The following is a 57,885-nucleotide window of genomic DNA, read 5'->3' on the forward strand; positions in this document are numbered from 1 at the left end:
TAATAAAATTATAAATGAAGCCATTTTGCTTGTGAGATTTAAACTCACTATTTTTGGCCACAGACCTTTAGGAAAAGCCGAGAAGTGAGGTGTACTTTTCTAAAGTGACTTTTCTCTTTTTCTAAAAGGACAATTGTTTTATAATCCATCAAACTAAATAACATGTTTTCTTGAATGTCCATTTAGCCTGTTGAAGTTATAATTTTTTGCTAATTTAAAAACACATCCTGTCCCTGTATTTTGTCTCCAAGCACCCTTTTCAGACTTCCTCATTCTCTTTTGTTTATGGACAGTTTTGATACAGACTGCTTACACTGGAAAATTTGACTTACATATTTTTCATGCATCCTTAAGAAATTGGGTTTTAAATGAGGGTTCTGCACTGAGGAGTTGAATCATCAAGATAAAATTGTGAGCTGTTGGACACATAAAGATGATGCCCACCTCAGAAGCTCAAATGCATGTCATCATCCTCTTCCTGCTAATCGGTGCGCCCCTCTACATATCCACGTTAAGCGTGTCGGATTCCTCCAGATCCAAGAAAGTGCAGATCAGACCCACAAGCACCCCCACCATCAGTCCCAGGCCCAGCACGCGGGGACCCTTATTACTTCAGTCCAGAGGCAGAGGAAATAATAGAGGAAATGGACGTGGAAAAGGGACAACCGCGTGGCCAGAGACACCGCCCAGACCCCAGGCTCAGGTCATGCTGTCTAAAAATGCCACAGCCCATGCTCTAAAACCTCCACTTGGTGCGGCACAGGTGGCCCCGCCCCCTCGCAGACTGGTGGAAGTGGACGTGTGCCGAGGATATTATGATGTCATGGGCCAGTACGACCTCACCTTTAACTGCTCCAAGGACAACTTCATCTACTGTTGCGGCACGTGCCACTACCGCTTCTGCTGCCCAGATCGCTCGCGCCGACTTGACCAAAACATTTGCCAAAACTACCACTCGCCAGTATGGGCTAATACAGCGCCACCTGGCACTAAGCCTACCCACCAGTTTACTGACCCTGACCTCAGTCGTATTGAACAGAGCAACAACACCGTATATGTCATTGGTGGAGTCATTTCATTCACCGTTGCTGTGGCTGTGGCCATCAAGGTGGCCTTTAACAAGGCCTCACGACAGGCACGTAACCGGGAGCTCAACATGCCCAGGTGATTAAGGATCATGTGATCATATAAACATACCTGAAAAAAGATCTTTCTTCTCCTCTCTTTCTTTACTAATGATGTGTCTGTGTTGACAGGGCTCTGGTGGACATGCTGCGCCACCAGTCCAACCCAGTTCAGCAAGGAGAAAGAAACAACAGTGTGGCACTAGGAACTGGAGGAGGAGAGGGCACTCTCGGGCGACCTTCGAAAAACCTGTACCCTACCCTGCAGAGCAAAGACAACCGTTGTAAGTTTAAAGACATCAGATCACTCACTTTTATAAGTGACACAGAGAATGTGTTTTTAAAATCAATGATGTGTTAATGGTGGATGATCTGAAAATATTTACATTGCGTTGAAAAAGCAAACAATTTTTAGACACTGAAAATAAAATAAGTTTGAAATATGTTGTTTTTAGCTTTAATTTTAGCTCGTTTTAAAGAAAAAGTGTGAATTGTTTCAAACCAACAGGAAAAAAAAAATATTTACAGTTTACTAAAATGCAAATCAAATAATAAGATTTTTACATTGTTCAAAGCCATTGTTGGAGGACAGTTAATAAATATAAAGATTATTAATTTATTAGTTAGTTTATATAAAGATTGGTTAATAAATATACTGTACACCGATCAACCATAGCATTAAAACAACCTCCTTGTTTCTACACTCACTGTCCATTTTATCAGCTCCACTTAACATATAGAAGCACTTTGTAGTTCTACAATTACTGACTGTACTCCATCTGTTTCTCTGCACGCTTTGTTAGCCCCCTTTCACGCTGTTCTTCAATGGTCAGGACCCCCACAGGACCACCACAGAGTAGGAATTATTTGGGTGGTGGATCATTCTCAGCACTGCAGTGACACTGACATGGTGGTGGTGTGTTAGTGTGTGTTGTGCTGGTATGAGTGGATAAGACACAGCAGGAGTTTTTAAACACCTCACTGTCACTGCTGGACTGAGAATAGTCCACCAACCAAAAATATCCAGCCAACAGTGCCACATGGTCAGCGTCCTGTGACCACTGATGAAGGTCTAGAAGATGACCAACTCAAACAGCAGCAATAGATGAGCGATCGTCTCTGACTTTACATCTACAAGGTGGACCAACTAGGTAGGAGTGTCTAATAGAGTGGACAGTGAGTGGACACAGTATTCAAAAACTCCAGCAGCACTGCTGTGTCTGATCCACTCACACCAACACACCACCACCATGTCAGTGTCACTGCAGTGCTGAGAATGATCCACCACCTAAATAATACCTGCTCTGTGGTGGTCCTGTGGGGGTCCTGACCATTGAAGAACAGGGTGAAAGCAGGCTAAAAAGGTATGTAGAGAAACAGACGGACTACAGTCAGTAATTGTAGAAAGTGCTTCTATATGGTAAGAGGAGCTGGTAAAATGGACAGTGAGTGTAGAAACAAGGAGGTGGTTTTAATGTTATGGCTGATCTGTGTATATAAAGCATTTATTAAAACGTCTGCTGTCACACCAGCTACCACACCGATTATGTTGAAAAAGTGAGGAGGTGAAGAGAAAAGATAATGTTCAAACGTCAACAAAGGAAAAAAGCTTTTACTGGGAAAAATACATTTCTATTTGCAAATCATTTGCAAAACATCAGTCATTAGGCTCCGAACAATTTGTAGGAGCAGAAATTGTTGTATTTTGCTTGTGGTTTGTTTAATATAACGTCAGCCAGGAGACATTATTCACACTGCTAAAGAGCATTGGTAGCATTTTCTTTTCAGCAGCCTGGACTGGCAGTCGAGTCAGAATTGATATAAAAATAAATGCTCATATCACAGAGAGAACCTAATAAACTATCAGAAAGTCTAAACAGTGAAACATGGAAGGTTTGTCTGTTATCAAGACAATGGACTTAACTACACTGGCAAGGCAAACATGTGTTCTCAGGGGTCCACTAAGATTCTTATTTCTTCATTTAATTTTACATTTCTCCCATTTCTCCCAATATTGTTATTTCCAAACACCCATTGAAGTTCTACTTCCACTTGCACCAATCCTGATTTTGCTAAGGATTGCCAGAGACGCATGCAGTGGCCGTCAGATTCCCAATTTTAACCCTAATCACTACTTGTGGTTTACACTTCAACTTCCCAGTTAACCAAACAGAACTCATTCATTTTAGTCCAGTGCCTATCACTGGTACACTAGGTGTCGGGTAGAAATACACTCACCAAAAGAGATTTCCTGTCCTGTATGAGTAATGAGTGTATGTACCAGGTTTACCTCATAAAATGCTTGGGGGAAAGTCACAGGAAGCCAGCTGGACAGTTGCTAATTTGCATGCATTGGTCACAATACAAACACATGTAATTCCCAGTTATGTCTCTTAATTATCCTATTATTCAGTTTGGGGCACTATAAGTTTTAATAGTTTAAGTTTTAATAGTCCATTAAGATTGCTATTTCTTCACTTAATTTTACATTTCTCCCATGTCTCCAAATATTGTTATTTCCAAACACCCATTAAAGTTCCACTTCCACTTGCACCAGTCCTGATTTTGCTAAGGATTGCCCCCCTGAGACACATGCAGTGGCCGTCAGATTCCCAATTTCAACCCTAATCACTGCTTGTGGTTTACACTTCAACTTCCCAGTTAACCAAACAGAACTCATTCATTTTAGTCCAGCGCCTATCACTGGTACACTAGGTGTCGGGTAGAAATACACTCACCAAAAGAAATTTCCTGTCCTGTATGAGTAATGAGTGTATGTACCAAATAGGTTTAAAATGCCTCATCATCACAGTGCATTTTAATATACCTTATGATAGCTATGATTATTATGTAGGCAATAAAAGCAAGCTCAGGAATATGTATGGGTCTGTATTTAGGCTGCAGTACCTGGTAGGCTTGGGGGAAAGTCACAGGAAGCCAGCTGGACAATTGCTAATTTACATGCATTGGTCACAATACAAACACATGTAATTCCCAGTTATGTCTCTTAATTATCCTATTATTCAATTTGTGGCACTATAAGTTTTAACAGTTTGCATACACTAATGCTAAACAGAAACATGGGTCTAATGTAAACCATGACATATAAATGCTATAGGACTGTTGTATTACACATTGTATTACACTAAAATGCATTTTCTGTAACAGTCACTAATGTTACTGGACTTGCTTGCACTCAGACTTACACATATAATGTTTTGTTGTGTATTACAGTAGGTAATTTGCAGCATAACTTCATAAATACCTCAGGTTCCAGCCCCAAACATACTGCTACCATTGGTAAGTCCTCTTTAATGCTGTGAGTAATTAATATATAAAGGAATGTATACAAACAAATCTGTATGTTCATATGTGTGTGCATACAGAAGCTGGTGTATTTGCCTTATGTATGTTATGTATGCATGTTATCATTCACAGAGCGAGCGTCACGTATGAACAACATGCAGATGACCTCTGGTGGGACACTAAAACCAAATAAACACACTAATGCCATGAAGCCTCAACCATCATTCCACCAGTCGCTTCATAACCTGGCACAGCTACCACCCTCATATGAGGCCGCCATGAAGCCTGAGCTTAACAGATATTCGTCCCTCAAACGGCTGGGTGAGTGTACAGAAGCATCTTTCACAGAGCACACACACACACACTCAGTTGGCCTGACTGCATGTCTTTGGACTTGTTGGAGGAAACCAGAGCACCCGGAGGAAACCCACGAGAACAGAAAGAACCCTGGCCATCCGACCTGGGGATCAAAGCCAGGTCCTTCTTGCTGTGAGGCAACAGTGCTACCCACAACACCACAGTGTGATGTGTTTTTTGTCACTTTGGATTAGAGTGTTGTTTAATACCACAACAAAAAACATATCCTGACTTGTTTGGATACTATTACATAAATCACTGAACATACTACTATTAGAACTGCCATAAAATTGCACTCATTCATTTGGCTGGGTGGTTGGCTGGGAGGAGGTGCTGGAGCCTATCCCAGCTTTTCAATGGGTCCAAGGCACACAGTAACACCCTGGACGGGGCGTCAGTCCATCACAGGGCAGACACAAACAAACAAACACAAACACACGCATGCACGCACGCACGCACGCGCACACACACACACACATAGGGCAATTCAGTGTCTCCAGTTAGCCTGACTGCATGTTTTTGGACTGTGGTAAGAAACCGGAGCTCCCGGAGGAAACCCATGCAGACACGGGGAGAACATGAAAACTCAGTACAGAAGGACCCGGACCACCCCGCCTGGGGCTCGAACCCAGGACCTTCTTGCTGTGAGGCGAGAGTGCTACCCACTAAGCCACCTGGCCAAATTGCACTCATGTCTGTCACAAATGCAAGCGAACATTTTGTATTAGCACATTAAAATAAATGTGTAGCAGGGGGCATGGGGGCGTTTTACATGGCATAATATTGTTTTTCTTATATAATCATCGTCTTTGCAAAAACAGTAAAGACAAATGTTTTTTTTAGATTTTAGAAATGTTTTAAATATCAGATACATTAAAACATCAAAAGCATACACAGAAATGTCAGAGAACTCTTAGTCAATTAATTAGTTCAACTTTAAAAGTCACTTTTAAATTGTATTGCTGCTTGAATTGTATCGAGTCACAGTTGTAAGTCGCTTTAGATAAAAAGCATCTGCTAAATGCTGCAAATGCAAGCAGCTAGAAACAACACTGTAAGACATGTACAACTGTAATCACACTGATCATGGCTAATTTATTCATAATAATTCATCTTTTTAATTCAAAGTATATACAGTGTATCACAAAAGTGAGTACACCCCTCACATTTCTGCAGATATTTAAGTATATCTTTTCATGGGACAACACTGACAAAATGACACTTTGACACAATGAAAAGTAGTCTGTGTGCAGCTTATATAACAGTGTAAATTTATTCTTCCCTCAAAATAACTCAATATACAGCCATTAATGTCTAAACCACCGGCAACAAAAGTGAGTACACCCCTAAGAGACTACACCCCTAAATGTCCAAATTGAGCACTGCTTGTCATTTTCCCTCCAAAATGTCATGTGACTTGTTAGTGTTACTAGGTCTCAGGTGTGCATAGGGAGCAGGTGTGTTCAATTTGGTAGTACAGCTCTCACACTCTCTCATACTGGTCACTGAAAGTTCCAACATGGCACCTCATGGCAAAGAACTCTCTGAGGATCTTAAAAGACGAATTGTTGCGCTACATGAAAATGGCCAAGGCTACAAGAAGACTGCCAACACCCTGAAACTGAGCTGCAGCACAGTGGCCAAGATCATCCAGCGTTTTAAAAGAGCAGGGTCCACTCAGAACAGACCTCGCGTTGGTCGTCCAAAGAAGCTGAGTGCACGTGCTCAGCGTCACATCCAACTGCTGTCTTTGAAAGATAGGCGCAGGAGTGCTGTCAGCATTGCTGCAGAGATTGAAAAGGTGGGGGGTCAGCCTGTCAGTGCTCAGACCATACGCCGCACACTACATCAAATTGGTCTGCATGGCTGTCACCCCAGAAGGAAGCCTCTTCTGAAGTCTCTACACAAGAAAGCCCGCAAACAGTTTGCTGAAGACATGTCAACAAAGGACATGGATTACTGGAACCATGTCCTATGGTCTGATGAGACCAAGATTAATTTGTTTGGTTCAGATGGTCTCAAGCATGTGTGGCGGCAATCAGGTGAGGAGTACAAAGATAAGTGTGTCATGCCTACAGTCAAGCATGGTGGTGGGAATGCCATGGTCTGGGGCTGCATGAGTGCAGCAGGTGTTGGGGAGTTACATTTCATTGAGGGACACATGAACTCCAATATGTACTGTGAAATACTGAAGCAGAGCATGATCCCCTACTCCGGAAACTGGGTCGCAGGGCAGTGTTCCAGCATGATAATGACCCCAAACACACCTCTAAGACGACCACTGCTTTATTGAAGAGGCTGAGGGTAAAGGTGATGGACTGGCCAAGCATGTCTCCAGACCTAAACCCAATAGAACATCTTTGGGGCATCCTCAAGCGGAAGGTGGAGGAGCGCAAAGTCTCGAATATCCGCCAGCTCCATGATGTCGTCATGGAGGAGTGGAAAAGCATTCCAGTGGCAACCTGTGAAGCTCTGGTAAACTCCATGCCCAGGAGAGTTAAGGCAGTTCTGGGAAATAATGCTGGCCACACAAAATATTGACACTTTAGGAACTTTCACTAAGGGGTGTACTCACTTTTGTTGCCAGTGGTTTAGACATTAATGGCTGTATATTGAGTTATTTTGAGGGAAGAATAAATTTACACTGTTATATAAGCTGCACACAGACTACTTTTCATTGTGTCAAAGTGTCATTTTGTCAGTGTTGTCCCATGAAAAGATATACTTAAATATCTGCAGAAATGTGAGGGGTGTACTCACTTTTGTGATACACTGTATGTGTACTTCATGTAAAACCAACAGATGGTCTTTTATTACTCATAGTGAAATCGCTAGTGTTTAAGTAACACTTACAGTGATAAAGCGCTCTTCACTGTGCATGCTGTAGTAATGTTTATATCTTAATAATTTTGCTGTGCACAGTATTTATGTGTTACAGCACTGTTCCTACACCGATCAGCCATAACATTAAAACCACCTCCTTGTTTCTACACACATTGTCCATTTTATCGGCTTCACTTACCACATAGAAGCACATTGTAGTTCTACAATTACTGACTGTAGTCCATCTGTTTCTCTGCATGCTTTGTTAGCCCCCTTTCATGCTGTTCTTTAATGGTCAGGACTCTCCCAGGACCACCACAGAGCAGGTATTATTTAGGTGGTGGATCATTCCCAGCACTGCAGTGACACTGACATGGTGGTGGTGTGTTAGTGTGTGTTGTGCTGGTATGAGTGGATCAGACACAGCAGTGCTGCTGGAGTTTTTAAACACCTCACTGTCACTGCTGGACTGAGAATAGTCCACCAACCAAAAATATATCCGGCCAACAGCGCCTAGTGGGCAGCATCCTGTGACCACTGATGAAGGTCTAGAAGATGACCGACTCAAACAGCAGCAATAGATGAGCGATCGTCTCTGACTTTACATCTACAAGGTGGACCAACTAGGTAGGAGTGTCTAATAGAGTGGACAGTGAGTGGACACAGTATTTAAAAACTCCAGCAGCGCTGCTGTGTCTGATCCACTCATGTCAGTGTCACTGCAGTGCTGAGAATGATCCACCACCCAAATAATACCTGCTCTGTGGTGGTCCTGTGGGGGTCCTGATAATTGAAGAACAGGGTGAAAGCAGGCTAACAAAGCATGTAGAGAAACAGATGGACTACAGTCAGTAATTGTACAACTACAAAGTGCTTTTAAATGGTAAGTGGAACTGGTAAAATGGACAGTGTGTAGAAACAAGGAGGTGGTTTTAATGTTATGGCTGATTAGTGTATTTACTAAGATTGTAAATATTTTAGTGGTTTATCATTCAAACAAAACAGTTAAAAAGAGAATCTATACCAGCATGTGTTTGATTCTTTCAAACTTACCCAAACATTCTTGGCATTCATCAGAAAACACACAAGTGCTTTGCTGATCTGTAGTAAAAATGTCACAAAACTCCAACATTTATAAAAAGGAAACAAAATTATCTCAAAATTCCTGCAAGATGTATAAACTTCAACAAAAGAATGACACAAATGGTGTAGATGGTACGGTGGCTTGGAGGGTAGCACTGTTGCCTCATCATGTCTGTGCGGGTTTCCTCCGGGAGCTCTGGTTTCCTCCCACATTTCAAAGACATGTAAGTTTGGTGGAGATATAAAATGGCCTGTGACAGTGTTTGATATAGAACTTGAACTGATGAATCATGTGTAACCTTTTACTACCTGTCCTGTTATGACTGAAAACAAAGTGGAAAACATGATGTTAAAATCAGAATAAACAAACACGGTCTGCTAAGGTTTGGAATTAAACGGGCTATAATTACTCTGTAATTGTACAATGTATTTTACAAAAACATAATTAGTAATATATTTTAGCTTTTTTTTCTTTTTTTTATGCATTTTTTTCTCCCATTTTTCTCCCTTTTAGCACGTCCAATTGCCCGATTGCATTATGCTTCCTCTCCACCAATGCCGATCCCTGCTCTGATTGAGAAGGACAAAGCTAACCCACGCCCCCTCCGACACGTGGGCAGCATGCCGTATGCATCTTATCACCTACACTTTGACAAGTGCAGTGCAGCTTAGCTGCGTGTACGGAGGGACACACCCTGAGATCACTCTTTTCTCATCTCTGTGCAGGCGCCATCAGTCAGCCAGCAGAGGTCGTAATTGCACCAGTCATTAGAGAGAGAGACCCCATCCGGCTTAGTCCTGCCCATATCTGAACAACAGGTCAATCGTTGTTCATGTGGCCGCTCAGCCATAGCAGGCAGACAGAGCTAAGATTCGATACAATGTATTCGAGATCCCAGCTCTGGTTCCAGCGTGTGTTTTTACCGCTGCGCCACCTGAGCGGCCACCTGAGCGGCCACCTGAGCGGCCACCTGAGCGGCCACCTGAGCGGCCACCTGAGCGGCCACCTGAGCGGCCACCTGAGCGGCCACCTGAGCGGCCACCTGAGCGGCTTTTTAGGTGAATTAGTAATTATGTTTGTGCCCCTGATGTGAAGAGTTGGTAAGAATTCATAAATACTCCATAAGTAAAATTATTTAAGGAGGAAATTAAGACATCTGTGTAGAAAAACAAATTTAAGGTGGTATGCTTATGGGGTGTATGAATGTTGGTCATGTGTTTAGTTTGGTTTAATAGTTTAACCTTATTTAATAAAACTGTGAAATGCTCTGGCGCTTATTTTGCCATCCAGGGTAGTAGTGTAAATGCGCTCATAACCTACAATATAAAGGCATTATATTATATTAATTATATTATATTATATTATATTATATTATATTATATTATATTATATTATATTAATTATATTATATTATATTATATTATATTTATTATATTATATTATATTATATTATATTATATTATATTATATTATATTATATTAATTATATTATATTATATTTATTATATTATATTATATTATATTATATTATATTATATTATTTTAATTATATTATATTATATTATATTATATTATATTATATTAATTTCTTGCATTCGGGTTAAATGAGTGATTGCTGCTTTCTTACTTGCCCAAATAAATCACACCAATGGATTAAATGCCTAAGTTTGATTCTGACAGACGTCTGAACTTATATAACTGTGAAAGAACCCTAAAGCGGCATGGTGGCGCAGTGGGTAGCGCTGACGCTTCATAGCAAGAAGGGCCTGGCTTTGATTCTGGGTCCTTTCTGTGTGCAGTTTACATGTTCTCCCTGTGTCCACGTAGGTTTCTCTTGGGTGTTTCGGGCTTCCACCCACAAGTGCTGTCAGGCAAATTGGAGCTACTATAATTGCCCTCAGTCTGTGTGTGTATGTGTGAATGAAAGCACTCTTTGTCTAAAATTGATGGGTGTGCATGAAAAATAGATTTTCAGCCTTGGATAAGACAGTTCTGGACAAAGGTTGACAGCTGTATTTTTTACTCCCTATTTTTAAATCCCTCTTTCTAATTGGTTGAGGCACGTTTACTTAGTTGTTGAAGTGCTGAATGTTCTTTCAAAACTTTACACCTTGCAAACCAGTGATAGAGTATCATTTTAAAGCTTCACTTTGTATTCGCATGTGTGATCAGTCAAGTCATTATTCTTATTACAGTCAAAGCATCAGTGCATTTTTGATTAATTATGATAACCATAGTTTAAAAAGATGCTTGTATAGAGCTGTAAACACTGCTGAGTGAACACCAGTAGTGGTACTTTTATTACAAGCTTTATATTTAGTTAGTTTGTTTGTTTATTAGGATTTTAACGTCATGTTTTACACTTTGGTTACATTCATGACAGGAACGGTAGTTACTCATTACACAAGATTCATCAGTTCACAAGGTTATATCTAACACAGTCATGGACAATTTAGTGTCTCCAATTCACCTCACTTGCATGTCTTTGGACTGTGGGAGGAAACCGCAGCACCCGGAGGAAACCCACGCAGATACCGGGAGAACATGCAAACTCCACACAGAAAGGACCTGGACCGCCCCACCTGGGGATCGAACCCAGGACCTTCTTGCTGTGAGGTGACAGTGCTACCCACTTAGCCGCCATGCCGTCCTTTATATTTAATAACAAACATCTTTTTTTTTCTGACCACAGAAAAGGGAGGTCTGGAAGAATATTCCGGGTACTGCACCACTAAACGGAGACCCAACAATCCCCCGCCATCCTTCCACTCCTCTCAACACCACTTGCCCTGGGGTGGTGACTACACGCTGGGCGGAAGAGGCACACTCCCTACCCATGCCACCCGACCACGCATACCCCACCCTCAGTCTGCCCCCAGCCACACCCCCAACCCCTACCCTCTGGAGCCTCCAGAATCCAAGCAAAACCAGAACTATGACACCCTCTCCAAACCTCCTCGCCGAGTCAAATCTACAGACCAGCTTCTGGCCCTGGCAGATGGCAACACTTTGTCAAGGCTTTCCAAGAACCAACAGCACCAGTACTACAAAGCCATGAATGCTGCAGCAGCGAAAAACTCTAATACCCAGAATACCCTACGCAAGTCTAAGGAAAGGCTGCTAATGTCACCTGATCATCTGGAGGAGGAAGTGGGCATGTGTGGGGTCGAGTATGGAGGTGGAAGCGGTGGTGGTATGGGCATGGGTGACTACACAGTGGGTGGAGGCATGGTGCCCACCCTACCCCGCGTGAGCCACCAGAAGGCTCAGTCCCAGCAGAATGTCTGTGCCACTCCTTCACTCGATCGCCATCATATGATTAAGATGAACTCGCACCCGACCTCAGGCCGTGAGCAGGAGCGCAATGCAGCTGCCATGTCAGGTCACCTGGGAGGAGGCGGAGCTGGAGGGGTGGGATGGAGCGAAATGCAGGGAACCGGGGTAGTCATGGGCACTGGAACGCTAGGAGGGCATAGCGCCAGAAGAATGGCATTTGCCACAAAGAGGCAAAACACCATCGAGCAACTACACTTCATCCCCGGAGGAGGTGGTGGCAGCGGAGGCGGTGTTGCCACAAACCAGGGAGTTCGGACGGGGAGCAAGAATGAAGTGACCGTGTAAAAAGAGGTTGGAGGTGGTGGAGAGTGAGTTCAGGCAAATGAAGGGTATGGAGAGTGAGCTTAAAAGTGGTAGGTAAAGATGGGATAATGGGAGAAAGAGTGAGAGAGTGGGCAGATGAAGGAGTGAAGTAAAAGGTGTGGGAGGATTATATGGGTAAGTGTGAATGGAAGGAGCCTGCAGACAGAATGCAGATGAATAAAAAGGTACAGAGAGAAGAAAGAGAAATGAGTGGATAGAGAAGTGAAGAAAGGCACAGAGAAAATACTGTAAATACAGAGAGAATACAACAGTCTTGTAGACAAATGTGAAATTTAAAAGCTGTTTTTTCTCTCTTTGTAAACTTTTAGCCATAATTACAGTATAGTAATTCTCATACGTTTGATAAGAGTCATCTTATAAAACCATTGTTAGAAATGATTAACGTGTAGAGACTGGGTAACAGGCGAGGAAGCAGGATATCATGTCACTGTGCAATGTTTTTATGGGATATTTCATGACATTGAATGCCACTATAGAGCCATATGTCCATTGAAACATCCATTTTATAAAAAGGAACAAGAAAGAAAAACAGCTGGATATAATTACGTATCAGAAGATACCTTCGGACCACACAGGTGGAGATTCTGGTTGTTGGATTATGCTGCTACTTTGTTGGATATCAAAACCATACTACTGCCACAAAAGAGGAGAACAACTGATGTCAGAAAAACCATTCACCAAATATAAGGGTTTGCTCATGTTGGAGAAATATTGCCACGATTTTTGCTAAATTCTTGAAATTTGAGACTCAACAGCGTTACTATTTGGAAACACACGATTATTGCCCTTGTCATACACAAACCCCATGTTCTGCCAGAACTGCTAGAGGAAAACAGCTTTGTTTAAACATGTGTTGAAAAGTTTACAGAGAACATTCACCCTCGATGTGTTATGGTACCCTCACCCGCCCCCCTTCAACTCAAAAATCCCAATAAAGGGACAGGAAACTTATCTTCAGAAGCCATTTTGAGTGGGCGGCACAGCTCGGCCCAAATGGAAAAAGAAATGTCTGACAATCATTGACTTTTATCAACTGATAAAAACTCATTGATGACCAATGGCACTTTGGATTCTGAGCCAACACTTTCCTTAATGTACAAGTGCAGGGATTTGACAAGGACATTTTGCTGATTTCGGAGGATGGTGGCCATGAATTACAACAAAACGACGGAAAACTGAGTTCTGTAAGGCTGTGCACACATTTCCTGGAAAAACTCTACAAATGCTCTATGTATTATGGGAAGGTTTTTAACTGTGTGGATGCCTTACACTGTTAAACGTTTGAGTGAAGAAAAACGAAGAGAATCAAGATCTGTTTTAATGGAAGGATCATTTTTGTTTATTAAGTGACAAACTACAACATGTTGGCAAAGATGGTCACCGTCAGAATTTAGCTCAGGTGTGCACAGGCACTTGAATGAGCGAACACCACAACTAACTTGCTGGCTTGCTGGTGAAATGTCCCTAATGTGTCAGCACTGTTACAGGCGACACCTGAGCGTGGGTCAGCTTATACAGTTGTAATTTTTTTACAAAATGGACAGAATATCACACCTGATACATAATCAATAATGCTTGTCAATATTAAGGGCTATACTACATGTTTGTCAGTGGTTCATTGCCTACGCACAGTTTATTGTTATTAAAACGGTAATGATAACACTGATCATAAAATATTGTAAATAAACAGAGTAAAACCTGTGGTAAAATTCAAAGTGAGGTAAGGATGACCTCTGCCTAGCCTACAAGACAGTTTGCTGTAAACCAAATTAGTTCTGATTAGCTCATCCTATTTTACAGAATGGAAAAAAATTGAAAGTGAAAGTATGGTAAACATTTCAGTATTAGTTATTTTATATGTAATGATGTTGCCATGTACAAGTGGTTTGAAGTAATTTACCAACTATTTTTAATAGGACAGAATCAGTTAAATGAACTCTTCATTTGATGGCACAGACGACATTCACCTTTGACAAACAAAACAGGGTCTTGAATGACAAACAGAATTTAAGGACAATCTTCCTACAGACTCTCTTATACATATATGTTTGTTATTGTCATTTCTATGGCAGTTAATATTATGGTTATTGGTGATATTTATTCTTGCTGTTATGATTACTGATTATCTTCTCATTATGATGGTGATATTTTTCTTCTGTGGTTTTAGTGTTAACTTGTTTTTAGATATTTATCTTACTCATGAAATTATTTTACATTATGATTACAAAATACAAGCACAAATGCAGGCACTCGTCCTTTACTATCTATCAGTGCATCCACCGAGTGCATTCAAACATTCCTTAGTGTGATGTCATAGTGTGACCGTCATAAAGAAGCTTGCCAGTGTCATTGTGGCAATGACATCACAGTAGGGTTGATATGATGTCATAGTGTTTGTAAATGAATAATAGGTTAATTTAATTAAATTCCAGCTGTTTGAATGTTTATTTCAGGGAATTAGAATAGCTAAATTAATTTAGCATTTGTCTTAAAAGGTCTGTAGCAATGTCTCTTTAGTTTTGTACCCACAAGCCATAACTGTACATTTTTATGAAATATTTCAATGAAACTGCAAGGAATAAGATACCATCAGTTGTGTTGGCCTGGCCTAGAATATTTAAGGCCGCTGTGAATCAGTCAAATATGTTTGTTTTTTTTCAGTCCCCAAAAAAAGAATCCCTTTTTCGGACCTTAATAAAAGTATTCTACATGTTGTATTTAGCTATATTCCAGGCATGTAATCTTTCTTTTATTGTGATAAATCAGAGTTTCTTTTTTCAGAGTGCAGAAACAAGTGACATTAAAGCCTGTGCTTTAGAAAAAACTAAAACCTGTTTAATTATTTACAGGGGGGTGGCCATGCTTGGTTGCATTTTAATTTATGTGCAAAATGGGCCTGACAGAGTAGCTTTAAATGTTCCTTTTTACATTTGTAAAGGAATGTACTAGAAAACCATGACATCAGAATTAAGGTTTGGTAAAAGTCTAATAAAACTTTTGTTTGTCTTATTAAGCTCTTTATTTCTTAAGCCCTTGTTCAATAACATATATGAGGTGAAAATACTTGTAAGAGGTTCACTTTGTAAAATAAAGTCAACTGATGAAAATGATGTTTGCATTTACTGCCTAAAACACACTTCTTTAATCTGCATCGTAATCGATTCTTTAAAAAATCTTAATATTAAAGGTTTTACCCACTTAACAATCCACTTGAACTGTAAATATTGCTCCTCTAATTGTTAATGAGAAAAGAAAACAACTTTAATAAATATCTCAATATACAGAGGTAAACATGTTATAAAGCACGTTTCTTTCTGTTACTTACAAAACTGTCTAATTTAGAAACTGAATGAAAATAAATGAAAGTAGTACTTTGCTGTTAAATCTTTGCTGTTACAGCGTCGAGATGTCTGTGGTGAGAAATAATTTGTTTACTTATAACAAACTGTCTACAAATACCTATGATTGAGGGTCCATCTGATTATCAAAAGAAATCTACATAGATGATTGGCTAGGACATGTAAGCACCTATTGATGTACACCGATCAGCCATAACATTAAAACCACCTCCTTGTTTCTACACTCACTGTCCATTTTATCAGCTCCACTTACCATATAGAAGCACTTTGTAGTTCTACAATTATTGACTGTAGTCCATCTGTTTCTCTACATGCTTTGTTAGCCCCCTTTCATGCTGTTCTTCAATAGTCAGGACCCCCACAGGACCACCACAGAGCAGGTATTATTTGGGTGGTGAGCCATTCTCAGCACAGCAGTGACACTGACTTGGTGGTGGTGTGTTAGTGTGTGTTGTGCTGGTATGAGTGGATCAGACACAGCACAGGAGTTTTTAAACACCTCACTGTCACTGCTGGACTGAGAATAGTCCACCAACCAAAAATATCCAGTCAACAGCGCCCTGTGGGCAGCGTCCTGTGACCACTGATGAAGGTCTAGAAGACGACCAACTCAAACAGCAGCAATAGATGAGCGATCGTCTCTGACTTTACATCTACAAGGTGGACCAACTAGGTAGGAGTGTCTAATAGAGTGGACAGTGAGTGGACACAGTATTTAAAAACTCCGTCAGCGCTGCTGTGTCTGATTCACTCATACCAGCACAACACACACTAACACACCATCACCATGTCATTGTCACTGCAGTGCTGAGAATGATCCACCACCCAAATAATACCTACTCTGTAGTGGTCCTGACCATTGAAGAACAGGGTGAAAGCAGGCTAAAAAAGTATGTAGAGAAACAGATGGACTACAGTCAGTAATTGTAGAACTACAAAGTGCTTCTATATGGTAAGTGGAGCTGATAAAATGGACAGTGAGTGTAGAAACAAGGAGGTGGTTTTAATGTTATGGCTGATCAGTGTATATTGGCTTTATGTTTGGGAATGTTGTCATGCTGAAATGCCCACATTCAGTTTCTTTTCCAATAGGATTCAAGTCTTCATTAATCTGTCAGGTCCATCACACTATTCATGTTTCCTTTGGTGATGTAAAATACATAGAAGCAGATCTATAGTGAGATGTCCCCACCTTCAGATCTAGCTGTGGGCATGGTGTTTTTGGGATCATACTTGAAACACCTACTATTTAAACAAAGCATTGCTTTGTGTAAATGCGTATGTGCTAAATCTTTACTGTTACCATAATACCATGCTACTTGTTGCATAGGTCAACAACTAAAAGCAAATAAAACCATGTGCAGTTTGCATGAGAAGCTTTAACATGTTCTCTGTGTTTCTGCGTGGGTTTCCTCTGGGTGCTCTGGTTTCCACCCACAAGTCTAACCAGGTTTGTAATTTATTTTAATTTGTATTTGTTTTTCATTGTGAATGAATTTAAAATGCATTATTTGTGCATTGGAAGTGGATATTTGTGGTTCATGTCTACTGAAGTCCTCATTACGACCGCCTGTGAGCACCATTTGTTGCTGATCAGATCCTCTGCAATCAACAGGTGAACTGAAATTGGCATTACCATGTACATTTTTGGGAGGTGGTCCTACTGTTTTGGCATATTACTGTGTATGTTTATTGTAAATCCGTGGGTGTAACGCCTTCCACTTTTTCTTTAACAATGTTATGTAATTACACCGATCAGCCATAACATTAAAACCACCTCCTTGTTTCTAGACTCACTGTCAATTTTATCAGCTCGGCTTACCATATAGAAGCACTTTGTAGTTCTACAATTACTGACTGTAGTCCATCTGTTTATCTACATGCTGTTCTTCAATGGTCAGGACCCCCACAGAGCAGGTATTATTTAGGTGGTGGATCATTCTCAGCACTGCAGTGTGTTAGTGTGTGTTGTGCTGGTATGAGTGGATCAGACACAGCAGCGCTGCTGGAGCTTTTAAATACTGTGTCCACTCACTGTCCACTCTATCAGACACTCCTACCCAGTTGGTCCACCTTGTAGATGTAAAGTCAGAGACGATCACTCATCTGTTGCAATGGACAGCGAGTGTAGAAACAAGGAGGTGGTTTTAATGTTGTGGTTGATCAGTGTATTTGCCAAACTAAGTGCACCTACTGTAGTTGTAAGAGTGGACGTTTTCCCCATTCCAGCTTTGTTGTCTTAATAGAAGTATTTGTTATTTGCAGGTTACCCATACCAGATACACACAGTATCACAGATGCTGGCTTTTTAAAATGCTGCAACAGGGACAGTTGTTACAGTAGCAATTGCAGCAGTAATAAGGAAACCCTCTGACTGTCCCCTCCAACTAACAGCCAATTATGTCTGTGTATGCACCCTGCCGGTCAATAGCATAGCTGAGGGTCAAACCCAGTGTGCAATGTGAGACCAATGTGCAACACATTACCTTGCCCACTAACCCAGGGTTGGTTGGTTTGTTCGTTTATTAGGATTTTACCGTCATGTTTTACACCAAGGTAATCAAAGTCATCATCTCTGTATGAAATCTTGAATTTGTTGTTTTTACTTCATTCAGATACACATAGCCCTTTGTAAGGTCTATTATAATGGTCACAATTAGGACAAACAAGCATTAAAACACTAAATCCATAAAATAGATACTTGATTCAGGTGATTTGCCAGTGGGGTAAGCCAATTTTACTATAAAATATTTTTAAATGGTATATCCAGCAGGTCTTCTCCACCTTCCAAATGCTCATTTGACTAAATGGGCACATTTAGCCTTTAGTGGGCAAGCTGTGGCCTAGTGGTTAAGGTACTGGACTAGTAATAAGAAGATCGCTGGTTCAAGCCCCATCGCTGCCAGGTTGCTGCTGTCCCCTTAGCAAGGCCCTTAACCCTCAATTGCTCAGACTGTATACTGTAACTGTACGGTAAGTTGCTTTGGATAAAGGCGTCTGCTAAATGCCGAAAATGTAAAGGTAGATGTATGAAGGCTGGCACAGAGGGGGAGCCATCTACATATTAATGCCTATAGTGATAGATTTAGGCTTTTCTGGAATATTCTCCACCAGTTGATAGATTCCTCTTGGTTTCTTTACTGAGCTCGGTTGAGCCCAGGAGAAGACAAAGGCACAGAGACACAGACGCGGCCGAGTACCAAAGATCTTCTAACTTTATTTGGGGAATTAACAAGAATAAATACCTAAGGAAAAGGGGGTGTTGGTAGACAATGAAAGCAGGCAGCTGTTGTACAAGGCGTGAATACTTTCAGGATGTAGAAGCAACAGATTGATCAAAGGGACAGTAGGAAGTTCCAGGGTGCGAACACATACATATGGTTGTAATCAAACTCATGGCTATAAAGTTAACTAAAGAAATAAATATATTCTAACATATAGTTTTGAAACAGAATGTCCAACATGCTTATAATCAGGTGTCCACACACTTTTGGTCATATAGTGTGAATTTTTTAATAACCGTGTTGACTTTGACAGGGTTAAGGTGAGGCCAGCAGTACCAGTCCAGCTGTGCCACTGGGACACTTCAATTTGGAAACTGATGGAGTTATTTCTTTTATTACTTCACTTTTAGTGCCATGATTAATTGCTCATACATTTGGATGGTCACTATACATTATTTTCTGATTTGTACTGCACAAAACGGATGATAAAAGGATATAAAAGGATAATTTTACTGCCCTGAAAATGTGTTAACACAAGAAAGGTGCTGTGCAACGTTATGTTTTACTAGTTTTGTAGATAAATGTTAGAAACAAATCGTTATTAAGCCATTTTCTGTGTGTTTGGGTTATTTGTTCCACCACCACACAGTCTGGCAGCCAAAAACAAGGCAGCCATTTTGATGCGGACATGGATTTTCAGTTTGGTCTGTCAAGCCGTAATAAAATGGCCACTGAGTGTTTACATCTTACACTGACTGAGTTCATCAAACATGTACCAAAAATACAAACACTGAGCCGAGAAAGTAATAAAACAGCGCTTAATAACAGCCATATAAACTCCATAAGCTACACGAAGAGCAGCAGCTCTCACACAGAACGGTCCCCTACATTCCGAGAGGACACTCGGTTCAGATAAAAGCTGAGTAAATAAAACGCTTTTATAATCAAATAAAGTCGAATTATTGTTGTTTTATTACAATATTTGAAACCAGCGACTAACGACGCATTTACTCTAACGGAAGTATTCTAGCGATGAGTATTTGGAATCATTTCAGTGAGTCATATTAATCGATTCAGCTCACAATATAACAATCGGTTCATTTGGCTCCCAAACAGCTTTTGCTTTAGTGTTACTGGTTCCATTCATTCATTCATTTATACATTCAGTTACTATCTGTTTTACCACCGTTTATCCCGATCAGGGTCGTGGTGGGTCCGATTCAATAGGTAAGAGGCAGGAAACACCTCAGACTGGTCACCAGTCCATTACCCAGAGGAAACCCACACGGACACAAGGAGAACATGGAGAATAGACCCATGCATTTATTCATTTTTTTTTTTCATGTTTTACGACCGTTTTAGTCCTGATCACCAGATTTACTCTGCACAATGCAGTAACACATCCCGGACAGGATACCAAATCCATCCCGGGCTTTAGCCATCCCCTCTCAGACAGCCAATCATGTTTGAGTGTGGAGCCTGACTGGCCGATGGATGGATGGATGGATGGATGGATGGATGGATGGATGGATGGATGGATGGATGGATGGATGGATGGATGGATGGATGGATGGATAGATAGATAGATAGATAGATAGATAGATAGATAGATAGATAGATAGATAGATAGATAGATACTTTATTCATCCCGAAGGAAATTAAGGAAAAGCACCAGTGGGAATTCAAACCCCGGATCTCAGTTTTTACATTTTGAGTGATTCTAGTAAACGGGTCTGGTCCGGGTCCTTTCTGTGTGGAGTTTGCAGTTCTCCCTGTGCTCTGGTTTCCTCCCACAGTCCAAAGTCAATCAAAAACTGCCTGTGTGTGTTTGTGTTTGCTCTCTGATGGGCTGGTGACCAGTCTGGAAAATTTCCTGCCTTTTTTTCCAGTGATTTGTACCCAATGGTAAAATTTATTTATTTATTAGGATTTTTAATGTCATGTTTTACACACTTTGGTTACATTCATGACAGAAACGGTAGTTACTGGTTACACACGATTCATCAGTTCACAAGTTCAATGCCAAACACAGTCACGGACAATTTTGTATCTCCAATTCACCTCACTTGCGCGTCTTTGGACTCGAGGAAACCGGAGATCCCCACAGGAAACCCACCCAACCCATGCAAACTCCACACAGAAAGGACCCGGACCGCCCCACTTGGGAATTGAACCCAGAACCTTCTTGCTGTGAGACAACAGTGCTACCCACTGAGCCACCGTGCCGCCCCAATGGTAAAACAGACAGTGAATGAATGAAATATGAAAACTCTTCATAATGGAGCGCTTCAGACGTTCTTTTGTGCCAACTGCCATCAGACTGTATAACAATAGCAGAATACACAGGTTGTCCTCACACTGACAAGCCACTCAAGGATCCACCAACCAAAAATATATCCAGCCAACAGCGCCCCGTGGGCAGCATCCTGTGACCACTGATGAGGATCTAGAAGATGACCAACTCAAACAGAAGCAATAGATGAGCGATCGTCTCTGACTTTACATCTACAAGGTGGACCAACTAGGTAGGAGTGTCTAATAGAGTGGACAGTGAGTGGACACGGCATTTTAACTACAGCAGCGCTGCTGTGTCTGATCCACTCATACCAGCACAACACACACTAACACACCACCACCATGTCAGTGTCACTGCAGTGCTGAGAATGACCCACCACCCAAATAATACCTGCTCTGTGGTGGTCCTGTGGTGGTCCTGAGCATTGAAGAACAGGGTGAAAAAGTATGTAGAGAAATAGATGGAGCGCACCGGTGGCGCACATTCTTCTAAATAAACCCAGTTTATTGCAAAGCTGTTTCATCGTCCTTATACTAATAACAAACTGGTGCTGATGTTACAGGAGATCGAGGATTTCTTTATTTGTGAAACCGATATGAAAGTATAACAAGTCTTGAACATCCCTCATTTTAACACAAGGAGGTTGCTATGGCCATGATATTTCGACTTTAATCTCGTAATATTTTAACTTTAATCTCGAAATCGAAACTTATACGACTTTATTCTCAAAATCGAAACTTTAAAAAAAAATTTTCTTTAAAGTGGCCCTAATACATCGTCGTATAAAAGAGGTTCTCCAGTTTATTTCATTATTCATGCAAAAGCTTTGAGATGTACAGTACATTGACACACGGGCTAAGTGGGTAGCACTGTCGCCTCACAGCAAGAAGGTCCTGGGTTCGATCCCCAGGTGGGGCGGTCCGGGTCCTTTCTGTGTGGAGTTTGCATGTTCTCCCCGTGTCTGCGTGGGTTTACTCCGGGTGCTCCGGTTTCCTCCCACAGTCCAAAGACGTGCAAGTGAGGTGAATTGGAGACACTAAATTGTCCAAGACTGTGTTTGATATTAACTTGTGAAATGATAAACCTTGTGTAATGAGTAACTACCGTTCCTGACATGAATGTAACCAAAGTGTAAAACATGATGCAAAAATCGTAATAAAACGAACAAACAAACATTGACACACAGCACACATCCATCTGACTCTTCATTGCGAATCGACTCCCAGGAGTCATTTGCGATCGACTCCCACTGAAGCGTTTCCGAGCACCGGAAACGCCGATGTTAGGCGCTCACACGTCACACTTTCCTTTCAACAAAAAAAAAGAAAAAAAAAAAAAGACCGTCCAAATATTTTAGTCGACAGTAATTAAAACGCGCCGATTTAATCTCGCTTTAGCAGGTCCGGTATGATCTACCATGTTTAGTAGTGAGAGTAAGAAACAAAAGGGCTCGTGCAGGCTCGCGACGGGGAAGCCGCGCGCAGAACAGAGCGAGGGGGGGCAGTTATGATCCGGAGGGGCAGGGAGGGAGTGAACAGGCCCCGCTCAGCTCGTCCCAAATACTAAACATGGATGCATAGGTAAAACGGCCTGTTTTTATTGTATTCAGTGCATTTGCTGTGTGTTGTACCGACGCGCTGTTAGTGTGATATAATATAAAGCCTGCAGATGTTCGCTCGCGCATCTTGTGCGGATGACCGTTAGCTATCCAGCTGTTTTGCACGCTAACGACATGTTTACTGAAGCCGAGGCTTCTCTCAGGTGCGTAGCGGTTCTTTCTCGGCACATAACGGTTTGCGCTTGTTAACGTTAACCTCACGCTCGTCTGCGCTGGTTGTAAAGCTCCTCGGTCATTAGATTTGCTCCTTGTAGAGTCTACATGGGGACAGTGGGAGCCTAATGGGTCGGGCTTCGAGCTTTCAAATGCTCTGCTATGCAGCCACTGTTGGGCCCTTGTGCAAGGCCCTTAACCCTGTCTGCTCCAGGGGCGCCGTACGATGTCTGACCCTGCGCTCCGACCCCAGCTTCCAAACAAGCTGAGATATGCAAAGAAAAGAATTTCATTGTACTGCACATCTGTATATGTATATATGACAGATAAAGGCGTTCTGTATTCAAATGTCTGAATGCACTTTTGCATGCATTTGTAGAGCAGCAGAGCCTCGAACCTCTCCACACTGAGCCGTGCTGCCACTCACCTCCTGCACTGCATGTCAGATCAGACGCACAAAAACAATGCAAGTTTTGCAAAGCTCATTTTAATCTTTTTTTTTTTTTCCGAATCAAAATTCCGCTGATATACAGAACCATTCTCTTAAATATACATGCATGAACCAAAGTGGTTAAGGTACTGGACTAGTAAGCAGAAGGTCGCTGGTTCAAACCCCACCACTGTCAGGTTGCAACTGTTGGGCCCTTGAGCAAGGCCCTTAACCCTCAATTGCTTAGACTGTAAGTCACTTTGGATAAAAGCGTCTGCTAAATGCCTAAGATGTTAAAGTATACACGGATACTCAGCATATGCCCATAATGTTTAACATTTCCGCCTTTTAGCGGACACTTTTATCCAAAGTGACTTGAGCAATTGAGCTTAAGGGCCTTGCTCAGGGGCCCAGCAGTGGCAGTTTGGCCCCACCAAACTTGAACCGGCAACATTCTGATTACTAGTACAGTACTTTAACCACTGAACTACCACTATTCAGCATGATTAGATAAATGAATTTAAGTTTTTTCATTTTCCAAAGTTACATTGTTTTGCTTTACATTTAAATGCAGAATAAAAACCCAAACTCTTAAATTATATAATTGTTGCTCAAACTTTTTGAAAATATAATTAAAAAGGTATATACAATGTTTTCTTTGTTATTTATTTACCCATGAACAGGCAACTAATCTAATATAAATAAACAATGCCCAAAAATAATGGTTAAAAAGATTTAAAACATTTTTCCATCTTCATTTAGTAGTTAATTTATTTTCATTAACCACTTTATTCTGCTCCAGCCTTTACCAGGTAATTTACTTACATCCAGGGAACATACAATTTATCACTATCTTCATTTAAGTCCTGACCTGTGACAGGAGGCAAATTTAGTGCCTAGGTTCTCACAGTAAGTTCCCAGGAGCTGTGTGGCACTCACTACTCACTACACCATTGTGCCACCCTCTACAACTGGACCTTTTTGAAATGATTAGAATTTATTTACAAGCATAAAAGTTACATTTGAAAATGCCTCCATGAATCCTGTGATAGATTTTGCTAGGACCTTCTGATAGTTAGCTTTTAGCTTATATTGCATCAGATTTTAGTTTTTATTGTGATATTTACAGTAAGTTAGATAACTATAGTAAAGCATTAATTTATTTACATTATTTATTAATATTTTCCCAGTAGCAGTTCATCAATGGAAGCATACAGGGATACCCTTTTTCTTTTACTCAGTCATACTTAGGGGCAATTTAGGGGGAACCCAGGGGAATGGACAGATTGTTTGTACATACAGTATTTGGTATTATGGAGATCCAGATATCCATTAATACAGCTATTCTGAATAGTATGCTAAATTAGTGCACTTGTAATGCTGTTGTAAGTATGGAATTTGGAGTTTGTATCATAAATCAACATAGCAGACAGGCTGAAAAGAAAGCTGACAGTTTGTAGTCATTTAAACATCTTAGTTTTCATTCAGTTGTCTTTCATCCTTTGAGATAAATATATACCAGCCCATGAACCAATTAAATACAACTTTAAACTGTGTGTTTTCCTTTTCTCATCATTTTAAAATACGGTTTACACACATTTACCAGAGTAACATTAGTGAGAGAAAAGATTATGCCACACTGTATACATTCCTGACTGTTTGAAATGTAATAAGTCAGGGCATGAAATGCGGGTAAGACCCTTTTTATGGGGTTGACATACAGAGATGTGCCCCAAAGCTACTTCAGTGTTGTTTTGGCTGTAAGCTTTGGGTCATTGCCATGTTGAAAGTGAACTGTCATCCCACTCTGAGTTTGTGTTCACTCTGGAGCAGTTTTTTTCCTTGTATTTCACAGCATTCGTTTATCCATTAGTTCTTACAGTGTAACACAGTGTAAATTGTGTACCCTTATAGACCCTGGTGTTATCCTTTGCAAACTTTGTTCGATGCAAATTGCAACAGCTGGACTCCAACTGGGTTCTAGACACATCTCAAGGATATTTAAAACAAACAGGATGCACCTGACCACAATTTGGAGTGCCACAGCAAATGGGCTGAATAAGAAATTTCAGTTTCAGTTCATTTTTAACTAAATTTAAGTTTGTACTTCATCATTATGGTGAATTTAGAGTAGATAACAGCAAAGTGGGCTTAATATTTAAAATCAAATTCATGGCACAATAAAGTGCAAAAGTCAAGGAGTCGGAATACTTTTTAAATCCATTGTACATGAGGCCAGTTTTGCATGACTATAGTAACTATATAATAATCAAATGTGTAAAATACTGTGAAATTATCTCAGTAACTTGTTAATAACTCAGTTCTTCAATGACTAGACTAGGATGCATTTGTTAAGGGTAGATAGGTTCCAAGTTTCAAACTAATCAGGTAGATAGATTACAGGTTAAAGGTTGGTTAGTGAGTTTTTTTTATTGTTGGGGACAACTGGTATTTTGTTTGCAGGATCTTCATGCGTCTGGTAAAAGAATTACCAAACCTTAAAAAGCTGGAATACATCTTTACACAAAACATATTACTGTAGAATAGTATCCATTTTTAACAACATATGTTGTGATATTTTGCTTATTATAAATAGGTTTATATGTTATTTATTAATTTGTCACAGGTCAATGGCTGATCTAGTTTGAAAAAATCTGTCCTGTGTTTGGAAGCATATAAACACTATATGAAGTAGCTGTCTTTACTCATTTCTCTTTTTCTGTCTCACAGATAGAGAAGGAGTGATGAGGAGGAGCTTCTCATGCCCCAGATTTTTTTTTTTTATCAACAATGGAAATCATACAAAGCATATTTGCTGAAACATGGAAAAGGAGTTGTATATCACTTGGCCTTAAATGGATTAAATATTAAGTCTTTGACTGTAAGGAACTAACGCATGGCACTTGGACAAATCAATCCTTATCTAGGATGGTCATGAACTCATGTATGGTCATGTAACCATGTAACCAAGAATGGCATAACACTTACATTTTGTTTTACAAAGAAAGCAACAAAAAGCACTAAATTTCATCACTCAAAATGTGACAATGAAATGTTTGACTTGCACATCTCAAAGACATTAAATACCAGTTTACACCTATTAATAATAAAAAGGATCTGACCAATGTGCAATTCAAGGAGACATTACTACAAGGACACTCATGCTGAAAGACATACAACTTCTTAACCAGAGACAATGACTCAAGTAACCATCAAGCACTGAAACGACAGTACTGTTAAAGACTCGTGAATCCAATCCAGCCTTTGAATTGTGTGTTGCAGAACTTTGGAATATCACTATCCATACGAAAAGCCATTCTACGCTGCAATCTCCACTTGGCACAACTGACTTTAAAGTGGGAACAGTTGGTGATTGTCAACAGCAGATCAGTTCAAAGCAGACCAAATCCAAGGGTGAGTTGAAACACGTATGAGAAACAACAGTGATTGTCATTGTAACAGCTCATCTGGCAGTTTTAATATGGTTGTTGTAACTGCTCTATGAGCAGAAGGTGTTGCCACTGCACACCAATGTTTCAGTAACTGGGAAATGTTCCAGTTTGGAAAATACAATGTGGACATCATAGAGATGCTGAGTGGACACCAAGCCCATCAGCTCAAAGGTATTGGATTAGAGCGACAACTACAACACCAGCAACAAGTGCAGCTTCACCAGCACCAGTTTCAACAACAGCAGCAGCAGCAAGTAGAACCTCCAGGCACTATTTTGTCTGGTCTTGGATTGGGCCCATTACAAGGATCAAGAAACAGTGCCTTTTCTGAATCTGCATCAATTTTTGCAAAAATGAGTGCACCCCCACCCTTACAGCAACAATCACTGTCTTCAACCTCACAGAGCTCAAGAAAGTCAAGCAAAATGTCTGGAAGCAATAGCAGTGGAGGTCATGTAAGTGGGTACCCTCAGTTTTTGCGTCCATTTCATCCATCTGAGGCAGCTCTGGCACAAGAACAGCTGCATCCTGGAGTTGGGCGATTTGATCATTTTTCAAGCAGTAGTGGAAGCGGAGGAAGTGCAGGAGGAATTGGACTAGTATCATCTGTTCCACCTCCACCTCCCCCGTTACATCCCGGCCTCTCCATCCCCCAAGCATCACCAGGACCATCCTCTTCTTCTCCATCACCTTCTAGTTCTACTGCCAACAATCCTTCCAGTAGTAGTGCGGTAACTTCTCTCGGTCACCAGTTGACTGGAGCTCAGTCTGATGCAAGAAGCTTGCATCAACAGTTTAGCTGCATGCTTGCAGCTAATCAGTATTTCCTCTCTGGAGTACCAGCTAATTCCAGCTTGGAGCAGTTTTTGGTACAGCAAGGAGGCCACAATCATCTCGGTCTTGGTCTGGGCCAAACAGGAAGTGAATCAGGTTCTGGCCTTGCTCCTCCTCCTGCTCTCCACTCCTCACACTCACATAGCCATTCAACCACCCTGACACAACCACAGCAAGCACCCCCACAACAGCAGCAGCTACACCCTCACACTTTGTCCCATCCTCATCCCCATGCACATCCACATCACCATCTTCATTCATCTCAACCTTCCTCATTAGGCAGTTTTGATTTTCAAGGGATCCCTGTCCTCTCCTCAAACCAGCTAGCATCTTTGATGCAGCAGGAAGCTGGCTTACCACTTCCTCTGCCTCTACATCTCTCTCTTTCCAAGGACGAAGAAAAAGGAGACAGTTCAACAGGAGGAAGTGGCGGAGGCAGGAGAAAGAAAGCAATGGCTGGCTACTTGCCTCAGCGAAAGGCTGACAGCAACAACAACAATAGTAGCAGTCACAGCTCTGCAAATACCAATCCCAGCAACAGTAGCACCACAGTGGGTCTCAGCCACGATACTCCATCTGGTCTTAGTCGAATTGGCATGTCAGGTATTAGAGATCCCCCTTCCCACCTAACCTCCTCATCTTCCTCTTCAGTCGTGTCATCATCTTCCTGTTCAGCCCCCACTTCCACATCAGCATCAGTCCTTGTGACAAACAGTTCCAAAACTGACAATCATAGCTCCATGCCTTCTCGTTCATCAGAACCTGAACCACTTTACCATTGTGGAGAGTGTGGGAAAACATTTACTCACCTATCCAGTCTGCGCAGGCACTTACGCAGTCACGAGCTGACCACTGCAGGTTCAGCCGGCACAAGAAGTAACGTTGTAAACCCTGTTCTACACCCTGCTGACCCAAGTATTCCCCACTCAACCCAAGATGCTTCATCATCATCATCATCATTATGTCTAAGTCCAGACAAGACTTTTCACTGCTCTGATTGTGGCAAAGGTTTTAAGAAAAAGGGACACCTGCTCCAGCATAGTGTGATCCACTCTGGTGCACGGCCGTTTGCCTGTAGTACTTGTAGCCGTGCGTTTAATCGGCGTGAGTCCCTTACTCGTCATGAAAAAATACACGAGGAAAAACCCTTCCGTTGTCCGGCTTGTGGCCGCTGTTTTCGTGAGAGCACCTCCTTGCTGAACCATGCAGCCTCAGGCACTTGTGGCAAATCAGGCCGAGGACCAAGGCAGAAGAGCGATAGTAGCAACTCTGTAGTTGGTGGCAAGAACAGTAAGGCAGGGACTTCCAGTGATGGAATGGTAACTAGTGCAGTGGGTGAGTCACGTATTTATCTTACAGGATAGTATGTGTGTGAGCCAAATACAGTTGTGATGTTTAAAATGTGTTAGGGAGATATCCGGATATGCAGCATTAATACTGTTTAATTTGTCATGCAGGGTCTTACCGGAATGATGTGTACAATAACTTCAAAGACCAACGCTCTCAAGGCAACCTATATGCTGGACCATCCTCATGTGGTGGAGGCATGTCAGGGCCAGCACTAAGAAAAGCACCTTTAGCCCCTAATCTGCACCCACACCCACACCCACAAAGCCAAAATCAACAGCATCACCAACAGCAAACACATTTACCCCTTTCGTCTCTGCTGGACGACTCCGAAGACGATGTTACCAGCTCAGTTAATAATGCGATCTCTGCTATAACAGCTGCGGCAGCAAATTGCATGACTGGTGATCTTAATACCGGCAGTCGAGCAGACGATAGAAGGGATATCATTGGCGGGCTACTTGGAGGTCTTGGTTTAGGCCCTCTTAGCTCCCCTGGTGGTCCATCATCAACATCCGGAATGGACAGGTTTAGGGGTGGTGAAAACCAGGATGCCCTGGCTCTCCATCAGCAGCAGAATCCACAGACGTCAGACGGAAAGCCCAAACGTCCTCGGAAGCCCCGTAAAAAGAAAGAAATGGGCATGCCGGGTGCAGAGCCTCCCAAAAGAAGACAGCCAAGAACTGCGGGGACAATTGGTGACATAAGACCTTATTTATGTAGCATTTGTGGTCGAGGCTTTGCGAGAAGAGAGACCCTACGAAGACACGAGCGCATACACACTGGAGAGAAGCCTCATCACTGTACAGTATGCGGCAAATACTTCAGAGAGGCATTTCACCTCAGTAAGCATCACACAGTACATTCTGGAGAGAAGAACTATAAATGTCTTCTGTGTGGAAAGGACTTTGGATATGCACAAAGCCTTAAAAGACACGCAAAGTTACACCAGAAAGGGGAAATTGAAGAAGTACCAACAACACCTGGAGGGGAAAACCTTTCCAACTATTCAACTCCTGGTGGGAGCATGGGGCAAGGAGGTCAAAGTAGCACTTCATTCTACTCCTACCCACAAGATGTTAAACCCCAAGGACCGAATCCCCAGCCTCCTCCCAGACTATACACATGCGCTATTTGCTGGAAGTCTTTCCGTCATCACTTCCACCTGACTGCTCATCATCAAACAGTGCATGAGGGAGGTGGCGACAAGCTGTTTTCTTGTGAAGTATGTGGAAAAGCCTTTGCATATTCCAACAGCCTCACAAGACACAGACTGTCTCAGCATGGCCTAACACGTACTGGCCAAGGAACACAGCAAGGAAGCACTGGCGTCACTGGAGAAGACAGCACTGTCGGCACCTCAGTATCTGAGAGTGAAGCAGCCACAAATGCTTTACTTCAGCTTGCACCCAGTGCTGAAAACCAAGGAGAAGAGGAATCCCACAGTGCAATTCTTCACAGCCACCAGCATGCGCCACCTCAGCCACAAGCTGGGTACTCACCTCTGTTCTACGTTCCTGATACCAACACACCGCTCCCTTCCTCATCGAATACCACTCCTTACACCCAGCCTCTACCCTCCAGTTCCTCTATACCATCTCATCAGCACACTGGAGTGAAAGGTGAGCCCATGTATCAAGTCGGCCAAAGACATACACTAAACCCAAACCTACCCCTTCACTCGCATGTACTGCCTCTGCCGGAGCAACATCACCACCACTCCCACCTCCAGCAGCACCTAGCAAACGTCCAGCCCCACCATCACCACAGCTTTCACAGCGAGGACGACCTGAGGCGTCGCAAGAAAAAAAAAAAAAGACAGGACGGGAGAGAGAAGATAGGCTACGGATGGAACCAGAGCGCAAGAATTGAAAAGGGGCTAATAGATCTCTCAGCTGGGGACTGGGAGAAAAATGAGAAGAGAAGAGTTCAGAGGAGATTAAGAAAAGCATTCCGTAAAAGACAACGGAAATTTAGGAAAAAGATGGCTATGCTTCTGAGAATTAGACGAGGTAATGGAGGAAGCAGAGTCGTGTGTGAACTAAGTCCTTCAGGAGGACTGGAACTGTATAGTCTGTTCTCTTTCCAAGTCCCTCTCAAGCGATTTCCTTGCCCCTTCTGTTTCCTTACCACATTTTCACGACGAGCAGCACTTATGGTACATATAGCAGCCAGGCACTGTCCCAGAGTCAGTTACCCATCGGGTCGATTAAGATGCGCAGTTTGTGGCAAACAATCACGTAAATTACTCTCAGCCCTTATTCACAGGAGCTCTCATTTATCCAACAGAGCGTTTTCATGTAAGCGCTGTCCGTCTCGTTTCTGGAACGCAGCACTTCTCACGAGACACAAAAGAACTTGTAGGGGCAAATTGGCAGAATTAAGACAAAAGGGTGCACTTTGTTTAAAACTCACGACAGGAACGATCTTTAAAAGGGGAGAGAGAGAAGGAAATATATCAACCCTGCAAATACAATACAGTCACTGAGTGTGCTTTATGAATCCTAAAAACGTTAAACGTTGATGCGTAATTCAGAAAGACGGACTGAATTACTGCATGACAGAACTACTAAGGCTCGGTGTCTGACCCATTGAAAGACTTGAGTGCTGTTAGAGCTTTTATCCTTTCATCATTAAAGGTTCCTCAACTTCCAAATTGAACAAAATTACAAATGCTTAACAGACCTCTTTTATAAAAATATCAACGTCTGTGTTTTACTCACTTTACTCTGACTTAGAAAATGTTATACCTGTATGTGTGTTAAAGATCTTGACTGACATTAGGTGAATTTATAGTGATTTTACTAATACAGCGTTTTCCTTATCAGTAATAATTACTATAAGTCAGCAGTTGCTCTGTAGAACTTTTCTGTCTCTGGTATGTATTCTGTGAAGTTTACTTAGATGAAGTGTGAGGATTTCAGCTCTTTAATGTAAATGCATTAGTACCGTGAGGAGAGAAGAAAGAAGGTATTAGAACGATCAGTGTTTTGTTTAACTGTGCATGTTAGACGCTGGCCTTAGGTATTGTTTGAGTGTTGACTTATTTAAAGGTTACACAGTGAATACAGTAAAACAGTATAAAATCAACTGAAAAAGAAAAATCCAGAATAAGCTCTTCATTTTGTCTTCATGTTCATGTTAGTAAGTGATTAGCAGGATTATCAGATCATAAAGTAAAAACAAGCATTAACATGAAAAAAGGACAAGCATTAACACTGTCAATTTATTTTATAACAACACCTAGAATATTACTGCAGTATTTTCCTAAGTTTCCTACCTGTCTTCATTGTATTTTTATCATTTTATATATTATTTTATTCTGCTATGTGTGTACAAGTGTTTGTGTGTCTGTGCAAGTGTTCGTGAATGACTGTATATACACCAAAATCCATAACATTAAAACCACCACAGAGCAGGTATTATTTGGGTGGTGTGTGTTGTGCTGGTATGAGTGGATCAGACACAGCAGCGCTGCTGGAGTTTTTAAACACCTCACTGTCACTGCTGGACTGAGAATAGTCCACCAACCAAAAATATCCAGCCAACAGCGCCCTGTGGGCAGCGTCCTGTGACCACTGATGAAGGTCTAGAAGATGACCAACTCAAACAGCAGCAATAGATGAGCGATCGTCTCTGACTTTACATCTACAAGGTGGACCAACTAGGTAGGAGTGTCAAATAGAGTGGACAGTGAGTGGACGGTATTTAAAAACTCCAGCAGCGCTGCTGTGTCTGCTCCACTCATACCAGCACAACACACACTAACACACCACCACCATGTCAGTGTCACTGCAGTGCTGAGAATGATCCACCACCCAAATAATACCTGCTCTTTGGTGGTCCTGTGGGGGTCCTGACCATTAAAGAACAGCATGAAAGGGGGCTAACAAAGCATGCAGAGAAACAGATGGACTACAGTCAGTAATTGTAGAACTACAAAGTGTTTCTATATGGTAAGTGGAGCTGATAAAATGGACAGTGAGTGTAGAAACAAGGAGGTGGTTTTAATGTTATGGCTGATTGGTGTATCTTTGTATGTGAATGTACATCCGCAAATCAGAAAAAGTATGGAAAATGCAAATAAATGCTTTCTTTGGTCAACTTCATTCATTTGTTAATATACATCCATGCCTGCATGTCTGCAATACACAAGTTGATCAGATAAAATATAAAATATCTTGGGTTCAGACTGTCTGCAGTAAAGTAAAAGTCAAAATAAATGTAACAAACACTGTTTTTTTAACATTTGCATTTTCATACTGTCCCACCATTTTCTGGTTTGAGGCTGTATGTGCACACTGGGCATTGCCATCTAAAACATTAGGTAAGAGAAAAGTGTGATTGCTATTAAGAACAAAAGCTGCATTTTCTTTTTTCCAACAAAAAAAAAGTTGGTGTCTGAGCGCCTGATGCAGTGGTCTTATTATGCTTGCCCACCCCAGCTAAGATTCAAACCCAACAGCCAGTTGGGCGTCTACACAGATTGGCAAACTGGATTGAAGGATTTACACCCTATTCAGGATATTCCTGCCTTGTCTGTATTAACATCTGAAGCCAGTCAGTAAAATATTTATAAAATAACAGCACCAAATAATTAGTAAAATATTAATTAGTAAAATACTGTATGTGTCATGACAGATCTGATGTATTTAAATTGTAAAAGGCGTCTTTAAATACAGACTTATGTTCGGCTGGGTTTACTGAGGGCTGCATGCGTAGTTCAGTTCCTCAGCCAAGTCAGCTTTTAACATATTGTGGTAAAAAGCTCTCGGCTGGTGCAGTTACTGTTAATGCATTGTGTTAGATGAATACGGAGAAGCAGAACCCACTGTGACCCTGACCAAGATAAAGCAAAATTAAACATTCAGATTCCGAATCAAAGTGTCTGAAGTGGTAAAGTATGGATGGAGCTAAATCATGGATGTTTTTTATGCTTTTAAAATACTCAATACAGCAAGACAACTACAAATTAAAAGTTTTCATACTAATATAAACTTTTATCTATAAAGGTGGAAATAGAAATAATGTGTACTGTGAATTGTATTGTCAATAATGAATGATAAAAAACTACAGAAAAAATCAAGTATGTTTCTATATATTAGCCTCACTGCTTATAGTTCATGAGGAAATAGAAAGTGTGAACTTAGATCAGGTCATGATTGATGTATAGTGTGTTAGAAAGTCTGTTCACTGTTCAGCCTTACATATGAAGTTTGTCATCATTTTCTGTAGAGATTCCACACTTCTCATAGCTTATCAGTTTTCTTATATAGTCATGTACCATACACTGATCAGCCATAACATTAAAACCACTTCCTTGTTTCTACACTCACTGTCCATTTTATCAGCTCCACTTACCATATAGAAGCACTTTGTAGTTCTACAATAACTGACTGTAGTCCATCTGTTTCTGTACATGCTTTGTTAGCCCCCTTTCATGCTGTTCCTCAATGGTAAGGACCCCCGCAGGACCACCACAGAGTAGGTATTATTTGGGTGGTGGATCATTCTCAGCACAGCAGTGACACTGACATGGTGGTGGTGTGTTAGTGTGTGTTGTGCTGGTATGGGTGGATCAGACACAGCAGCGCTGCTGGAGTTTTTAAATACCGTGTCCACTCACTGTCCACACTATTAGACACTCCTACCTAGTTGTTCCACCTTGTAGATGTAAAGTCAGAGACGATCGCTCATCTATTGCTGCTGTTTGAGTCGGTCATCTTCAAGAATTTCATCAGTGGTCACAGGACGCTGGCCACGGGGCGCTGTTGGCTGGATATTTTTGGTTGGTGGACTATTTTCAGTCCAGCAGTGACAGTGAGGTGTTTGAAAACTCCAACAGCGCTGTTGTGTCTAATCCACTCATACCAGCACAACACACACTAACACACCACCACCATGTCAGTGTCACTGCAGTGCTGAGAATGATCCACCACCCAAATAATACCTGCTCTGTGGTGGTCCTGGGAGAGTCCTGATCATTGAAGAACAGCATGAAAGGGGATAACAAAGCATGCAGAGAAACAGATGGACTACAGTTAGTAATTGTAGAACTACAAAGTGCTTTTATATGGTAAGTGGAGCTGATAAAATGGACAATGTGCGTAGGACCAAGGCGGTGGTTTTAATGTTATGGTTGATCGGTGTATATGTAGTCACTTTACTTACTTAAGTTTAATAACTTTGTACATCTATGTTTATTCCCCTAATGATAATACCTAATTCAACCAACTATATACATTTGTGCATTTTATATGAATCTGTACATGTAAAGCACCCATATAAGTTTTTGTTACATTTCTGCCATGCATTTGATATTAAAGTATAAATTCCTTTTAAACAGGCAATGGAAAAGAAAGTGCAGCTACACTATATGGCAAAACGTATGTGGATATCCGGACTAATGATCTAGTTCAGGTGTTTTAGCTACACATTGCTAACGTGAAGAAAATTAATTTTACAAACCTAATTTTAAAAATGTTGGGACAAAAGGTAAAATGCAAATAAAACAACAGTACTTTTAACTGTATTTTACAGGTATTCAGTTAAAACAACAAGATATTTAATGTTTTACTGTTGTAACTTAAATGTTTTTGTAAACATATGCTGGTTTCTAAATTGATGCTTGCAGTACATTCCAAAAACATTAAAACAAAATCAGTGCATGTCTGTGGAATGAGCAGAAACACCTGTTTTGAGATTTTGAATGTGACCATGTGTTAGCTGAGGGTTTGAGAATCATGCACATTTTCAGATACTCTAAATCTTTCCTCAATATTTTTATGGTAGGTGGTGAAATTTGCAATCTTGCATTGAGAAACCTAAACAAGATACGAAGAAGTTGGTCAGTTGAGATGCTAAAAACGTTTTTGTATTTTTGTCAGATTCCTTTTTATATTGTGTGTGTGTGTGTGTGTGTGTGTGTGTGTGTGTGTGTGTGTGTGTGTGTGTGTGTGTGTGTGTGTGTGTGTGTGTGTGTGTGTGTGTGTGTGTGTGTGTGTGTGTGTGTGTGTGTGTGTGTGTGTGTGTGATAAGAACAGGATGAACACAACAGTAAAACAAACTGCAGAACAAAGGTCATTATTGATTGTATTTAATCAATAGTTAGTGTAATTAAGTTTTTTATTCCATAGTTGCCTTCTATTTGAGGATTAAATGGACATTTTTATTACATATGAAACAAGTCGTAACGTAAAATAAAAGAAAACGGTAGTTACCAACTTGAATTTATTCGGGTTTTATTATTTAAAGCTGCACTTTTGCATTTTAACCGCAGGGTGGCAGCAGGACAGTTTATTTTTATATTTCCATTTACGCAAAATCGGAATGTCTAATCTTTATGAATTTTATCAATTTGCAACATAATTATATGGACAGCTGTCGGTCATGCCAGTTAGGAAAAGTAAAAAGCATATTGAATAAATTATGTACAAGTTTTTGTAAGGATTAAATAATTAAAAATCAGCCACTTCTGCACCAGTATATGATGAGTAAAGGAGCTGTTATCATTTACATAAAGAAGGGTCTCTGTAGATAGCAGCTTCAACCACATATAATGTAAGTGATATTTACTTATGTGATTTGTGTTTTTATTTGTTTATTATTATTATTTTATATATTTTTATTTCATGTTTTACCACTGCGTCCTGGTCAGGGTTGTGATGGGTCCAGCTTCCCCAAAATCACTGGGTAGAATGAAGTAACACAGCCTGGACAGAGACACCAACCCATCACAGGTCCACTGTGCCACCCTCTGTCTGTGTTCATTTAATTTAATTTATTTATTATTATTATTGATATTAATCATTTTTGGCAGTTAAGATTTTGCTGAAGTGTATGGCTCTTTGGTGGATGACTGTCTTGCAGTGCCCGACCACCTACAAAAGCACTTATGAGCACTAATGAGCTGAAGAATTACAGTGTTATATGCCTACATAAGTATTATGGCTGTTTTTAGAGAGTAATATAGGTTAGTAAAGCATGTATAATTATTGGAAGTACTCATGGGGATACTTTTATAAGGGGACCAATGAAGATATTAGTGAACAAATCACCTTGAGTGCCCCCTGCATTGCCAGTAGTTATGCCACTGCGAACCTCACCTGCAGTTGCTGTTTGTGAAAGGTTTGCAATAAACTTTTAAAGTCTGCCTCTGTTTTCTTTGGATATTCCAGTGTTTGTCCACCTCCCAGAAACATACAGAAGTTGAACTGGCTGCTCTAAATTGCTTCCAGGAGTGAAAAAGGCCCTTAAATGAATTGGTACCTTATTTAGGGTGTGTTCCAAACTCACCGGATTCTCTTTTAATAACATCCGTCTGTTCCTCTTGATGCGTTTGACACGTACCGATGTCAGTCAAGTCATATAATTTTATTTTAAGTCCTTCTGCCCCCGCCGGTCCGTGAAATTATATCTTATATGAAACCGGTCCATTGTGCAAAAAAAGGTTGGTGGCTGCTGGGCTAGTCTACTACAGGCAACACTAGCCGGACACAGACTTTTTTCCCAGATCGCGTATTAACTCCATTATCTGATATACAATCTAGCGCACTGTGCAGGGAACATGAATTAATTGTCTAATATACTGTCTAGTGCACTATGTAGGGAACATAAATCCGTTATCTGATATACAATTTAGTGCCCTATGTAGTGACCATAATTAATTATGTAATACACTATCTAGTGCACTATGTAAGAAACACAAATCATCATCTAGTTATACTTTCTAGTGCACTATGTAGTGACCATAATTAATTATGTAATACACTATCTAGTGCACTATGTAAGAAACACAAATCATCATCTAGTTATACTTTATAGTGCACTATGTAGTGAACATGAATGCGTTATCTAATACACTATCTACTGCACTATGCAGGGAACATAAATCCGTGATCTGATATACAATCTAGTGCACTGTGTAGGGAACATAACCAATTGTCTAATTCACTATCTAGTGCACTACGTAGGGAACATAAATTCATATATAAAATACTATCTAGTGCACTAAGTAAGGAACATAAATTCTTTTTTAATATACAATCTAGTGCACTATGTAGGGAACATAAATCTATTATCTTTCACACTATCTAGTGCACTATGTAGTACACATTAACGTGTTTGTGACGCGAACAGTTTGCTTAGTAGCTCAGTTAGCAGCTCCTAAAAGTTCTTTTATCACCCATATCCTTTGGTGTGTGAGAGGTTTTTTAGCTTTTTTTCTGTGTAAAACGTTTATTTAGTTATAAGACTAGTGTTTATACTAAACTAGTCACTGCTGTGTAAAACGTTTATTTAGTTATAAGACTAGTGTTTATACTAAACTAGTCACTGCTGTGTAAAACGTTTATTTAGTTATAAGACTAGTGTTTATACTAAACTAGTCACTGCTGTGTAAAACGTTTATTTAGTTATGACTAGTGTTTATACTAAACTAGTCACTGCTGTGTAAAACGTTTTAGTTATAAGACTAGTGTTTATACTAGTCACTTCTGTGTAAAACGTTTATTTAGTTATAAGACTAGTGTTTATACTAAACTAGTCACTGCTGTGTAAAATGTTTTAGTTATAAGACTAGTGTTTATACTAAACTAGTCACTGCTGTGTAAAACGTTTATTTAGTTATAAGACTAGTGTTTATACTAGTCACTGCTGTGTAAAAGGTTTATTTAGTTATAAGACTAGTGTTTATACTAAACTAGTCACTGCTGTGTAAAACGTTTATTTAGTTATAAGACTAGTGTTTATACTAAACTAGTCACTGCTGTGTAAAATGTTTTAGTTATAAGACTAGTGTTTATACTAAACTAGTCACTGCTGTGTAAAATGTTTTAGTTATAAGACTAGTGTTTATACTAAACTAGTCACTGCTGTGTAAAATGTTTTAGTTATAAGACTAGTGTTTATACTAAACTAGTCACTGCTGTGTAAAAGGTTTATTTAGTTATAAGACTAGTGTTTATACTAAACTAGTCACTGCTGTGTAAAAGGTTTATTTAGTTATAAGACTAGTGTTTATACTAAACTAGTCACTGCTGTGTAAAATGTTTATTTAGTTATAAGACTAGTGTTTATACTAAACTAGTCACTGCTGTGTAAAAGGTTTATTTAGTTATAAGACTAGTGTTTATACTAAACTAGTCACTGCTGTGTAAAAGGTTTATTTAGTTATAAGACTAGTGTTTATACTAAACTAGTCACTGCTGTGTAAAACGTTTATTTAGTTATAAGACTAGTGTTTATACTAAACTAGTCACTGCTGTGTAAAATGTTTTAGTTATAAGACTAGTGTTTATACTAAACTAGTCACTGCTGTGTAAAATGTTTGTTATAAGACTAGTGTTTATACTAAACTAGTCACTGCTGTGTAAAATGTTTTAGTTATAAGACTAGTGTTTATACTAAACTAGTCACTGCTGTGTAAAAGGTTTATTTAGTTATAAGACTAGTGTTTATACTAAACTAGTCACTGCTGTGTAAAAGGTTTATTTAGTTATAAGACTAGTGTTTATACTAGTCACTGCTGTGTAAAATGTTTATTTAGTTATGACTAGTGTTTATACTAAACTAGTCACTGCTGTGTAAAAGGTTTATTTAGTTATAAGACTAGTGTTTATACTAAACTAGTCACTGCTGTGTATCTACAACCTCTGAACTGTGCTGCTGTACGACCTCACGTGTCTGGACCTGGCCGCCACCACGGCAGCCAATAATCGTGTTTAATGGGCGGAGACTTTGTTTGGCTCAGCCAATAGCCGAGAGGACGACGTCACGACGGGGGCTGCTTCTCGTGCTGGTTCACGTGTACTGGAGCGCTCCTGTGTTCTGTTTAGCTGCTGAGCTGCGTTCACTGTACCCGCGGATTAGCAAACAGATGTTCGCCTGGAGAACGTTTTCAACCCTTCATTTAACTTCAAAACTTGCACTTTTAAACAAAAAAATACATTATTTCTTATTATTTTAGCAACAAATATAGGAATATAATACATTCAAAGCTTAAATGTCTTTTGCACTAGTTAAAGCAATAATCAGTATCAGGCAAAAAATTATGTTTTATCACTACTTCATCCTGGTCAGGGTCAGGGTGGTTCCTGCTACCTCGGAATTACAGGAGGCACTGCACTAGCACACTATAAACAAGATACCAATCCATTGCAGGCCTAATAATTGTGTGACAAAAGGCAGGTTGACACATGTCAACCAACCCCACCCGAAAAACATCTTCATTCACTTACTTTTTGTTACCCAGCACATTACACATCCCTGGCTTTTATTTTATAGCTGAAAATAATATTGTAATTGCAAATAATAAGTTAAATTGAAACCTTCAAATCCTAAGAAAACTAATGAATGAAGATAAAGAGATCAAACATTGAATTTTGTGAAAGGTTCCCTTAATGATTTATCACTGTGCTGACCAACTCCCTGTGCCAACCTGCTTCACTCTTCCTCTAAAGCAGTAAAACATAATAAATCACCTCTAACAATACAAAGTAAAACACAATATTTTTTTTATTTGGCACATATTACCCACAACTGCCACATCAATAACATTTTAAATATTTCACAGACATATAAATATGCAGAGGTAAAATCTAAAAAAGCTAAAAGGTAAAGCTATAAACATACAGAACATATGTTTCGCATTATCCATACCTTTGCTTTGTAATTATTATAAACTTTTGGCCAGTAGTGATTGTGACTGAACAAAACTGTGTCCATCAGGACTTGCCTTTACAAGTGCCTGAGCTTACAAATGCTCTATTGATCAAGTAGGCACAAACCCCTACAGACACACTCAAGAATCTTGTGAAAAGCCTTCTCTTAAAATGCTAATTGTTCAAAATGGGATGTCTAATATTTACATTTTCAGCATTTAGCAGACGCTTTTATCCAAAGCGACTTACACAATGAGCAACTGAGGGTTAAGGGCCTTGCTCAGGGACCCAACAGTGGCAACTTGGTGGTGGCGGGGCTTGAACCGGCAACCTTCTGTTTACTAGTCCAGTACCTTAACCACTGAGCTATCACTGACCACTAATAAGATCATGGTACAAGTCTGTGCTGTACTTTCTAACCCCTCTGACGTTCCAACAAAGACTTGTGGGGCAGCCAGCGTTCTTTCTTGTATATATATGGCTATATTGGCCTCATTGTGCAATATTGTCACATGTCACTTTACTATTTAATAATTTAATTACTATTCAATCTTTACACTAAAACTATACCTCATGCATCATTACAGTTACCAGTTATTCATTTAATGTAAATTACAAGAAATTTCTGTTTGCTTTTGTTTTGTACTGTTAATTATTTGTTGTATTATGCTACTGGGGCTTCTTCTAGATAGATATCTATCTGTCTGTCTGTCTATCCATCCGTCTGTCTATCTATCTATCTATCTATCTATCTATCTATCTATCTATCTATCTATCTATCTATCTATCTATCTATCTATCTAAACGTGACGTTAAAATCCTAATAAATAAATAAACCTGGCCCAGCACTGCCAGGTTGCCACTGTTGGGCCCTTGAGCAAGGCCCTTAACTGCTTAGACAATATACTGTCACAGTACTGTAAGTCGATTTGGATAAACGCGCCTGATAAATGCGGAAAATGTAAATGTGCGAAGAATCGACTCCAAAACTTAGGAGTCGACTCTTCGTCACAGTGCATTAAACTTGAGCGCTTCAGCTATTCGATTCAGTAAACATGCGAGTGTTTTGGAAGCGTGCACTTGTCAGGCCGCGCTCCTCGTGCATGTCACTGACACGAGCCTGCGCTGGTGATAGGTGACGCCACGTGACTCGGCGGGTGCGCTATTTCTGTTGAGGCGGCCGAGCTCACGTGCACGCGCACACAGGAGGAGGAGGAGGAAAGAAGCGATAACATCCAGACAGCCGGTACTGCGCAGCTGCGTGCGCGTCCTACAGCTTTATTCTTTTGGTTTTTGTTGTCGTTCGTGCGTTTTTGGACGGAGTTGTGCTACGAGCTTAGTCCTTGCTTATTAATATCCTTATAATTTTTCATATGGTTGGAATTTTCACTCCTTATCTTTCTAATACTAACTTTTATTTGTGCAAGAGCGATTTTTCACGTCATCTGACAGGAGTGTTGGGTCCATATGGACAAACCGAACTGCCTAGACTTACTGATTTTGGACTGAGGAATATCTGCACCCTCAGAGGAACCTCAGATGAAGGTGTTTATCTAGTGGACTACCACCAAATGCAAAGAAAATTTCTCTCTCATGCATTCCTTCCACAAGAAGACTAAAGGTAAATTTGCTATTGCAGCCAAACCACTATTTCCAATATTGTTAATGCTTATTAACAATGTCATTCGTTTGTTTAAACATCAACCAGACTTGTAATTTAAATCTAATAGTTCTAATAGATCGTGGGAATAGACTATTATTTATTTATTTGGATTTTAGCATCATGTTCTACACACTTTAGTTACATTAATGACAAATGGTAGTTACTAGTTACACAGGATTAATCAGTTCACAATGTGAAACACAGTCATGGACAATTTTGTATCCCTAATTCACCTCACTTGCACGTCTTTGGACTGTGGGAGGAAACCCACGCACACACGGGGAGAACATGCAAACCCAGGACCTTTTTGCTGTGAGGCGACAGTGCTCCCCACTGAGCCACCATGTGGCCCGGAATAGACTAATAAAGGTGCATGAGGTAGAAATGATTTTCTCATGTTAAAAGGATCTCTTTATTGTATTTACTACTGTTTTAGTCTTTATGGCATGTTCACCCATTTTTGCAGCAGATTGTGTTTCCACACAATCAACCCTGCAAAAACTGTAGGTAGAAATGCTGAGTATTTAACAGATTACTCCCCAGTAATTACAGATTTTTATCCATGAACAGTACAATGAAATTCTTTTGTCCGCGTATCCAAGCTTGTTTGGAAGCTGGGGTCAGAGCATGGGGTCAGCCTGTGTACATCGCCCCTGGAACCGAGAGGGCTAAGGCCCTTGCTCAAGGGCCTAACAGTGGCAGCATGGCAGAGGTGGAATTCAAACTCACAACCTTTCAGTTGAAAACCTAAAGCTCTATCCAATAGGCTGCTACTGTCCCTCTCTTTATATTGACCTGTATTAACCCCAACTGTGTCTGCCTTCTATAAAATGTATACCTGTCATCATAATCAGCTTTTGGATGATATTGTACGTGTAGTTACAGTTTTCCAGAATAACACACTCTGATTTGTTCTTGTTTGAAATTAGAGGCTCAAACCAAACAGAAGAACCAGTGAAGACTTGACAGCAACACCAGTCTTGACCTCACACCCCTCTCTCATATTCAGCTCAAGTGGGAAAAACGCTTCAAAGACTGCCGTAATATGAAGGGTGAGGAGACTCACACGTTCTCTTTATTCACGTTTGAGGACACTTTCCCATATTCCTGTTCATCATTGGCTTGCTGTGTGGTTTACTACTGTTCAAAAACTAACTTAGCTTTAAACTTTGCATTGCTTGTCTAATGGCTTAACTCTTCATGCACTGTCACTTTAACAATATTTAATAATTTGATAAATTGATCATTAATAATTGATTTATATATTGATTGTTGTGCGGATTGAATCTAATACAGACATCTTTGCATTAACTGAACTTACTCTGTGTAAGCAAATAATGTAAAACTCCACAGGTTCCATGGTGTCTGTCACTGGGCGGGTTGTGCCTCGTTACGGGGGCACCAGATAAAAGCCCTGTACCTCTGAGTTCGAAAGATATGCAATTGCAGGACACTAAACCAAGATAGAATAAAACTGGTTAAATAGCCACAAACAAAAAGGAGGCGTAATAACTTAAAATAACAAGTGGCCATAATAATGGAAAACGAAACTAAAAAGAAAACCGAAACAAAATCTGCAGCCCTAAGCTGAGAGGTGAAAGAGCAGATAGGTGAGCACTCAAACTCCACGCACTCGTGCAGGGAAAAGTACGTCGGCCAAATTGTTACCTGTACCAGCTACTCAATCCACTGGCAACAGCAACTCAGGCTCTTAAAAAATATAAAGAGCAATGAAACTCCATTAAACTGGTAGCAACTAAACAAAGATCAAAAATAGACAGCTACTCCCTTCCTGATGCTAGGGGTATCACGTGGCAGCCAGCTTTGCAAAGACGAAAAGTCACTTGCCAAGTTCCCAGGAAAAAGAACCATTTTTAAAGGAAAAGAGAGCTGACCATAGATCAGCCCAGCATACCAGCCTTTCAGATTGTGCAGGTGACTACACCCATACTACAAAACACGCAGTGAGCCAGCAGTGAGATGTCTGACGAGGCCGGTATTTAAAGCTGCTCACAGCTGAGGCAAATGAATGCTTAATGAGGCGCAGAGTCTGCTGATTTAATGAACCTACACTAATAGTCATCTGCGCCTTTTCATCTGTGGTTCTGCAATCCGTGACCCGGCCACTGTATTCGGCAGCTGGGCCGTTACAGTGCCATGCTGTAAAATAATTTGTGTTTTGTTTTTACATAGATGATCTTTGCCAACTAAATTTACATGTTCACTAAATAAATGATTAATTATTGTCTGTAAAAGCTATCAAATCAAAGCCTATATTCATCCAGTGTACAAGCCAGTTTTAGCCTCTGCGTTGATGCTGCACAGCTTAAGCAACCAGGCTTTTGGTTATAGTCTGGGTCAAATTTGGCTTATGTTTGGGTGGGTTAAGTTGTCAGGTTTTTGTTACCTTTTCAATCCATTCCACTTTGGGGATTGGCTGCACAGAATTGTGGTTGAATGAGATTGAGTGTGTGATGCACTGTGATTGACTGGTACCCTGTCTAAGGTGTATTCCTGTTAAGTGTCCAGTGTTTTGGGAAGAGTCTTACTAGAACCCTCTTCAGGTCATGCTAGTTTTTGCAGATGAACAAAACTGCTTAGTAAAACAAGGCCAGTGAGTGTCATCAGTGACTGAACAGTTACTCTCTTTCACAGTTCTATAATTAAATGAAATTAATTAATGAGTATAGGGTACAAATCAAAACACATGAGTTGTGCTTGTTCAGCAAAGGAACATATTTTAATTTCTGTTTTTACACAGTAGAACTATACCAGTTTTTGTAGGAGAGGACGTTGACAGCAAAGGGTCACAAGCGCTACCAAATAATTCTATATAATACAGTTGTGTGATAAATAAGGGATTCTTTTTTGTACAGTGACTTTGCACAAATGGTGTATGATTAACCAGGTCAAGGATCAAGCATTTTGAACCTAGTCTGATTGTAAACTAAGTGAAAAGCCACCTGCACTATTAATTCCAAAGGTTTATTTGCAGCAGCTCAAACGTATGCTTGCGGATTCCTTGTTTGAACAGGTCAAACATATAGGATTTATATATATTCATATATATTAAATGTTCTGCACATACGTTTTTATAATAACAGTTTATTAAATATGTAAAATGACTTAAATGAAATCATTTCTAAAAAGATTCTTTCCATGATTTCAATTCTAAGTCACATTATGAATAAACCAGCCATCACTGGAAAAATATCAGCTGTTATCTATTAGGTGAAATTTTTCTCAGTTACCCTAGCACATCACCTCTGGGATCCAGCGTTCAAATCACCACACATGATTGGCTATGTCTTGTTGGGTTGGCAGAGGCCACACATGTATTGCTGATATGTCCACTGAGCTGCATTGAGCCCAGATGTTCCGGGAAAGCCAGTCCAACCACGACCCTCATCAGGGTAGTGGTTACAAAATATGGAAATGAAATAAAATGAAACTATAAAGCTGTTACTAAAGATAATGCATTATTGATTTTTACAGATTTCTTTTTGTCAAATAGCCAAGAAAATCTATGCACATATTAGCAAAGAAAAAGACATTTCAGTGTGTAAATCCATTTTTAATACATTTGTTTTATAGAAAAATGTAAGTGGACTACATCAAAACAGAAAATGCCATTTGGGTGCCATAGAATATTTGTGTATATGAAATAATGGACTTAAATCACATTTACCAGTAAGTTTGAGACCTTTCGAAGCTAATGTTTGTGACAGCACGTTCTGGTAGTGTTTTTTTGCTGGACTTTATCCATATACGATAGCTTAGTATACTGTAAATGACCAAGGCCTTGTAAATATAGCTAAGATACTATAGTCTATCTGCATAGACCATTAACTCAGGGTTATGACTGTACAGATGAGCTCCTTTACATTATAATTACAGGAGGTTGTACAGACCATGAGATTATGATTATAACTGGAAAAAAAGCTCATTTACACTGTTTTTTTCTTTTCAGAGTTCTACAGACAGCATGGACCTTGTTATATAGCGGAGCAAAATGCATACTATACTAATTACTAAATTCTAATACTCTTTATATATCTCCTAAACTTTTATCTTGCATGAAGGTGAAAGGCTTGGTTAAAAGCTTCCTAACAATATGTTGTAGCGTGTAGTTTGTCATCTTTGTTTGTACTAAATACACTTTGTACACTTTGAGACTAAAAGAAGTATACATGTCATTTTAGGTCAGATTTTCAGATGAACTGTTTCCTAATGGGGGCGGCACGGTGGGTAGCACTGTCACCTCACAGCAAGAAGGTCCTGGGTTTGATCCCTAGGCGGGGCGGTCCGGGTCCTTTCTGTGCGGAGTTTTCTCCCACAGTCCAGAAACATGCAGTCAGGTTAATTGGAGACACTGAATTGCCCTGTAGGTGAATAGGTGTGTGTATATGTGTGTGTCACCCTGTCCAGGGTGTTATTGTGTGCCTTGCGCCCATTGAAAAGCTGGGATAGGCTCCAGCACCAACGTGACCCTAATTGGATAAGCGGTTAAGAAAGTGAGTGAGTGAGTGAGTGAGTGTTTCCTAATGGGTTAAATCATATGCTCTGTTTTTGTATTACAGATAAGGTGAAGTTTGACATGGATGAGGGCTCTCTGGGAAGCTGCTGTTTGGGCAGCAGTAACAGCATCGGGCATGTTACAGATGACTGTAACACGGGCACCTTACCAAGCCTAACACCGTGGGAACGGACAGTAGCGTCCGATGGCGGTTTGTTCCACATGCAGTATATGGACCTGGGCGAGTTCCTGACAGAGAATGGCATGGCAATGCACGGAGCTCAGATGCCCTCTCAGAGCTCGCAGTGCCCCTCCACATCTCCTTCAGCCTACTCTTCCTGCTCCTCATCCTCAGCTTCTGTTTCCTCTCCGACTGCGCTGCTCGGCCTGGACATGCTGGGAGCCACCAAATGCGTACAGAGTGAGTTTTGTTAGTTGGTTCAGCTTTGATGGTATTCCTAGATTTGGTGCATTTAATTTATGTATTTTTATTGATCTTCCGGGCACCTCGGGGTGGGTTTACATGGGTTTCTGTATGCAGTACGGCTCTAATGTGGGATCCCACATTAGAGCCGTACTGCATACAGAAACCCATGTAAACCCACCCCGAAGGGGCAGGTGAGAAGAAGTTGCGGCAGATTGTCGGAGGGCCTGTGTGATCTTTTTTTAAATTTTATTTATTTATGCATTTTCTCCCATTTTCCTCCCAATTTAGTGTAGTCAATTTGTCTTCCGCTGCTGGGGGATCCCTCATTGCAGTTGATGTGGGTATATTGCTGCTCACGCCTCCGACGACCCTTAGGGGAATCTTTTTTCACCCATGCAGTCTGCACAGGCGCCTCTCTATTTGCCAATCAGGGTCCTACACAGCGTTTGAAGACCCCACCCACATAGTCCGGTCATCCCGCCCTAGCAGAGACATGTCTGCTGCAGGCACTGCCAGTTGTGCCCGCTAGATGGCATCAAGCCGACCAGTGGCAATGCCGAGTTTCGAACCGAGGAGTTCAGAATCTCGGCGCTGGTGTGCTAGCGGAATATCCCGCTGCGCCACCTGGTGGTGATCTTTTTTGATTAGTTCAGAGGTAGTGCAAGTGGCAGTGGATTTACAATCAGAGTTAGTGGATTAAGAGAAGTAAAATGTTTATGATCTCGGTGATGGTGGGCAGCGAAATAGTCGGCTGCACCACTCAAGCGCCCACTGTATATACTAAAAAAAAAAAAACGATGGTTGACTTATTATAGTTAGTGAAAAACTATATTTAAATAAATCAGTGCTGCTTGTATAATGCATGTACTATGTGAAATGTCTGTACTATCCAGCAAATTGAGGCAATCTAAAAGAACGGGCTAGTAGAACTTTGTTTAATGGGTGTGTGTGCATGTGTGTATGGCTGGTGTTTATTCTGTGTTGTAAAGCAGTTAGGATTGGGTTGGGTTTGGAATGTACAGTAAGTATCAGTCCTTACATGCTGCAAGAGAGACCGAGCGTAAGATAAAGAAAGAAAAAGAAAGACCCCATGGCCAGACATCAGAAAAGTTCAGAGAAGCGGTAATCATTCATCAACAAAAGCATACAAGTGACATGATGACTGTGTGTGTGTGTGTGTGTATGATTGTTTGAAATCTCTCAGCACACTTGGTGCTCGTGCACATGCTCGGTCACGTGTCTCAGCACAGACTGAAGAGCAGAGTGAGAGGAAAAGGGGTGGAGAGAGGCCCCGAGGAGGAGTGTCAGAGATTTGACTGTTTGTGCCCTGGTGTGTATATTCATGCATGTGCACGTGTTGGTGCTTGTGTGTGTTTGTGTGCATGTACCTTAACCTGTAATTGGTTACAATTGTAAGTCGCTTGGGATAAAGGCATCTGCTAAATGCCATAAATGTGACTGTGTTTACATGTTTGTGTGCTTGTGTTTGTGTGTGTGTGCACATGTAAGTGCTTGTGAGTGCATTTAAATGTGTGTGCATGTATGTATACACCAGTAAGCCCAAACAATTGGACCACTCCCTATTTGTGCATGGCAGTGGTAGTCTGGGAAAAATCAGGGATCTATTAAACGTTGGGCTAATGCTTGTTACTTGTAGTACTTGTATTGTATGCAGCAGATACAGGCGGCACAAAAACCTGAGTGACTTTAGTAAGGGTAAAATCATTATAGCCAGACGACTGGGTTGAAGTATCTCAGAAACAGCACGGGGTGTCACAGGCAGCCGTGGTGAGTACTCACCGACAGTGGTCTGATGAGGGACAAACCACAAACTGCTAAGAGGTTGTTGGGCAGCCAAGACTCGCTGATGCCACTAATGATGTTATACTGGTGGTCATAATGTTTTGGCTCATCGGTGTACTGTATGTATGTATGTATGTATGTATGTATGTGTGTGTGTGCATTTAAATGTGTATGCTTGTGTGTGTATGCCAATTTGCTTATATATGTTTGCATGCGGTGGCACAGTGGCACAGTGGGTAGTGCTATAGCCTCAGAACAAGAAGGACCTGGGTTTGATTTCTATCAGGAGTTTGCATGTTCTCCTTGTGTCCGCATGGGTTTCCTCCCACAAGTCCAAAGACATGCAGTCAGACCAACTGGAGCTGCTGAAAATTGTCCTAAGTGTGTGTGTGTGTGAGAGAGAGAGAGTTATGAGAAATGTGTGTGTGTCTGCCCTGTAATAGACTGGCGACCTGTCAGGGGTGTTTCCTACCTTTCACCCAGACCAGGATGCTGCCTGATTTTTATTAAAAAATAATTAGGATGTAAAGTATTTTATTAAAAGGATGTAGTAATTTATTTGAACTGTTGAAGTATATAGGGAATAAAAGGCCACAGAAGGGGTGCTATTAATACTATGCAAATGTGGAAGTGAGAAAATATTTATTTATATTAATATTTATTAAATGCACCAAGACTAGGGATGCAAATTGTGCTCATGTCTTTTAATCAGTAACCTACTGTCTTTAGTTGATGGTTAACCGCTCACTGATGAGCTTGGAGCATCCTGTTAAAATATAACACATCACTAAACTTTATATTAAAAAATGTCCAAACTTTTTTTTTAAATACGGTTTGTGAGATGACCAGCAGAGGTCTGCATTTATACCAGTACATGAAGCAAAATATCCCCATTATTTTTTGTAAAATAAACATTACACACAGATCCACATGTGATGAATTTAACATGCTGACAGACTCCATACCCAGAGGAAACCCACACAAACATGCAAACTCCACATAGAAAGGACCCTAGCCGCTGTCTGGGGAATCAAACTCAGGCCCTTCCTGCTGTGAGGCGACTGCGCCACTGTCATCAGGGTTGTTAGACTTCTTAAAAACACTGGATGTTATTTTATTTTTAGAAGTCTTTGTACTTTTTAATTAGGATTGTGTAATGGTCCCACCTGCTGTGGAGATCGTGTCCAGGGTAGTGTTCTTGTGACAGCAAATTTTAAATGGTGATAAGCTGAGTTTACGGATAAACATCAAAAGAAAAAAAAACGAAACCAAGATAAGTGTCTCGGCCTCGTAAAGGCATGCAGGTAGAAAGACACATACAAAACACCCGCGAAGAGCTGGCCAACAAATCCAGAATTTTAAGGCCCCCTGCGGTTGCAGCAATGATTGTTTAATGATGTGCAAAGCTGTGCCTCCATACTCCCTGCCAGACATAATGGCATGGCAGATGGGCATGATACTGTAATTCATGCCCCTACCAGTATATTTGACTCTTCAGCCTGTGGATCCTTAAAGAATATTAGTCTAGTCTTAAGTAGAATGTAGCATTACAATGTGTTACTGACCCAGTCATTTTTGTGTGTGGTTATCCACAGGCCCTCCTCAGGTCAGCCATGAGCCTGCATCATCCCCTACCTGTCCACCGCATACAAGCCCACCCATGAATAACGACACTGACCTGCTTACGACCTTCGACCCTGACCCTGCTGACGTGGCCCTGCCCAGTGTCCCGGGTCAGAAGCCCTTTGACCCATCTACTCATTTCTTTAGTGAGGAGGAACTCAAGCTGCAGCCTGTGATGAAGAAGGCTCGCAAGATGCAAGTCCCTGACGACCTGAAGGTAAAAATGCAGCAGCACTCCAAATGCACTGAGAGACGTTTGTGGTGGTGTTTTAATAGTGGTGCCTAAAACAGTGTGGTCAGTTTAGATCAGACAGTGTGTTCTTAATCACAAACTATTCCGCCTAAACTAATTAAACACAGCAAGCTGGAAGGTGTAAATGATTATGAAAATTTACACTTACACGGGAAACTTTGCCTAATTTCACTGACCTTGTTTTCCGTGATGCGATTTTCACAGCCGTGAATTAGGTAGGGCCTTATACACTGATCAGCCATAACATTAAAACCATCTCCTTGTTTCTACACTCACTGTCCATGTTATCAGCTCCACTTACCATATAGAAGCACTTTGTAGTTCTACAATTACTGATTGTAGTCCATCTGTTTTTCTACATACTTTTTTAACCTGCTTTCACTCTGTTCTTTAATGGTCAGGACCCCCACAGGACCACTACAGAGCAGGTATTATTTAGGTAGTGGATGATTCTCAGCACTGCAGTGACACTGACATGGTGGTGGTGTGTTAGTGTGTGTTGTGCTGGTATGAGTGGATCAGACACAGCAGCGCTGCTGGAGTTTTTAAATACCGTGTCCACTCACTGTCCACTCTATTAGACACTCCTACCAAGTTGGTCCACCTTGTAGATGTAAAGTCAAAGACGATCGCTCTTCTGTTGCTGCTGTTTGAGCTGCCCACGGGCCGCTGTTGGCTGGATATTTTTGCTGTGTCTGATCCACTCATACCAGCACAACACACACTAACACACCACCATGTCAGTGTCACTGCAGTGCTGAGAATGATCCACCACCTAAATAATACCTGCTTTGTGGTGGTCCTGGGAGAGTCCTGACCATTGAAGAACAGCATGAAAGCAGGCTAACAAAGCATGTAGAGAAACAGATAGACTACAGTCAGTAATTGTAGAACTACAAAGTGCTTCTATATGGTAAGTGGAACTGATAAAATGGACAGTGAGTGTAGAAACCAGGAGGTGGTTTAAATGTTATGGCTGATCGGTGTATAACTTATTTATTAACGAAGCCCCGCAATGGATTGGTGCCCTGACCTGCGTATATCTGCCGTGCGCCCAATGTTTCTCCAATAAATCAGATCTATCGTGATCCTGACCAGGATACAGTGGTGGTAAAACTATGAATTAATGAATGATTTACACACACTTTGAAGTTTTTATCAGTAGTTTACCTTTTTTGTTCTGATTCTGTTTTACCAATGCTACGTTCCACTATACCATCACCTCGTTACAGTCAGAACTGGTTTGACAGCATGATAGGCCGGTGGTCCTAATGTATCGGCTCGTCAGTGCATGTAGAGGTGTCATTGTTTCTTCCACTTTGTAGCATGAATATGCAAAGGTCATGAATGTTTCAAATTTGAGTTTCAACTTCCCAATTATGAGGGAAGTCACATGCAACATTCATACTTTTGCTGCTGCTCCTAGGAGTGGGTGTGGCATAAAAATCACTAAGTTAAAAGACAAAGATCACAGGCTAAAGACATCAACCTTGATGGGAGCATTGTGGTGTGTGGTTGCTTTTCTGCCTTAGAACCTGGATAAAGGAACATTCATTTATTCATTGTTTTACCACCGCTATATCCTGGTCAGGGTCACTGTGGGTCAGATTTATTAGGTGAAGGGTAGGAAACACCCCAGACACCCAAACCACAGAACCACAACTGAGCTCTAGGAAAAAGCAGCTTAAAATCTTTAGTACCTAGCTTTATGTTACTCATTTTCATGCAATGATTTTTTGTTTGTCGACACTAAAACCCAATTTTTTAAAGCACTTACATTGCTTCTAATTCTTTTTAGTGCTCTTTAGAGTCCATTTACATCTACATTTACAGCATTTAGCAGACGCTTTTACTCAAAGCGACTTACAGTATACAGTCTAAGCAATTGAGGGTTAAGGGTCTTGCTCAAGGGCCCAACAGTGCAACCTGACAGTAGTGGGCTTTGAACCAGGAACCTTTTGCTTACTAGTCCAGTACCCTAACCGTTAAGCTACAACTGCCCTGACCACGATTCATTTTTGTGCCCCCAGGATCAGAAGTACTGGAACCGGCGCCTAAAGAACAACGAGGCGGCTAAGCGATCGCGGGATGCTCGGCGGCTAAAGGAGAACCAGATCTCAGTGCGAGCCTCCTTTCTTGAACGGGAGAACGCTGCACTTCGACAGGAAGTGGCCAACATGCGCAAAGAGCTCGGCCGCTGCCGCAGCATCCTCAGCAAGTACGAGGGTCACTACGACGAGCAGTTATGAAGAGGAGGAGGGCACAAAGGGGTGGAAATAGTTCAGTAAATGTGATAACAGACAATGGACTTGAGTATAATGAAAGTTAAGTGACCTTCTTCTCCCTTTAGGAAGAGGTTTGAGGTGCAATGTTTTAGATAAAGCAGAGAAACGTATATTTTTATACAACAGAGACATGCAATATAAGAAGAGGATTTTCTGGAAGCTATTTTGTGTGTGTGTTTGTGTGGGTGTGTGTGTGGGTGGGTGTATGGCAGGACTGTTTAGTCCAAACGAGAGGAAATGGAAATACTGGAATTTTAAAAGCTCTACATGGGGGCTGAACAGAGGAATTGAGTAAATGAGAGTGAAGAGCAATATTGAGCTGAAGATTTTATTATCCGTGGAATAATTTCAGACTGTGAATCAGACTGTGAAAAAAAAATTACCTTTTAAATTTGCCAAGAAGAAGACCACACGAGGAGATTTTTGTAGTTTTTGTGACATCAAGAAAAGCAATGGACAGATTACTATTATACATTTTCAAAAAGAAGTGACATTTCTTACAAATTGATATATTTTAGGATTTACTGAAGTGTAGTTATTCAGCCACGGCAAGTTTGGTGTCAAATGCTTCAGTGCTGGACTACAAGGCAAATGCAGCTAAAAAGTAATGAAAGTTTCTTTCTCAGTCTTTTTTGGTAAATGTTTGCATATTTTAAATGAAAGTTCTTTGTAGCCTTTATTTAAAATAATTTCTGTTAGTTCATTAATTCACTGAAACCTGGTTAATAGAACACCTTTATTTGTCATACAGATGTACACTCACTTTCTTAACCGCTTATCCAATCAGGGTTGCGGGGGGGTGCTTTAGCCCAGTTTTTCAATGGGCGTAAGACACACAGTAACACCCTGGACGGAGTGCCAGTCCATCGCAGGGCAGACACACACACACACACACACACACACACACACATTCACCTATAGGGCAATTCAGTGTCTCCAGTTCACCTGACTGCATGTTTTGGACTGTGGGAGGAAACCGGAGCTCTCGGAGGAAACCCACGCAGACACGGGGAGAACATGCAAACTCCGCACAGAAAGGACCCGGACAGCCCCGGCTGGGGATCGAACCCAGGACCTTCTTGCTGTGAGGCGACAGTGCTACCCACCGAGCCACCGCGCCATCCTACAGATGTACAGTACAACGAAATTCTTTCTTCGCATATCCTAGCTTGTTTGGAAGCTGGGGTCAGAGCGCAGGGTCAGCCCTTGTACGGCGCCTCTGGAGCCAAGAGGGTTAAGGGCCTTGCTCAAGGTGGCTGCATGGCTCTCAACCTTTTAATTGATAGCCCAAAGCTCTACCCACTAGGGTACCACTGTGACCCTGAGCTTAAGTCATGTACACCTGATGGGACTCACTTCTTTAGTGGTAAGCTGCTTTAAATAAAATACTATTTTTTTAACTATCCTGAGAATTTAAAACCTTCTTTGCTTGTCAGCTACATTTGCTTTATAAATCCAGTTCAAAAATCAAAAACAAACACTGGACACGAAACATGACTAATCAACCACATTTAAGGTAAAACACAAAGCTGAATGGATTGTTTGCTGAACTATTAATTTAAATTGAGTCATGCTGAAGTTCCTTAAATCATAAATATCTATTTTTGAACTTTTGTTATACTATAACACTATAATCCAGAACTACAGATTTAGGACTCACCAGAACACTTATTCAAAGTAAAAATCCCTTTAGTACTTGAAGTCTTTATAGAAATTAGCCTTTATAAACGTATATTATACAATACTATACAACAGGGGCTGCCTTTACCAGATTTACTGTCTTTAATGTGTATGGATATACGCTGATGCACCAAAACATTAGGGCCACCCACCTAAAATGTACTAAGACATGGAATCTGGTATTTGGTACATAAGCATGTTTGTTGTGAGGTGGATCATCCTACAGTGCATCATGGTGCATCTCTTCCATGGATAAACGATGCACATGTGCACGACCTCCCACATGATGTTCTTCAAATTAATGCCAATGGTTTTCTTGAGGATGCCTGGTAATGAGGTTTCCACAAACCTTTGGTCATGCTGTGTAGAACTAAGGATGCCAGAATAACTACAGTGGCAACATGGAGGCTTGGAGCATTGCACTTTAAATTTGTAACAGTAATTAACCTTTTAGTTTCTCCATGTTTCTTTAACAGCACGTTGAGTTTTATGATTGTTGTTTTTTCAGTTGTATTATAGAGAAACATTCGTTATTTCCTTTGAGTCGTATTTGATACATAGATCAGAGCTGCTGAATTTGTCACTCTTGCTTCTCCTCCACATGTCTCACAAGTTGATCAATGCCAATTCACTCTCACGCTGGCTGAGATGAGCTAAGCCCCCTCCACAGTCTCTGGCTGCTTCTTTTTACCTGCCAGTGATGGAGTCTAACAGAGAGGTGTACAGCGTACAGAGAGACTGATGCTATAAAGTCTGCAAATACTCCTCCACTAGCACAGATGATTCAACCAGACAGCAACAATTAAGTCCAGTTGACCTTCCACCATCAGACGTAGCCAGTTGGTCATGTGAACTGCCTGTGGTTCGATAGCTTGAGATCTTATTGATGGTGGGCCAGTTCATTAGTCCTGTTGACTGTTAGAGATCCAGATTTGCACTTCAGATTTCTGGTTTCTGAACAAATAAACACAAATTTACATTCCACATAGTTTTTTTGGCTGTATGAGTTTGATGACCTTTTTTACTAACTACAACCAATTGTATCATAAGTGACATTTGATTTCCCAGTTGAATTTTGGGTAATGTTGTTCCTACTATCCGCTCATGTTTTTTTGGAGGAAAAAACCTCATATCCTTAAGTTTTGTCTATCAGTGACCTCTCTGCTTGTAGCCAAAGTATTGCAGGGGAATTTGTCTTTTCTCCTAAAAACACAAATAAAAATATTACTCACTAAACTTTGTCTGTTTATTTTAGGCCAAGATTTTAGCTTGTTTTGTAGGTCTGTAGTCTGCATACATTTTAATTTTATGATAAATGTTACAAAGGGCGGCATGGTGGCTCGGTGGGTAGCACCGTCACCTCACAGCACGAACGCCCTGGGTTTGATCCCCAGGCGGGGTGGTCCGGGTCCTTTCTGGGTGGAGTTTGCATGTTCTCCCTGTGTCTGTGTGGGTTTCCTCCGGGAGCTCCGGTTTCCTCTCCAGGTCCAGAAACATGCAGTCAGGTTCATTGGAGACACTGAATTGCCCTATAGGTAAATGGGTGTATGTGTGTGTGTGCCCTGCGATGAACTGATGTCCAGGGTGTTACTGTGTGCCTTGCGCCCATTGAAAAGCTGGGATAGGCTCCAGCACCCTCCGCGACCCTGATTGGATAAGCGGTTAAGAGAGTGAGTGAGTGATAAATGTTACAAGATATCTGATCATTACGTTTTTTGTTTTTGGCTGCCTGTTTATTTTAGCCGCACCCATAACTGAAAGTGCTATTAGGGTGAAGTACAAGTGTCTATAGGAACCACAACAGTCATCCATCACTACTGCTATCCACAGAGCCTCAGAAAGCAACGGCAGCACAACAGCTGTTCATTACAGTTTCCTTAATCTGGTTTTCATTTACATTTACATTTTAAGCATTTAGCAAACGCTTTTACCCAAAGCGACTTACAGTACTGTGACAGTATACTTTCTAACAATTGAGGGTTAAGGGCCTTGCTCAAGGGCCCAACAGTGACAACCTGGCTGCAGTGGGGCTTGAACCAGCAACCTTTGACTACTAGTCCAGCACCTTAACCACTAGGCTACAACTGCCCTGGTATAAAGCACATCAACATGAGACTTGGCTGGCGTTCACAAAGCACTAACCACAACCTCTTCTCATGAAAATGGATGAATTGGAACCCAGTCAGTGAGTCTGACTGTTCTTGTCTTTAATGTGTGAATGTAATACATTTTACATACACTGTTATACCTGAGCGCCCAGTGCAAATGTTTTTAACCATAAAACTAAAATGGACATATCTGGATGTACTGACTGGATTCTGCAACAAACACACTAATCAAGAAATATGTGACACAACAAGAATGTATAAAGAGGGAAGTGTTTTACATTTATTAAATCCAACAGAATAAAGAAGTTGGTTATTACATTTATGGACAAACCTTAATTCCATAAAAGTTGGGATAGTATGTGAAAAACAAATCAAAACAAAAGCAGTGATATCTAAATCCACTTTTTTTTGTTGCATTTTCTCCCTTTTTCTACCATGTCCAATTTTTACCCAATTGCATTATGCTTCCTTTCTGCTGGTGCTGACCCCTGCCCCTGATTGAGGAGAGCGAACTGTCACACGTCCCCTCCGATATGTGAGCAGTAGCTGACTGCATTTTTTCATCTGCACCAGTTCATATGCGAATCAGCCTTGTGCACGGAGAGCCACACCCTGATCAGCATTATTCCTCTACTCTGTGCAGACACCATCAACCAGTCGGTTGAGGTCGTAATTGCACCAGTTATGTGGTCCCCATTCGACTCCCTATCCCTGGATGAACAACAGCAAATAGTTGTTTATATAGCCGCCCAGCCCAGCCGGATGGCAGAACTGAGATTCGATACGATGTATTCGAAATC

The 57,885-nt window shown here is 40.9% G+C and overlaps 4 protein-coding genes across 5 annotated transcripts; all 4 read left to right on the top strand.

Moving 5' to 3' along the window:
* The first annotated feature begins 379 nt into the window (after window positions 1-379).
* Window positions 380-15,555, top strand: LOC134310825 (protein shisa-7). 2 transcript variants are annotated; one of them, XR_010011338.1, is made up of 6 exons: window positions 380-1,164; window positions 1,257-1,408; window positions 4,359-4,424; window positions 4,563-4,751; window positions 11,387-12,518; window positions 14,271-15,555. XR_010011338.1 is itself a non-coding variant. In XM_062992532.1 (5 exons), exons 1-5 carry the CDS (start codon window positions 434-436, stop codon window positions 12,313-12,315), a joined length of 2,067 nt encoding a protein of 688 aa, XP_062848602.1. In that variant the 5' UTR covers window positions 380-433; the 3' UTR covers window positions 12,316-12,668. The 2 variants fall into 2 exon arrangements, 1 of the variants encoding a protein (XP_062848602.1); XM_062992532.1 differs by lacking the exon at window positions 14,271-15,555 and having other exon boundaries at window positions 11,387-12,668.
* A 10,902-nt stretch (window positions 15,556-26,457) lies between these two features.
* On the top strand, window positions 26,458-33,171 carry LOC134310826 (zinc finger protein 420-like). The gene is made up of 2 exons (XM_062992533.1): window positions 26,458-26,848; window positions 29,178-33,171. Exon 2 carries the CDS (start codon window positions 29,267-29,269, stop codon window positions 31,553-31,555), a length of 2,289 nt encoding a protein of 762 aa, XP_062848603.1. The 5' UTR covers window positions 26,458-26,848; window positions 29,178-29,266; the 3' UTR covers window positions 31,556-33,171.
* Window positions 26,842-29,147, top strand: LOC134310827 (zinc finger protein with KRAB and SCAN domains 1-like). Its single transcript, XM_062992534.1, has one exon. The coding sequence runs from the start codon at window positions 26,985-26,987 to the stop codon at window positions 29,082-29,084; it is 2,100 nt and encodes a 699-aa protein (XP_062848604.1). The 5' UTR covers window positions 26,842-26,984; the 3' UTR covers window positions 29,085-29,147.
* Window positions 33,172-41,915: 8,744 nt separating the features above from the next.
* Window positions 41,916-56,213, top strand: dbpb (D site albumin promoter binding protein b). Its single transcript, XM_062992537.1, has 5 exons — window positions 41,916-42,348; window positions 43,320-43,442; window positions 46,971-47,327; window positions 50,732-50,976; window positions 53,043-56,213. The coding sequence occupies exons 2-5, from the start codon at window positions 43,436-43,438 to the stop codon at window positions 53,259-53,261; spliced, it is 828 nt and encodes a 275-aa protein (XP_062848607.1). The 5' UTR covers window positions 41,916-42,348; window positions 43,320-43,435; the 3' UTR covers window positions 53,262-56,213.
* Window positions 56,214-57,885: the final 1,672 nt, after the last annotated feature.

This window comes from Trichomycterus rosablanca, chromosome 3 (genome assembly GCF_030014385.1).
Source record: "Trichomycterus rosablanca isolate fTriRos1 chromosome 3, fTriRos1.hap1, whole genome shotgun sequence".
Lineage (NCBI taxonomy): Eukaryota > Metazoa > Chordata > Actinopteri > Siluriformes > Trichomycteridae > Trichomycterus > Trichomycterus rosablanca.

Bases quoted from the DNA above. Each gene is read 5' to 3' on its own strand.
- LOC134310825 (XM_062992532.1), top strand. From the start codon at position 434: ATGATGCCCACCTCAGAAGCTCAAATGCATGTCATCATCCTCTTCCTG. The intron at 1,165-1,256 runs GTGATTAAGGAT...CTGTGTTGACAG, and splicing joins CGGGAGCTCAACATGCCCAG to GGCTCTGGTGGACATGCTGC. The intron at 4,425-4,562 runs GTAAGTCCTCTT...TATCATTCACAG, and splicing joins CAAACATACTGCTACCATTG to AGCGAGCGTCACGTATGAAC.
- LOC134310827 (XM_062992534.1), top strand. From the start codon at position 26,985: ATGTTCCAGTTTGGAAAATACAATGTGGACATCATAGAGATGCTGAGT.
- dbpb (XM_062992537.1), top strand. The intron at 47,328-50,731 runs GTGAGTTTTGTT...GGTTATCCACAG, and splicing joins AGCCACCAAATGCGTACAGA to GCCCTCCTCAGGTCAGCCAT. The intron at 50,977-53,042 runs GTAAAAATGCAG...TTGTGCCCCCAG, and splicing joins AAGTCCCTGACGACCTGAAG to GATCAGAAGTACTGGAACCG.
- LOC134310826 (XM_062992533.1), top strand. From the start codon at position 29,267: ATGTCAGGGCCAGCACTAAGAAAAGCACCTTTAGCCCCTAATCTGCAC.